Below are 72,089 nucleotides of genomic sequence, written 5' to 3'. Positions count from 1 at the left end.
TTAAACGATTTGATGTTGAGTGCTGACTTGAAGCAGCGTGTAGTTGGCCCTACGCACAGGGGAGGGCATACCCTGGATGGGATCTTTTCAAATCAACAGAGTCTCCAATTTGTGGGCCTCCTACCCCTGGTGTGGTCCGATCATGCTGCTGTTCAATTTGAGATAAGACTGGCTGAGCAAAGTATGAGGGGCTCAGGCCCTAAGGAACAATAATAGCAAGAGCTTGGAACAAAATTGAGGAAACTACTTTGCAGGAGCTTCTTACATCCACAGCTACCCAACTGCCGCTGGAAGTGGAAGAGGTGAGCCAGGTTTATACGGAATGGCTGGAGCAGGCATGTAATATAATAGCTCCTATTAAAACCCTCCACCCTAAAAGGACACACCCGTCCGCCCCATGGTTTACAGAGGAGCTAAGAAATCAAAAACTCACCTGTAAACAGTTCGAGCGGAAGTGGATGAGAAGCTATAGGGAAATTGAGAAAAAGTCCTACAAACTCAGCCTGCAGAACTATAAACAGTTAATCTTTGCGGCCAAACAAAAATTCTATGCTATTTGCATTGAAGAATCAAAGAACTGTTTAAAACGGTTGCCACCTTGGCCTCGCCTAGGCCGGCCATAGTTCAACCAAGCCAAGTTTTATGTGAAGAACTGGCTAATTTCTTTCTGTCCAAGGTGGAATCTATTTTCTCGGCCTTTAGTGAGGCAAGTATAGAGAAGACGAATACGACCAGTGAGGAATCCACGACAGTAGGGGTTCTTTCACCCACGTTTGATAAATTCCTGTCAGTTTCCCCCGGGGACACACAAAAGACCCTAATGGAGGTAAATTCAGGTTCACCTTATGACCCTTGTCCTGTTGAGGTGATCAAATTGGCCCCGGGCCCAATCGTAGGCTCACTGACAGTCATATTTAATATGATGTTCATAACTGGACACTTCCCTATGCGATGGAAACTGGCATCTATCTTGCCCCTTCTAAAAAAGCTGAGACTGGACCCCAAAGATCCGAACAATTTTCGTCTAATTTCTTGACTCCCTCTACTGGCGAAAATGATCGAGAAAATTATGAATAAACAATTAAGCTGCTTCCTAGCAGAGACACAAGTGCTGGATCCATCTCAATATGGCTTTAGAGCGGGGCATAGCACAGAGTCCGCACTCATTAAAGCTACGGTGGAGATCAGGGAAGCTGTAGATCAGGGAGGCAGGGCAGCACTGATCCTGCTGGACCTGTCCACCGCTTTCGATATGGTGCATCATGTAATACCGATGAACCGTCTAAAAGCATGTGGCATTCATGGAAAAGCTTGGGATCTCTTAAGATCCTTCCTTGCGGACAGAAAACAAATTGTGGCACTGGGGGACTATCAGTCCGAACCTTTCACATCGCCTTGTGGGGTCCCTCAGGGGTCTTCTCTCAGTCCAACTCTTTTTAATGTTTATGTCAGTGCGCTGTCTCCTGTCATAAATGCATTTGGATTTGGCCTTACCTCCTATGCGGATGATACTCAAATTGTGGTATCTCTGACACCTGGGAAAGAGGCAGGTATTGAAGGACGCTTCCAGGAGTGTATGCTATCAGTGGGTAGCTGGATGGCAAAGAATTGCCTCAAGCTTAACTCGGGTAAAACCGAGGTGATATTGTTTGGCAATAACATCAACTTCTGGACACCCAACTGGTGGCCAGACACGATGGGCACTCTCCCCGTTCCCACTAAAAAGGTAAAAAACCTGGGCGTAATACTTAATGAGAGACTCACCTTTGAGCCCCAAGTGAATGCGGTGGTATCAAAAACTATGTTTGTCATTAGAATGCTGAGGAAAGTGTTGCCTTCTTTGCCCCGGGAAAGCAGACAAACTTTGGTCACGGCTCTTGTAATGGCAAGACTGGACTACTGCGATGGGCTCTATCTAAACGTTCAACAAAGATCCTACAATAAACTGCAGACGTTGCAGAATGCTGCAGTCAGACTGCTTACAGGAACGTTGAGATTTTCCTCGGTTTCCAAAGATATTAAGAAATGTCATTGGCTTCCAGTCAAAAGTCGAGTACGCTTTAAGGCTCTATGCCTGGTTTTTAAGGTTCTCCATGGCATAGGACCAAATCATCTAAAGCACCGACTCCAATGGTATATTCCTGAAAGAACACAGCGGTCAAAAGGAGCCAAGCTGGTCTCGGTGCTGCGCATAAATAAAGCCCGATGGGGTGGCAAAAGCTTCATTCACGGTGCAGCAAAAGCATGGAATGATCTGCCATTCCACTTAAGACACACTATGGATCTCTTGTCCTTTCAGAAAGGGCTAAAAACGTGGCTTTTTCACAATGAGCTAGTCTCTCTCTTCTTTCGTCTTTCGCCGCCAGCAGTCTCAGAGGATCTAGATATTTCCAGGACACCTCCGGGTATGTGTTGCGCTTTATAAATGTCATTATCATCATTATCAGTAATTATAGTATCATGCAACAATGTCTCAATTGGAATCAATAGGAGGGTATGATTTCAAGGGTCAATTAATTACAAAAGAAACAATAACACATAGTCACAATTGAAAGATTTGATGCAGTTATATTATCAGCATAGTCACACAGCTATGCTTCACAAATATTATTGCGCCTTCACCCATGCTTTTAAAATGTGTACTAAGTGCAAGGCGAACACATGTTTGTGAAGAAATATTTTGATGGCACAAGTGAAACGTGAAAAATGAGAACAATACAAGGTAATGGAACAATTTCCAGAAGATCTTATGCATGAGTTATTACAATACAAAAACGAATGCAAAATCATGTGATAGTTTGGAATCCAAATTTAGCTGGTACAAGTAGACAGCGTTTTGACCTTCATGACTATAGGTCATCATCAGGACAAGAGTGACACAAGGTAGGATGATTGCTGCCTAATGGAAGAGATGAAAATGTGATATAAGGCTAGGATACCGAATGAAGCAGGTCCAAAGTAGGAGAGCTTCAGGGACTTGTGAAAGGAATCCAAGTCACCTATGAGAAAAGAAAGGAGAAGAGCTAATATTAGCGACGGCTAACATAACTCTGTTGATGACATTCACCCGTTATTTGCTTAGATTGCTATTTATGAATACACTCACATGGAGGGTCCCACCAGAGGTGTATGGTCTGGTCCAGCATTGCTGGTCACAAAGGAGGGCTGAGAAAATCCAGTACTGTACATCAGTGCCTCTTTTTTTTTTTTAGTTTTATATAGCGTGAACTAGACCCGAGACATTTGGTATCAGAGCTCTTTATGAGCATCAGTTTCGTTAGATTGACACATTCATTTTTGTTAGGCATGGGGAGATTAAGTGATTTGCTCAGAATCACAGGATGGTGAGTAAGGGTGGATGGAATTTGTGAAATTGACTCTCGCAAACTATCGCAAAATTGTGCGAAATCTCCGCGAGTATGCGAAACTTTGGCAAAGATGCGGAGATTGCTTTTCCCGCCCATTCGCGATGTGTTTTTGCGTGCTCGCGGGGAAATATATCTCCAACTTGCCCATGCGGTCGCTAATGGGCACGGCCATCTTGCTCGCGATGCTTATATCCTGTTCGTGTTTGCGATCGCAAACTATCGCGGGATAGCGCGACCGGCTACCAACAATCCAACATCTTGTGGCGCGCGCGAACGGATAGGAAAACTCGTCGGCGAATGTAGGGACCCGGTAAGTAGCAACCGCGCGCGCGAGAATGCATTTTTAAAGCGCGAACAAGAGAAATACTTCCGTTTCGCGGCAGGTTGCGAAAGTTTTGACGTTTTCGTGCTCTCCGCGGAACGCGAAAATGTCAAAATATCGCAAATTCCGCGAGCGGAGCGAAATTTAACGCACAGGCCTAATGGTGAGCGTCTTATACTTCAAGGAAGCATGTGCCAAGCTACTGGCTGAGGAGGGAACCAAATTGCCTGCTGATTAATATGCTGAATGTGAGAAACTGGCCTGGTAAATGATGTTCACTAATGTAAGTGGGCACCTTGCACCAGTCCAGACAACCCTTATGGTGAATTAAGCGGTCTTAGACAACCTTAGAAGTGGTAGCTGTGGAGAGCAGCTTTCAGGCTTAGTCCATAAGAAGTGTAAAGTAGCTTGTTTTACCAGAATGCAATCTTATAGCATAGATGAACTGAAAAAGAACCACCCAAGGTGTTTAGGTATCTCCTACCCGTAGATAAACACAATGCACACAATACTTTGCAAAGAAACACAGTAAATAGCACAGAATACACAGTGAACCCCGGGGTGGAGGACCACACCATATGCTAAGAAAGTAGTATAAATAAACATGACTCTGGTCAAGACAGTGTCGAGAGGACCTTGAAGTGCTGGGGACCCAAAGAACAACCAAAAGTGAGTAGAAAGGGACCCCCGGGGAGTGTGTGCAGTGTGGGACCAGGACTGCGTGTGCCGTACTACTCTACTGGTACGTCGCAGTTGGATTTTTAAAGATTAAGGACCCTTCCCAGTGGACCCTGTACAAACCCCGTGGAAGACAGAAGGTTGGAGAGCCACCCCACCCGTGGATACCTTAGTACCTACGTTACCTACACCAGGGAAGCTGGGTACATAGGTGTGAAGTGGTGTCGGTAATCGCTGTTGGACCCAATGGAGGACTTCAGGAAAGTACCGCTGCAGAATAAGGAGAAAGTGTACGGCAGAATACAAAGGTGGATTCGAGATGAGAGGTACCTGCAAGCAGAGGGGACAGAGTCTATGTCCCCCAGGAGTGACTAAGAGACATGGAAGATGAATGCCCTACGATGTTGGGTGTTGCAGGATGGACGACGATCTTGAATCTGCAGCAGTGAGGGCCATGCAACTCTAAGGAGGACCAGGAGCAGTGCACGAGCTGTCCCATATCAAATGTCGATTGTTGAGGGGTTGGAGTTTGTCGGGAGCACCAACAAGCCCTGGCAACTACAACCCATACAGAAGTGGAAGAAGGTGCAATGTTGGGACTAGCAAGGTCAATGGGACTCACCAAAAGCAGGGGGGTCAGGGCAGGAATTGAGCAATCATGTGAGCCCAAAAGAAACAACGGTGACCCTCAAATGGACCCACAGTCCGGAGGCACTGGAGTCACAAGAGGACCTCAAGCAGCTCACCAAAAGATGCATGCCACGATGCACAACAATGCGGTGTGGCTGAAGATTCTGGTCTCTGGAGATGCTCGAGGTGGGGGCTACTTGGAGCCTGAAGATCTTCTTGGAAGGAAGCCACCAACCCTTTGCAACTGCAAGTTGGTGCGGTGGACAGGGGTTCAGTTATTGCAACCCCCACAAGGGATACTGGTCACAAACTTGGTGAGAGGGCAGGGCAGGCCTCGGGAGCTGTGAAAAACTACCACCTGTGTTGCAGAACCTTACAAAGTCCGTAGGAGCTCAGGATCAGCAGACCGGTCTACTTAGTTGCAGTGCCTGCAAATGCTGGGGAGTGACTCTTTCACTCCAAGGAAGATTCCTTCAGGTGACTTTGTTGCCCACAGGCCTTGGAAGGTTCTTGTATGGTGCACAGGCACAAGCAATGCAGCAGACTGGAAGGGAGATGAAGTAGAGACCAAAAGTAGTCTAGTGAAGTCCAGAGTGCCCAGACGGTAAAAGAAATGGTGTCTGATCTGAATCTTACGCCATGATGAATCTAGGTACCCACCCACAGGTAAGCCCTTAGGTACCCTTTTTCATCATCAGACTTTGACCCAGAGCCAGGGAGAAAAGGTTAGAAAAGTGAGATAGAAGGAGGAAAAAGAAGGAAAGATGGAAAAAGTAACAAAACGGGGAAAGAGGGACAAAAAGGACCCTTAAGAGTCAGATAAAGATACTTGAAGTATAAGGTGCTGGAAGATAGAAGCATGAGGTGGAGTCCAGTGGGGACAGAGGTGGCATTCAGTCATCTTGGGTGGCTAAACACAATCAGGGTGCGTATTGGGCTTCCAGGTGCAACAGAAGGATGATTGATGACTCTAATTTTGTGTGTGAGTGTGTATGTATGCATGTGTGTGTGTTGTATGTTAGTGTATGCGAGGCGATAAAGACTTCTAAGTGTGACTATCTGTTCCAAATATTATTATTCATTATAAATTATATTACAAAAGGAAAAGCTGTTTCCTTGCAAACTAAGGCCACCAGTGGAGAAAAAGTGTGGAAATATTTGGCGTGGTCTGAAGGAGAGAGAATTTGGAAGACACTGCAGTTGCTGCTGCTGCGGCAGCAAATAGGAGGAATCCTACACGTCCAAATCTTCGGTGTAGCTGATTAACCTAACCTGAGATGCTGTGTGTACGTACCACCCAGCACTCTCACTAGTGTTCTATGCTTCAGTCAAGACTGCATGAAAGTGCCTTCTGCGTCCTTCTGGAAGAGTGAAAGCAGGGACCCCTGTCAACCACATAATGGTTCCTAAAAGCCAAAACAACCAGGGTCGCTCATCATCACAGAGTTTTTTAACTCTTTTTTAAAAAAATGACCAAACATGCCACAAGAAATGCTGTCAACCAGTTCTCTGTGCTAAGGAGACCCCCAAAGAATTGGAATTAAAAGGTGTCAACATAAGTTTACAGGAGAATAAGGTCAGCCGAGAAAGGACCACTGGGACACTGATAGATATGCTTACATTGGTAACTGCCACACAAGCGTCAATGGGATCAGATCCCCCTGTCACACTTGAAAAGAATTGGTAGCTATTTTTAAAGACATTTTCCCATAAGACATTTCCCTAATATTTCTGGACTGGGTTGTGCCTTATTGCTTCTCAGAACACTATTACCATGACAAGCGCTGTCTTTCCATGGCTGAAGGTTTTGATTTCTTGTTTATCAGTCACATTATCAAAGTATTTGTATGAATTTATATTCTCTTGTAGTCCATACATCATACATTTTTCTAGGAATCTTGTTATCATATTTGTATGTGCAGGTTTAATGAAGTGTTGTTGAACTCATAATAACATTTCTGTGTATAAAACACTTGATATTGGAACAACTGAATCTTATCTTTTGTTTCTAATAAGCAATTACCACTCAATCAGTAGGGGAGGTACTTCTTGCTTTATCCTATGAAGAATGGAGAGCAGCTGTCATTTCACTCTAGCACAGGGTATTGCCTTTTACATTGGGCTCTGTCTGTGTTGTGAAAATGCATTCTGATCAATAGCCAGTCAAACAACTGATAAGGCTTCAGCGATGGCTCGGCAAGCTCAGCAGCCTGCTCAAATGACTGATCTCAGTTGGCAATTTGTTTTAGTGCTTAGTTCCAAGTTTCTACTTATAGTGCTGTATGTGTTTTCATAGAAAAATATTTTGTGGAATGCCATTACTGAGAAACCATTCACCTTAACAGTTTAATGGAACATTTTAGAATACATGACATTTACCATTTAATAGAAAACAATTCATAGAATGTCTTTGTTCGAAGTTGGCTTTTGCATGCTTATGTTTTTAAGGTGTAAATACATTGGCTGCAGGTCTTATTTTCAGAAATAGTTTTGTTGCAGTGTTTTACTTCAAAGGATATTGTTTCAGATTAATATTATTTACATTGACAAAGTTACTTTGTATGTTTTTGATTCACTGACCCCTCACCACCCCTAAGCACCATCCATCCCTGACCCCTCACAAGAGTTAAACACCATCAATCCCTGCCCCCTAAAATCCCTCACCGCACCTAAACTACACCCATTCCTGAATCCTAAAAGGCCTTTCTACCCCTAAACTCCACCCATTCCAGAAACCTAAAACTCCCTCACAGCACCTAAACTACACTGATCCCTGACCCCTAAACTTCAACCATCCCTGTATCCTAAAAGCCCTTTCTGCAATTAAATTCCACACATCCCTGACCTCTTAAAACACCTCACCACACCCACACTCCACCCATCCCTGAACCCTAAAAAAATCCCCACCAACCTCAAACACCACCCTTCCATGATCCCTAAAATCTCTCACCACCCCTAAACTCTACCCATCCCTGACCCATAAAAACACTGTTCTGGGTCTGACTCTCCATCCCTGAATCCTTAAAACCCCTCACCACCCTCAACATAATGCAACCCAATCCTGAACTTTGAACCCTAAAAACCTTTCACCATCCCTATTCTTTACCCATCACTGAGCCCTAAAACCCTTCAACATCCCTACTCGCCACTCATCCCTGACTCTTAATAAAACATCAGACCCCTTAGCTCCATTCATCTGTGAACCCTAAGAAACCCTCACCTTTCCAAAACTCAACCCATTCTTGATACCTAAAAAACCGTCATCACCCTTAAACTCCATTAATCCCGGAACGCCAAAAACCCATTTCTGTGCCTAAACTCGTTCCTAAAATCTCTTCCTCACCCATAAATATAACCCATCCTTGAACCCAAAAAACCCTCACTAGTCTTAAATTCCACACAAGGTAAATGTAATTTGGGATTTTTCCTTAAAATTATCTTTTCTTTAAAATGTTTCCTTTAACTTTCAATTCATTTGTATTTCCTTAAAATTGGGTTTCCATGATTTGGTTTTTTCCAATGGGGTTTCTCAGTTTTGGTATATTCCATTAATTCACACGCATCAACTTATAACACTAATGTAGACCTGAGGTCTTCTGAGAACTTCACCGGGCTGAGTTCAGATTAGAAGTTTGTGGTTCATATTTGGTGATCCTGGAGCATACATATTAGAAAGGCTTTGCCTTGAGCAAATGCATGTGTACCAATTGTCTTTTTAACTGATAATCAATATCACTGACAGAGAGTGTTCTTTCCTAAGCATAGTTATAGTGGGGGGAAACTGTATTTCTCACTGCTATGTTCTGTACCTTCTTTGGGCCCTGAAAAGATCTTTTTTGTATCCTCATTGTAAGGAAATGCCTCTTTTTTCATGCTCACCCACACATTTTGGGACTGATGCTGCTGGTTTTTCGACTCTGAGAGTGCGCAGAGGTCTGCTAACCAGACCTCAGTGCCAGTCTTCTAACCTTTTAGAAAGTGTATGTCCAATTGGCTGTCCCCACAAGTACTGACTTACTTATGTGGCCCTAGTATATGGTACCCAATGTACCAAGGGCATGCAAGGCAGAGTGTCCACTCAGGGTTGCAGCACAGATTGTGCCGCCCTGTGTGTAACAAGGTACAAAATGGCTCCCAGCCTTCCACTGCAGACCAGAAGGACAGTGTTTACACTGCCAGTTCGACTTTGCCATTTAAACCAATGGTAAAGCCACCACATTCCTTAACAATATATGTAAGTCTCCCCTAAGGACTGTCTAGAGAGCCTTATGGCAGGGAGCTGTATATTATTAAGTGGGATATGTATGCTTACAAATGTCCTTGTAGCAAAACCCCTCAAATTGTCGATTTGCTGTAAAAACTTTAGCAGCCCCATCAGCTAACACAGGGTTATTGGCTGGCACCCCAGCCTGGCTAACTGCTGAATGGGGCTACTTGACTAGGTACTGTAAGGTATCAAATTAATCATGGCATGGGACCCAACCAGAGGCCCAGCTTGAATTTAATGTCACTATTAAAATAAGGCAGCCTTTAGAAAGTTGCCACTCTGTGCCCTAGTGGTCCAGTAGACTCACATGGGCTATGATCCACAGACAGCTTTCTGCCCTCCTGTGGAGTCGTGTGAATGACTCCCAGGCTTAGGATCAAACCCAGCCTGCTGCAGGGTGAGATTTTACCTCCCCTTTGCAGGAAGCCACTAAGGGTGTTAGCCCAAAAGGCGCGCTTCAATGGGGAAGCCGCTTTTGATGGGCAAATGGTGATAACACTACCGAAGGGCTGCCTTTTGTTCCCATAGACTAGCTGAAGACAGGCCCAGAGAGGCAAATCCTGTTCCAAACTGGTTTTCCTCTGGGTGTGTAGCCCTCAGGTTGCCACACTCGAAGGTGGGCTACTGAGTTCCTAACATCTAAGGAAGGCTCCTAACATCTTGAGAGGTGCCAAAATGGTGCACTCTTGGATTGACAGATGCCACACATTGCCGGAAAGTTGTCACCAAGAGGGAGGGGACTTGGTATTCCATTGGCTAATGACCGCCAGCTCTCTTTGGGCCATGTTAACTACATAAATAGGGCAGCCCTGGCACCTTGGATCATTCTGGAGTCAGAAGAGGACCAAAGATGACTGTCCTGCTACCCTTGAAGCTGCACAAAGTGAGGCTGCACCATCTGCTGGACTACACCTGCTGCACTCTGGGCTAGTGAAGTTTGGACTGTGCATGTGGGTCTTAGCTCTTGGAAAAGTTGAACTCCAGCCCCAGACCAGAGAAGTGACTCAAAGGATCAGTCCGCTGATCTCTTGGAACCAGCTCCAGGGACAAAAGAGCTGAAGAAGCACAAGCCAGCAAGTTGACAGCCAGCGGAGAAGATTCACTACAAGCTGCTCTGGGCACGCCTAGGGACCAGTCCTCGATGGCCAAAAGTTCCACCCAAGTCAGCCAGACATCAGAGTGCCATCAGAGTCTGGATTGGTCACCCAAGAGGGACACTAACCCCCACTAAAGTATTTCTCTCCAACCTCTGTATCCGGAGATCAGAAACCCAGCTGCCTTTGTTCCTCTGTACCCGGAAAGAGGACTTTGTGAGACCCTGACCTCAGTGACAAAGTCACCCCACATTGCACGTGGATCAAGAAACCACCACAAAGGCACCCCGTTGACCGCACCACAACTGGAGCATCTTTGATCATCTTTTTATCCTGCATCCCCGGCATCAGAACCCCTCCATTAAAGTCTATGGTGGTAATGCTGTAAAGGCTTGAACTGGACTGGAAAATGCTCTAATGGCCAGGTAGCTATCCAAATCTACCCTAGTGGCCTCTCAGACCTTCATCCTGTTGGATATGGGAAACAACCATTACAATGCAGTCATTACAACGCACTACCTTTACAACGCAGTCATTACAACGCAACATCCTTTACATCACATGCCATTGCAACGCAGCCATTACAACGCATGTCACTACAACGCATTCCATTACAATGCATGCCACTACAACGCAAGCTATTACAACGCATTATAAGGTAAGTAATGGGAAATAGTAATTATTACCCCTACACTATCCAACACTTACCCTACTGTTGCACTCACTGGAGTAGGAATAGTAATTTTTACCCCTACACAATCCAACACTTACACTACTGTTGTCCTAAAAGTAATATGTGTTGTAATAGTATGCGTTGTAATGGTATGCGTTGTAATGATATGCGTTGTAATGGAATGCGTTGTAAGTGTAGTTTCTGAAAATGCGTTGTGATGGCATGTGTTGTAAAATCATACGTTGTAATGGATGTTGCGATGTAAAAACCGCATTGTAAAGATATGCGTTGTAAAAGATTGCATTGTAACATGTATTATTCGCTATATATAGTCACCCAAGCCGGGCCAGAGTAGTCGAACTAACTTTCATGAAAATTTTAAAAAGTTTACAAACTTTTTGTTGACCAATGCTTGTTTGCGGTCAAAATTAAAAGTGATAACATCTATTGAGAATCATAGCACCTGAACCCTTCAGTTGATTTTGCTCATCAAGGACTCTAAACATTTATAAAAATATACTCTATTTTTGTAGATTGATGTTGTGTTTCTTTCTTGTTGTGTGACTTTCTCATTTCATTGTTTGGTACTGTTAAATGCTCCTTCTCTGTTCAAGCCTTGCTGCTCGAAAGCCATCAGGGTGGTTGATCTTAAGGTTGTTCAAACTAGCCTGACTGGACTGAAAACAGGTATTCCGCGACAAGGCAATCTAGCCATATCATATAATACACCCAGATCCTCACACTCATGTACAGTACTCACTCCATGCTAACACTAGCTAATGCAGCATGATGCTCTTCAGACAGACAAGGGTTACCATAGCATTTTAAAAAGAATGGACCAGCCTGGACTATTTTCATTACTGATAAATACCATTGAAAGGGCCATCCTGTGAATGATGTCAGGATATGCTTCCGAACTTCAGAAGTTGTCAACGAACAAAAAAACATTCTGTAATGACCACTGTGAATCTTGGAACAGTTTCTCTGCAAGCAGTTGCTCAGGCATTAATAGCAGCAGGACTGATGTAAGAAGGCTTCCAGAGGCAGGCCTATTCACTGAAGGCTTATCGAACCACCTGGAGAAAATGCCTGGGACTGGATGCAGCTAAGGTTTCTCTCGCTAAAGACTCCTCTCAGTAGCCACAGTGACATCCTGCCCTTAATAGACATTTGGAAGGTGTTATGTGTCTTCTGAAGAGGATCTCAGGTAGGAATGAAAATCCATATAGGACAGAAAAAAACTCCTTGGACAAATTGGTAGTTCTTGAGTTGAAATGGAGAGCTATACAGGAGATTGAAATCTAGGCACAAAACCAACCTAAGGCAGAGAGAGAGAAAGAGTCCAGAAAATACGCTTCGAAGCAAGAAAACCTAATGAGAAAATAGCTGCGGGAAAAGAGCAAGCATTTGGTACAAATGCATCAAAGGTGTTTGATGAACACAACGAGTGAGTTAGGCAGGAAATGGCATCACAGGTATATGCCGGGCAGCATGGACAGAGAAGCTCTGACAACACAAACTGGAATGGTGATTGTGTTGATTAGGAATAATTAGAACATTGGAATGTTGGAAGCTCCATTGCAAACAATAGAGTGCTCCGGGCTTATAATGGCTGGTATAAGCCCGCAGCTCCAACATTCCAATGCTTCTTTGTTCACAGCTCTGGCTGTGAACAAAGGCTTCAGGGAGCCTTCGGCTCGGGCCTTTAATAGCCGACATAGCCCGCTACGGCGGGCTATAAGGCTATAATATAAGACTAACTTTGTCTATCCTCTCAGGTAACCTGCAATGCACCACGGGAGACTCCTCCGTAAGGAGGAGCACCGCCCCCTCTGCTAAAAGATAACAAATAAAATGATGATAAAAGCATTTTATTATCATTTTATTTTTTGCCTGTCTGACAGCCGACGATGCAAGTATTCAGCAGGGCGGGGCCAGGCAGTCCAGTGTGACAAGCCTGGCATGGAGAGGAGTGGTGGGCACTTTTACGCACAAGTCAGTTTAGCCATCTGTCTTAGGCCGGTCAAACAGACATGTACATTTAGGATTTTCCATCCCAGCTGTGTTGCACAGCCGGGTTGGAGAAATGCCACAGGCTCCCAGGCACTGTCTGAGAGGCACACCAGACTGCACAGACCAAGCCCAGCTTCTCTCATGCTGGGAATAGTATTCTCAGCATGAGAGAAGCACCTGGATTGGCATCTGGGAGCTTGGGCAGTGTGCTGCTGGAGTCAAGGATTGGGAGAGAGGAGCAAGGTGGAGGCTGTTGGAGCAGCAGGTGAGTGCCATTTTAATAATTTTGATCATCTCTTCCATTTTGATTGTTTTCCTTCCCCCCACCGCACCACTAAGCAATGCGAGCAGCCGCCACTTCAATACACTTGTATAACAGGACAAGAAGGGGAGCCAAATGTTTGACATCCTATACTCCTTCTGGCTCACCATCCTGGCATCCTAGATGCTGCACAGAGGAGCTCACATCCAGCAAGAAACCTCTGAGGCTACACCGGTCCATTCACAACAGCACCAGCTAGCAGTCTTGGGTGAAGTAGATATGGAGACTTGCATGGATGTCTTAAGGAACTTTCAGAGAGAAGCAGGGTACAGGAGAGATGCTCAGCCTTCCAGTGTGTTGATGCAGAGCCAGATGACCATGCTGCCACTTCCATGGAATCAAGCTCACTCCCTGGTCACTTCCATCCGCAGATGCAATAGACAGAGTGTGAGCGAAGCCTAGCATGTGCCTAATACATTGTGTTGTTGTTTATTGGTGTTCTGGAACAGACGACAGAGAAACAGATAGCTTTGCTATTCTTTGTTATTGGGCCCTCTCTGATATATTTTATTCTCTATTATTGGGGTAGTTTGTCTCCCGCAGTGCGGCCCCTTCGCAGTGGCTGAGGAGTGTGACCCCACTGGTCAGAGCCAGCAGCTAAAAAATAAAACGATATTTCATTATCATTTTACTTTTGAGTAGCTGGCTCAGCCAGTGTGTGCGTGGAGGGACAGGGCCGGGGCATGAGAGGGGAGAGGAGGAGTGCTATGTGCTAAGTGAGCATGTGTGTTTGGCCGGCCGTCTCAGGCCGACCAAACCACACAGGCGCACTAAGGTTTCTCTAACCCAGCTGCTTTGAACACTGGGCTGGAGAAACCCCACAGACTCCCTTACCTGAGCAGAGCGTATTTCTAGCCCATTCGGGCCAATCCTCGCGCTGCTGTCCTTGCAGCACAGCAGCGCAGGGATTGGACAGGGAGTATGTGACGTGGTCCCAGAGTCTGCTGGGACCAGGAAGTACCAGCATGGAGGCGGGAGGTGGCCGGCAGCAGGTAAGATTTAACTCTTAATTATTATTAAACTCCCCCCCCCCCCCCTGTGCTCCCCATCTTGCCCTCCCGCCTCACCACTTTATTGATGTGGCGGCTGCCGCTGCTGTACCATCCTACTATAGAGTTTCCTTTCTCTTCCAGTCACTTCATGACCAGTTCTTGGGAACGGAAGTAGCGCTTCAGCTCTGGGGCTCGGACGAACGCGTCCGTCACAGCACGAAATCTCTTCCATTCAAGAAAGGCTACACTATGCATTGCACAGTCACAGTCTTATCCAACTCGTGCAAAGTATTACAGACAACCCTGTGCCACATTTATACCAACGAAAGCAAAAAGCACGTGTGCTGAAGTGTCTGATGGTACAGCGCCTTCTATGGTGCTATGTTCAGAGACACCTCCCACACGCCCCTATGTGATGTAGGACTCCTGCATAGAATATGGCAATTGCCTGGTGCAGAACCCAGGGACCAGCCTTGAAACATCTATAGCAAATATTTGCTCCACGGGGTGCAATTGAAAGTGTCTATTTCATCAGGTAAAGTACTTAACAGCAGCTTTAAGAGTCTATTTCTTGAGTGGAGTCGCTGTGGGCCAGCCTTGTAATGTCTGCTGCCTGTTTATTGCCTTTAACGTATCCCTAGGGTGCTTTTTACCTTCATCCAGCCTCTAGAAAACAAAAAAGAAGAGCGAATGTCCTCTCAATCAAGCCGGGTGGGAACTCCACAATAGCATCTATTGATGCATAGACACTTGGAAATCTACTTATAGTGCCAAGTGCAGTCTTTAGGGGTAGCGTTTAATTCTCTCGCCAAGTGTATATTTGATAGAGAGCATCCTTTCGTTGTGTACGTGCCTTCTAACGTGTCAAGGGAACGCCCACTACTTTTTTTTAGCACCGCTGTAAGAAGCTGAGACCTATGAATATTATATCTATGCAGTTATTAATTCCAATGTTTAAATGAATAGTCCTCAATGTAAGTCAGAATATGGTAGCAAAAATATAGCTGGACATACTGTGCCCTAAATATTATTTAAAATGTATTGCCCCATTGCTTTTAGATTTTCTATGAAAATAATATTACTATGATATAATAATTATGTTTACGATAAGAACTGGTGCCATATGCTGGGTAACATTTGTAGAGAACTCTCTAGAATGCCGCTTTCTCATGATTTCTTGCACATATGTTCTGTATCGTGGGCAACTTAACTGGAGCTTTTGTTTTTTAACACAAAACCTTATACAGGGGAACTTTTGCTGATAATCACAATAAGTATTAACATTAAAAATAAAAATCACAAATATTTCTTACAAAATATAAAACAGTTCACTTACCATATAATTAACTTACAATAATTTCTCTCATCAAGATATTTGTGATTTATAGATCAATATTTAAGGATGGAATTAAGAAAAGAAAAGATCGGAAGGGATATAATCGCAAGGGAGAGTTACGAAACAACTCTATAAAATTAAGCCTAACATCATACTTGAACTATAGATATCAAGTGCCCACATCAGTGCTGCCTGTAGCTAGAGATGTTTTAGGATGCATGCAGTGCTTAATTTTTTATTTTTAATGTGCCAGTGACCTCAGTTTGCTCAGAAGCCTGCAACCGGTGCTGTCAAAGGACAGGGTGATGAGTACCAAGACTGCGTTGTCTTAATTTTTCCTCATGTATCTTTCATCCATCACCAGACACTCCCTGCCCCTTTTTCTCCCTCTTTTAGGTTCTATTTTAACACTGCTTTCTTTCTTTCTCGATGGGGTTCCACCTTTCTCTTCTTGCTTATTTTACCATTTTGTGTTCTCCTCTCTCTTCCCATGGGTCAAAGACTGTTGATAAAAAATAAGTTCTGTCCCCAAAAATGAGTGTCGGTGGGCCCCACCTGCAACCATTGACTCAAATCAAGCAATGGGCGCATGATTATAAATGCTGAGAAAATGTTTGGGGTTTATATGGCAAATCAGTGAAGCAACCTGTAGTTTGAGAGCCTATTTACAAATTAATAATCATGGGTTTACGTGGAAAAGTATTTATTAATCCCGAAATCAAACTTGTAAGCCCCAATGCTGGTGATTCTATGTCAAGACATAGAATCTCCGATTTTGCTACTTCCAAAACTTACTGCTCATCAGCACCAAAGGAATCCCATCAAAACCGTACATTTTTATTGCAACACTACAAATACTAAAAATACTACCAAAGAAATAAAAAAAAACACCGCCCAATCAGTGCTCCTCCATCAGTCCATAATCTCATAGCCACTTTGTCCCTTTCTCCTTTCTATGCTGCTCATCAGAGTTAAGTGCTCCCTTATGCTTCCTTTTGTACCTTGTTATTTATTGACATTTGCTTATGCATATTTTGGTATAAACATAGGAGAAGTTGTATTAGCTATATGAGTTTGTTGGTTAGGCTTTGATTGGTATTGAACTGTGCACTGGGCAAGCAAATTGTCAGGTAACTCTCCTGTAGAGGGTGATTGCCGCAGGGCCTACCTGGGTCAACTGCAGGATCAGCACCGATCCAGGGCTTTGGTTGATATGGACCTTCCCCTGACAGCACTGCAGCCGAAGCGAGAGAGCACAGCATCTCCTTCTGCAAGGCATGCTGCAGGGTAGCTGGTAAGGGCAAACTACCAGCAGGTCGATATTTTGGGATGCCAGCGCTGTCCGTCAAGAAGACCTAGGAACGGAGTAGCCAGGCCAACTTTAGGTATCTGCCAGTGAACCCCAGAACGTTGAGGGTTTCCTTAAGTGTAGTACTGGGCCTGGATCGGGCACGATGGCTCCTTGACCATGATGTTTTTGTTGAGGCACAATTGTGTGCTAACAGTGAGTTGGCAGTCACATGAGATTAGCGACTCCCGGGGAATCAGGACTCACAGTGGCTTCCCGCGGTAGGAGGGTGGTCTACACCACTCCAGACTGCCAGAGAACAAGTGGGCTAGAGCAGTTGCTTGTGAACTTGGCGGCCACACGGTAACCTTTAAAGTAAGTGTATTGAGGTTATCTGGGGTGTGGTGGGCTTCTTCCTGGTCTGATGAACTGTGTCACGACATGACACAACGCTTGGATGCTGATCCTTCCCCACCTGCTCAAGCGTGGGAGTAGGATTAGTGCTTTTTGAGGGTCATGAGGCTTTCAATGGATGGCATGGTGCAGAGTCATCTCAGAGTCCCTGGAGCCTATCCGGAATACATTGGAGAAGCTTTTTCAAAAGGAGTTCCACCCTCAGAAGGGTGCGCAGGCAGTATTCCCAGTACGGTACGCAGGCAGTCCTCAGGTGACGCTTGGCCTGAAGAAGCAGGACGTCTGACAAAAAGCACAAACATGTGGAGGTAAGAGACGATAAAGGCATGGAGGGGAGGCACGAGGAATAAGGAACACAAATGAACGAGTGAGAGTCTGTGCCTGGAAGGGGAAGAGGAGGCACATTCTCAGTGCTTGACCCCTTAGAGAAGCTGAAGACACCATCTTCGAATCATATATGAGTGCCCCAAAGAGAGGTTCCAGTAGGGGTGGATCGTAGAGGAGTGTCGGACAGGAGGCCAATGATCCGTTTCAGAGCGGCATAGATAAGGATACAGACAGAGAACATGATGCGGCCAGCATGAGTTTACATATGTAGATCGGCTGGCAAGAATGCCTAACCAGAGCAAATACTAGCAAATTCAGCTGACGATCCAGCTTTATCCCAGAGCAAATCGTACTTCTCATGGCCTTCTGATTGGGTGGTGCAATATCTTTTAAAGTGATTACTCAAGCATCTGGAGAGGGGTGTCTGCAGCAAGCTGAAGTGGAGTGTCTGAGACACTTGTTTCTGTTGTCTCAGGCTACTTTTCTGGGCCTTTGCACTAGAGGGCATTGCATAGGATGAAAACATGTCTTCTTCAGCAGGGCCTGACATATGAGGATCGAGTTCTGTTTTCAAAAGAAGTCAGAGTGGAAGGGGTTTGGTAACTAGAAATGCCAGACTATATTCAGACAAAATTCGAATATGAGAGTAGAATCCAACACCAGTTTGCTCAAACAGGGGAGCCAGATGTGAATAGGTCTCGTTGGGGAGCCAGAGGTGAAGTTGAGAGCTGTATCTCCATACCAACCGTTCGGAGCTATTGACAGGGTTTTTTGCGGTTGGGTCATTCACTAAATACTGAGTGCTATGCTGCATGTTGTTGAAAAGGGATCTGATACTATTTGCACCTTGGTAGATGGTGCAATCATGGCTCCTGGTCTTTCTCAGTTCATCAGTGACTTCTGAAGTCATGCTACCCGTGCATCTGAAAACTCTCATAAACCCAGAAAGGCAGAATCATCTACATCTGGAGCAGGGTCAGTTACTCATAGAGGCTTGAAGGATTTCAAGAAAAGGTGATTCATTAATGGCCCTTTCAGAGCAAGCTGAGAGGCTCATCAGATGATCATGGGCTCCAGGAATGATGAGGAGCTTGAAGACAAATTGGGCTTGATGGTCCAGCTGGTGTATGGAAGAGGATCGACATCCTACTTCAAAAAGAACAATTGATGGTCAGAATGAGGAACAATGTCATACATTCACCCCAGTACAGAGATATGGGCCTAAATCAATCGTTTTTGTGCTCCCCATGCCATTCCAGTTTGAACACAGCCATATGCAAGTCAGTCTTGACCCTGCACCCTATGGGAACAGTCCAGCCTGAACTGCCAGGCCAGGTGCTTCCTGGACTGGAAATAAGCATCCTAGGATTGGTTTCAGAGTTTGACCCCTTATCAGTCAGGCTAGCTTGACTACAGTGGCATGGAGAGCATGGGACCCACGTCTGGGCATACCCGTCTCACTCGGGCTGGCAAATGCAAAAAGAACAATTGATGGACATAATGCAGAACAATGTCATACATTCACCCCAGTACAGAGATATGGGCCTAAATCAATCGTTTCTTTGCTCCCCATGCCATTCCAGTTTGAACACAGCCATATGCAAATCAGTCTTGACCCTGCACCCTATGGGAACAGTCCAGCCTGAACTGCCAGGCCAGGTGCTTCTTGGACTGGAAACAAGCATACTAGGACCGGTTTCTGGGTTTGACCCCTCATCAGCCAGGCTAGCTTGACTCCAGTGGCATGGAGACCACGAGACCCACGTCTGGGCAGGGCCGACTCTAGGGCGGTGCAATCGGTGCTACCGCAACAGGTGTTGACTTGGGGTGTGGGCCGTCATTTTTTCAAGTATATTAACATTTTAGAATCACCTGCTGCTGCGTTCCTGGCCTCCAGCAATTTTCAGGCATCAATTAAAATGTCAAGATAACTCCGGTGAGTAATCGTGTTCCTGGAAAGAGACCAGAGGTTTGTCTAGTGTAAAGTTTTGACTCCTCCTAAGGTAGTGCAGAGGGTTAAAATGCCTGCTGCTAAGAACGTGTACTATGCAGATCACAAAGTGCATATAATGTAAATAGGTCAGTGGGTTACTGCTTCTGTAAAAGAGCTCTTTTTATTATTTGTAGTTTATAAGTTGAAATCCTAATATAGAACATGGAAACAAGCATCCAAGGACTGGTTTTGGGGTTTCACCCTTCATCAGCCAGGCTAGCTTGACTCCAGTGGCCTGGAAAGCACGGGACCCACGTCTGGGCATACTCATCCCACTCGGGGTGACAAATGCAAAAAAAACCAGTTGATGGACAGAATGCAGAACGATGTCATACATTCACCCCAGTACAGAGATCTGGGCCTAAACACATTGTTTATTAGCTCCCCATGCCATTCCAGTTTGAACCCAGCCATATGCAAATCAGTCTTGACCTTGCTCCCTATGGGAACAGTCTGCCTGAACTGCCAGGCCAGGTCCTTCCTGGACTGGAAACAAGCATCCTAGGAACAGTTTCAGGGTTTGACCCCTCATCAGTCAGTGTATCTTGACTGCAGTAGCATGGAGACCACGAGACCCACGTCTGGGCAGGGCTGGCTCTAGGGCGGGGCAATCGATGCCACCGCACCGGGCGTTGACTTGGGGTGGGGGGTGTCATTTTTGCAAGTATATTAACATTTTGGAAGCACCTGCTGTTGCGTTCCTGGCCCCAGCAATTTTCAGGCTTCAATTAAAATGTCAAGATAACTCTGGTGATTAATCATGTTCCTGGAAAGAGACCAGAGGTTTGTCTAGTGGACGTTTTGACTCCTAAGGTAGCGCAGAGGGTTAAAATGCCTGCTGCTAAGAACGTGTACTATGCAGATCACAAAGTGCATGTAATGTAAATAGGTCAGTGGGTTACTGCTTCTGTAAAAGAGCTCTTTTTATTATTTGTAGCTTAGAAATCAAAATCCTAATATAGAACATTGAGCTATTAACTGTCATCAAAGAGCTGCATGCAAACTGCAAGGTATATGTTAGAGCTATATGTTTTTTGCACAGTCTTTCATCATCCTAATCTTCCCAAAAGGGTTAATTTGGGTAGAAAATAATTCTTATTATTAAAGAGAACCCCTAACAATGGTGTTACGTTTTACATTCTGAATTTGTGCTTTTCTGGAATAAGGACTCTTAAACTATATTGCCTACCAATATCGGTGACATGTCACTCGTGCACTACACCTTGTAGTCCTGTCTGATGTAACATTTCCTATACACTGATTTACACACATATGATTATCTCTGTGCAATGTGTGTGTGATGTAAAGTGCTCTAACACCTTACACTGGTAAGAGTGGTGCTATAGAACTAAATGAATCTGAGAAACAGTGGTTATGGAGAATTGAGAGGCACTATTAACATGCTCTCCATGCCATTCCAGTTTGAACCCAGCCATATGCAAATCAGTCTTGACCCTGCTCCCTATGGGAACAGTCCGTCCCGAACTGCCCAGACTGAAAACAATCATCCTAGGACCGGTTTCAGGGTTCCACCCCTCATCAGTCAGGCTAGCTTGACTCCAGTGGCATGGAGAGCACGGGGGGCATGTCTTGGCATACCTGTCCCACTCGGGGTGACAAATGCAACAAGAACAATTGATGGACAGAATGCAGAACAATGCCATACATTCACCCCAGTACAGAGATCTGGGTCTAAATCCATCATTTTTTTTTTGCTCCCTTTGCCATTCCAGTTTGAACCCATCCATGTGCAAATCGGTCGTGACCCTGTTCCCCATGAGAACAGTCCAGCCCAAACTGCCAGACCAGGTTCTCCCTGGACTGGAAACAAGCATCCCTGGGCCGGTTTCAAAGTTTCACCCCTCATCAGCCAGGCTAGCTTGACTCCAGTGGCATGGAGAGCATGGGACCGAAATCTGGGCATACCCGTCCCGTCCCACTCAGGGTGACAAATGCAAAAAGAACAATTGATGGACAGAATGCAGAACAATGTTATACATTCACCCCAGGACTGGGTCTAAATCCATCGCTATTTTGTTCCCCAGGCCATTCCAGTTTGAACCCAAAATACATCCTACTTCAGCAGCTTTAGTGTACCTGCTGAGCATCCTGTCAGAACTCGCACAGTGGCACAAGTCTTACAGGACAATAACTGCTATCCACTTGGCTATTTCGACAGGGCATACTGATAGAGCTCCATGTGGGGGTGCACCACTTGCTCTGTCTGCTTTTAATAGTTGTAAGGATGAACCATCCGCCACAGCCAGCAGGGTGTTTAATTTTTTCTTGGAGTGTCTGGTTTATGAGTTGCTTTCCGTGAAAAAACTTTTTAGGGAATTAGTAAGCTATTCTCTAATGTCTTCCACACCGCCGTTCAATGGATGTAGTTCAATGCTTTTTTTTTTTATCCTGAGGGGGCGACCTTTACCAATTCTTGCAGGTTTTATTTGGTCTCATAGCTGGAATGTTTAGCACATCCTATGTTGTGTGTAGTTCAATGCCTTAGGGGGCATGAGAACAAGGCCAGTTTTACTGAGACGATGTGCGTGAAGGCAGCTGCTTATTGCTACAAAGTCCCTTTGTCAGGTGGTTACATCCCTGACCAACCGCCTTCTGCAGGGTTATCCAAAGTTGATCCTGGAGGGCTAGATCCATTAGCCTTTCCCCATTTAGATAAATGTAGTTATCTTAAAAATCTGGCATGGATCCGGCCCTCCAGGACTGAATTTGGAGAACCCTGGCCTAGTGGGTCAGAAGGATTATGCAACAAGTTGGGGGGTAGGTGGGGTGGGGATGTTTCTCCTTTTGAAGCAACCTTGACAAGATGAAAGGGGGGGGATGACCTCAAGGGCGTTTGAATTTGATACTCAGTTGCTAGATATCAGAAAAACAGATCAGTCTGGTGATTCAGTGTTTAAAAAATGGTATTTAAAAACTGGAGAAGAGGTGGCCAAGTGGGCCCTGGAGAAGTTTTGTCAGAGAATAATAGGAGCCTCAGTGTATTGATGTAGAACAATGATTTTCTGGGCAGTGCTAAAAAAGTATAGATTTTATTAAAGACACCAAAGCAAGTGTTATTCCCGGACCGAAAAATGGGGTTGCACGATACTGGGAGTGATATTCCTGAAGATAAAAGTCACATTTGTATCCTCGTGGTGGTAAGTATCATCCTGCTTTCATGCAGAGGAGCGTCTCCCCACTGTTTTCTCTCAGTGCGAGAAGCAGAAACATGAAATGGTAATAACTACCATTTTATGTTTCTCCACCTCACTCTGCGAGAAAGCAGAGGGTCTTGTTTGAGGGTGGGCGGGGCTGTTCTGTGAGCAGGGCTGAGCAGGAGAGGAGTCGTGTGCCCACTCCTGAGGGCGCCATAACGGTTTGGTCGGCCCTCTGGGGCCGCCCAAGCCAGTCATGCGCACTCAGCCTGCATGGAGAAAATGGCCTCCAAGTAAGCCCCTGGGTGGGCGGCGTCCCCACCAATCAGAACTCTGCTATTGCAGCATTGTGATTGGCTTAGGGGAGGGGAGGGAGGCTGCCTGCTTCCTGTTTCTGTCAGAGGCAGGAGAGAAGGAGCAGGAGCCGGAGCCGAGAAAACGCGGGACCGGCTGGCGGATAGGGAAGTTTTTGTTAATTAATTATTCAATTTACCCCCACTTGCCCCCCGTGCAACCCTCCGCCCACCCGCGAATAATGCCACCTGTGACTGTTTTCTTGAAATATATTGGTGGTGCAAACACAATATTATCCTTGGTGATTCAACATGATATTGCTTGTCTTATTTTTCTGTTTGCCTGTCCCTCTGCTAAAGTTTTTTCAAAATTAAATGAACAATGATGAGCATATAAACCAAACATCCGTGAAGGATATAGTAGAAGATATGAGCAGAATAAAGCAAAATAAAACAAAAACAAATTAGTACCAGTGCCACAGTTGCATACATAGACAAATGAATGGCATAACAAAATAAAGCAGTAATATTAAGTAAATAAAGAATTCTATGCATTCAAAAAGGAAAGGAAAAAAAGGAAATTTGTAAACCCATTAACAACAAAAGTGCAAAATATAATCAAAGTCATCATGAAGTGAGAAAAGGACCCCATATATGGTAAAAATGAACCAAATTGTCAGTTAATTTTTAAATAATTTTCTCAAAGTTAGTCACATCAAACATCATAGAGTGATGCTGGGGGTTGTGAGAGGTTACTATGATGCAGTAGATTCTGCAACTGTGTCACATGGTCAATGAACGTTGCAACAAAGAAAAGAAGAGACTGCAGGGACAGTATAAAAAGTTAAGGAGAGTTGCAGGAGCACTAATTGGTGGAATCGTTTTGTTTATTTCCTTGGTTGTATCAATGGCATTTGTAGTGTTTCAAAGAAATGTGAAGGACTTGCAGGTGCTACTGGTGAATAAAAGCATAATACTCATCTCTGTGTCTTTAGTAGACTCTAGACTTTCTTTTAAATGTCCAGAAATGCACAATTAAGAGCATCTGTGCCATACATGCCCTGATCCTAGCATGAATACATTTCGTAGTAATGATCTGAAGATTAGATGAAGCCTGAAAGCTGCATAAACTAAGCTCTAGGCATCTTCAATGTTCTTCTACACGAGTGCTTTCAGAGAAGAACTTGTAAAGGCGCTACAAATTATGATTTTAACAGAAATTCAGATTTATGGTTGACCGGTGGTCCAACTGCATGAGTGTGTTACAAATAACCAGAATATTGTGAGAACATGAGGAGCATAATATTATTATGTCATGTGCAGTGTAATATTGTGATGTCATGAGGAGAATATTATGATGTTATGAGCAGGTTAATATTCTGATGTCATGAGGAGAATAATATTATGATGTCATGAGCAGTGTAATATTGTGATGTCATGAGCAGAGTAATTTATGATGTCATGAGCGGTGTAATATTGTGATGTCATGAGGAGAATAATATTATGATGTCATGAGCAGTGTAATATTGTGATGTCATGAGGAGAATAATATTATGATGTAATGAGCAGTGTAATATTGCGACGTCATGAGGAGAATAATATGATGTCATGAGAAGTGTAATATTGTGATTTCATGAGCAGAGTAATTTATGATGACATGAGCGGTGTAATATTGTGATGTCATGAGGAGAATAATATTATGATGTCATGAACAGTGTAATATTGTGATGTCATGAGCAGAGTAATTTATGATGTCATGAGCGGTGTAATATTGTGATGTCATGAGCAGAGTCATTTATGATGTCATGAGCGGTGTAATATTGTGATGTCATGAGCAGAGACATTTATGATGTCATGAGCGGTGTGATATTGTGATGTCTTCAGCAGTTTTTCTATAGATAAAAGTAACAGAGGGATTTCTCTGGGTTTTTTTCTAGTTGGATTGAAGCGATAATGTATATTCGATTGAAGTTTGTTAAGAGATTTTTTATAAAATAAATTTGGCTAGCAACTGATCTTAGTAAAGAACCTCAATTAAGGATTGCAATTAAACGCAGGAGGAATATCCCTGCAGAGTGTGAAGTACCTATTGTTTCAGAATAAAACGGTTTATCCTTTGGCCGCAGGACTCACAAATCCAATTTCTAATTCTAACCCTCTTGTTGATATGTAAAGGTGTTCATCCACTGGAACACTTGGAGAGGCTTAAACCTATATATCTTTCCCCTGTACACCAAACACTAGCCCCAATCTTGGCCCCTACCAAGCATTCCCACCAGCATTGCTGTCAGTATGCACTGCCTGCAGTACCCCTTGGCACTGGTAGGCAGTGATAAGCATGCAGCCATAGGAAAAGCTCAATTTTTATGGGCCCTGCACATTGACTACACTACATGGCTTCATGGAATTCCCTGTGGGGACAGGGGGCAGGGGGTGGGGCACACGGCATGATTGAGTGGCACGACCTGCACCCAGTGGCCGCTGGTTAGGAGCAAAATCCATGCCCTTTCTGTGGAATAGATGGCACAGACTGGCCAAGGCATGGATGTTTGATGCAGAGCATGCTTTCAGTCCATGTTCTGCACCCAATGCCCACAGGTTGTAGCATAGGGCAATGCTGTGTGGCACGAGGCTTTGCAAGGCACTGAAAAGAGGACCCTTCGTGTCATTTAAAACAGACAAGACTGAAGCCCTGTGCCCCTAAAACGTATATCAAATTGGACTGTAGATCCAGTTTATATGGCTCTGCATTAAACATGAGCGTCATTGATGGGTAGGGCACGGGTAGATGCAAAGGGTCGAATTTCTGTCATGGGAAGGGATGTATATGCATATTTGACTTCACGACTATTAGGCATAACCACAGTTCCTGCAACCACCGATAGTTCTATAACATTACAGGTCCCACACATTGATAATGGGGGGGGGGCTGCATGAAAACACATACACCATTATATAGGGAGAAAGCGGAGATCTTTGGGCCCCCATCCACATCCCGCCTTAATCCCAAATTGGGTGCATAAATGAAGATGGTGCCTCTGAACTGGACTCATAACATGCTCTGTAACACAGCACTCTTTCCTCACACACAGTTTGTAAGATTAATCCTTAGGAAATGTGCATGGAAATACCATGCATTTCGACCTTCGCAGCTCAAAATGGTGGTTAATTTGCTGCGTTCTGGTGTTATTCCACCACTCAATAAGTATTGGAGTTAATATCACACGCGGTAAATACTGTACCTGGCGGTATTGCCATTTGCGGCATTACATACCAAAATAACTTGAATCCTGTAACAAGGCCTTTTTCCTCAGGACTAGAAAGGACTGGAAAAGACGTAGCTTGGAATTAATGACTCTCCCGTGATGTTGACAAAATAAATCTAAGGTCCCACTGACGAGGGCTCAGCTACAATTTCCGAGGAAAATAAAATGTTATAATGCTTTATGATTACACCAGAGCAGATAATTAGGCAATTAGCGCAATCAAACATTGTCAAGGCCCAGAGCCTAGATGAATTGCTCTTAGCCGGTCGTTTTCATGGGGAAGAGAACAGAAAATGCGGTGCAGAACCCTAATGGCTTTCGCCGAGTACAAGGAAGTAAGTGAGCAATGGAGGGAAGTTAATGTGCAGTGGTGACATTATTTATTGTTCTCTTTATCGTGAAGCATCCCCCAGTGTCTTGCGGGAGCTCTTAGTGCCTTTCCTGTGATTTAATCATCAACAGCCCTTAGCAATGTAATGCTTTCAGGGGCATAGCTAGCATTAGTGCAACAGGTTCAGTGACACCGGGGTCCAGGTGTACGGTGTGCCCTTTGCGTCCAGTGACCTAGCAGGGGCTCGGTTGGAACTAATGCAAGCAAGGAAACGGGGCCCCTGTTCCAGGATTTGTTGTATAAAGCGACCACTAATTGGGATAGTAGGCCCCTCTCACTGCTACTGCCGCACTTCCGATAGCTACGCCCTGTATGCACCCCAACTTATCCACATTTGTAAAGTGCGAACAATCACCGTAAGGGTCTCTAGGCGCTGGGGGCCGTCGGGAAGATTAAGCAAGCTATTGCCCAGAGTCACATGGTGCTGGGCTAATCTGCCGCCGGCGCCAGGGATCAAACCGTGATTCCCAGATTCTGGAATCAGTCGCCCTGGCCGCGGTGCCTCACCTCTACCCTGTTTGTAGTATGCTAGCAGTGGTCACGAGGGACCATTGTACGCACTTGTATGCTGGCCCTTAGTACCCAAGTTACGCCGCTGGGTGCTTTCTTGTCCTACCAGCGGCGGCTCCTCCGCTAAGGCGGAGGGGCGTCGCCCCACTGCTCTGCATGCATAAAAAGGAAAAATACAATGATAATAATGGAATGTTATCATTTTATTTCTCCGTTCCTGCTTAGGGGCGGGTCTCGGCAGGCCAGGGGGATGGTGGTAGGCACACTCTAAGTGCACATGACAGTTTGAACTGACTTCTTGGGCAGGCCAAACAGTCAAGCACTCTTTGCATGTTCTCCACTGGCTGTAATACACAGCCCGGATGGAGAACATTCACAGCCTCCCTGTCCCTCTCTGAGCGCCGAACCATGGCGCTCAGACCAATCACAAAGCGGCTGTAAGGCAGCGTCGTAGTTGGCTAGGGGAGTCTGGGAGCCTGTGTGCTTTCTGGATCCTGCTTCCTGCACCTGGAGTTGACGGAGGAGCCGAAGAGAGCTGACAGGTGGTGGCCGGCCTGCAGGTAAGCGTATTTTTGTTATTTTTTTCATTTACCCCCAACCCCGTCCCCTGCCGAGAGGGGGAAGGGGGGTGATGTCACAGCTGTGAAAAGCCAGAGGATATGTGCAACCCATCAAAATATTTCTGCTGTTCATAGAGACCACAATATGGTTTAGTGTTGTTCCCTTTTTATTAACATAAAACAAAACGCAGGTCTTTTAAGGACATTTGTATCGCTTCCATTTTATACCAAGTTTTTGTCAGATGAGGAAACAAAGCTGTAAGGGAATGTAAACATTTGCCAAGATGATAAATATTTTTATCAGGTTGAAATTAATTACAGCTCGCACCACCTGGTTTCCCAGACAGAAACATTCCCTCTAGATGACACCTTCTGCCCCATCCACAGACAGGAGGTAGTCCTTGTCTTGACAGCGCGGTAGAACTATGAACTTCTGGGATCAACTAACCCGTTACCATAGGACCAATCTTCTGAAGCTTTTCATCTGTTTCCGGTAAGCTTGCACTGAACAGAAGGAGGGGCTCTGGCTGTTAATCAGAAGGCACTGAAGAAGAAGCTACTACAGTGTTTTAGTGGAGAAATTGAGACAGGATTGTTCATACAATCTGTTTGTCATGACCAGAATTTGAGCCAGGCTTGACCTTGCATCACCTTACCAGAAGATTTCTAACTATAGAGGAACAAGCATTGGCATAGCCAATAGGTCTCGCTTTTGGGGCCTTAAGTGATTTTTTAGAAGTAATTTTGTTGCAGTGAGTGGTATTATGTGGGGTGTATGTTGTATTTATTGTTTTGTTATTATGCGTTATGTAATTATATGGTTGTGGTAGAGGGGTAGAGGGGTCGAATAGGCTAGAAGGGTAGAGGGTTAGAGCGTTAGTAGAGGGGTAGAAGAGGGATATTAGAGGGGTAGAGGGCTAGAGGGTTAGTACAGGGGTAGAGGGGTAGTAGAGGGCTAGAAGGGTAGTAAAGAGGTAGAGGGGTAGTAGATGGCTATAGGGGTAGAAGAGGGGTAGAGCGATAGTAGAGTGTTAGAGGAGGGTTAGTAGAGTGGTAGAGTGGTAGAGGGGTAGTAAAGGAGTAGAGGTGTAGAAGATGTGTAGAAGTGGGGTAGTATAGGGGTAGTAGAGGGGTAGAAGAGGGTTAGTCGAGGGCTTGAAGAGTGGTAGTAGAGGGGTAGTTGAATGTAGGTGATAGGTTTATTGAAAGCTACCGTAGTGGTAGCTATGGAGAGCAGCCTTCAGGTTAATTTTTGAAGCAATGCAAAGCATTTACTCCCGGTAATACTGAGACCAAATCTGCACTTTTTAACAGATATTACACAATGTTAGCTTACTATCAAAATACTGGGATATTACAATCGCGGCTCCCGGTAATGCTGAGACCAAATCTGCACTTTCTAACAGATATTACACAATGTTAGCTTTGGGACACTGCCTTTAGGAGTGCGGGTGGCACTTGGGTGCTTTTTCAGGTGCAAGCCCCCGTGAACAGTCAGCCCCGAGAATGTTGGCTCCAGGGGCCGAGACTCGAACGCGGCTCCCCGCTCCCTTTAGAACGGAGATGCAGGGGCTCTGAGAAGGGGTGACAACACTGCGAAGCCTCGTTAACAACTAAGGGGCCGATTCCGATCCTGGAAAAATATTCCCCGTACGAATCGTATCTGGATTTTTTTCCGACCGAATCGTACAAGTCCCGTACAAACTGGCAAGTACGATTCGTATGGGAAAAAGTCCATACGAATCGCATTGGGAAAATTCCCCCACATGTCCTCGGGTCGGGAAAAGTCTCCGACACGTCCCCGGACATTTTTACGTACAAATGGGAAAACTGAAGTCCGAATGCGCAAGTACGATCCGTCCCATCCGTCCGATTGTACAACTGTATGGAAAAAAGACCATCCGGAGTGAACTCCCATAGCAACCATGGAGATGTCCAAACAGGTGCACGGTACGTGCCGAACACCCCCCCAGCCCCCCCCGTGTGTACGCGCCGTACCCCCAGCACCCCGTATGTACGGAGCGTACCCCCACCTCCGTATGTACAGAGCGTACCCCCAGCACCCCGTATGTACGGAGCGTACCCCCAGCACCCCGTATGTACGGAGCGTACCCCCACCCCCATATGTACGGTGCGGACCCCCAGCGCTGGGGGTCTGCACCGTACATACGGGGGTGGGGGTACGCTCCGTACATATGGGGTGGGGGTACACTCCATACATACGGGGTGCTGGGGTACGCTCCGTACATACGGGGGTGGGGGTATGCTCCGTACATACGGGGTGCTGGGGGTACGCTCCATACATACGGGGGTGGGGGTACACTCCGTACATACGGGGTGCTGGGGTACGCTCCGTACATATGGGGTGGGGGTACGCTCCGTACATACGGGGTGCTGGGGTACGCTCCGTACATACAGGGGTGGGGGTATGCTCCGTACATACGGGGTGCTGGGGGTACGCTCCATACATACGGGGGTGGGGGTACGCTCCGTACATACGGGGTGCTGGGGGACGCTCCATACGTACAGGGGTGGGGGTACGCTCCGTACATATGGGGTGCTGGGGGTACGCTCCATACATACGGGGTGGGGGTACGCTCCGTACATACGGGGTGCTGGGGTACGCTTTGTACATACGGGGGTGGGGGTACGCTCTGTACATACGGGGTGCTGGGGGTACGCTCTGTACATACGGGGGTGGGGGTACGCTCCGTACATACAGGGTGCTGGGGGTACGCTCCGTACATACGGGGTTTGGGGTACGCTCCGTACATACGGAGTGCTGGGGGTTTGCTCAGTCCATACGGGGTGCTGGGGTACGCTCCGTACATACGGGGCTGGGGGTACGCTCCGTACATACAGGGGGCTGGGGGTACGCTCCGTACATACGGGGGGCTGGGGGGTACGGCGCGTCCATCCGCAGGGGGGCTGGGGGTACGGCGCAAACATACGGGGGGCGGGGGGTACGCTCCATACATACGGGGGTGGGGGTACGCTCCGTACATATGGGGGGCTGGGGTATGCTCCGTACATATGGGGTGGGGGTACGCTCCGTACATACGGGGTGCTGGGGTACGCACCGTACATACGGGGGTGGGGGTATGCTCCGTACATACTGGGTGCTGGGGTACGCTCCATACATATGGGGGTGGGAGTACGCTCCGTACATACGGGGTGCTGGGGTACGCTCTGTACATACGGGGGTTGGGGTACGCTCCGTACATACGGGGTGCTGGGGGTACGCTCCATACATACGGGGGTGGGGGTACGCTCCGTACATACGGGGTGCTGGGGTATGCTCCGTACATACGGGGGTGGGGGTACGCTCTGTACATACGGGGTGCTGGGGGTACGCTCCGTACATACGGGGGTGGGGGTACACTCCGTACATACGGGGTGCTGGGGGTACGCTCCGTACATACGGGGTTTGGGGTACGCTCCGTACATACGGGGTGCTGGGGGTTTGCTCAGTACATACGGGATGCTGGTGGTATGCTCCGTACATACGGGGGTGGGGGTACGCTCCGTACATACAGGGGGCTGGGGGTACGCTCCGGACATACGGGGGGCTGGGGGGTCCGGCGCGTCCATCCGCAGGGGGGCTGGGGGTACGGCGCGAACATACGGGGGGCGGGGGGGGGGGTACGGCGCGTACCGGGCCCCCTAATCAGCTCCCATCGCCACGTACTTAGCTTTTCCGGCACTTTTTGGGTGCCGTAAAAATATTCCCATCCGGACTGCAGTCGGTACGAATCGTACATGCTGGTACATAAAAAGCTGCCAAACTCCGTCCGGACGTCACGTCCGCGGTGTCCCGGATCACATTTGTATGTATTTTTCTGTCGGTCGGTCTTTTTTCCGATTCGTACGGAAATGGTGTTTCCGTACGAATCGTACTTGCAAGTTTGTAGGGTTTTTTTCCCGGGTACGAGTCGGACGGAGAAAACGCTCCAACCGACGGTTTGTACCCGGTTTTTCCAGGATCGGACTCGGCCCCTAAATGGTCTTTCACCGACCTTTGAAGCACTCGGGTGCGGCTGCAATCAGACGGTCGCCAGCCCGGGAAGCTGTCTCGGTCCGGGCTGGCACACAAAAAGGGAGAGAGAGTGGTGGAGATATGGCTCTGATGTGTGCCAGCGCATATTTTGTCCCTCTTTTGTAGAGAAAGTCCACCACAAAAACACAGACTTTGGAGTGAGGCCGCTTCAAGTCAATGCCGCCAATGTTGAATTTCAACGTTCGGTTGAGTGGGGTGATGGTTGTATCGAAACCCACTTCTCGAAACACAGTTCCTGAAACCCCCTTCTGGAGGGTAACACTTGGTACACCACTAAAATACTGGGATATTACAATTGCGGCTCCCGGTAATGCTGAGAGCAAATCTGCACTTTCTAACAGATATTACACAATGTTAGCTTTGAGACACTGCCTTTAGGAGTGCGGGCGGCACTTGGGTGCTTTTTCAGGTGCAAGCCCCCGTGCACAGACAGCCCCGAGAATGTTGGCCCCAGGAGCCGAGACTCGAATGCAGCTCCCCTCTCCCCTCAGAACGGAGATGCAGGGGCTCTAAGAAGGGGTGACAATACTGCGAAGCCTCGTTAACAACTAAATGGTCTTTCACCGACCTTTGAAGTACACGGGTGCGGCTGCAATCAGACGGTCGACAGCTCGGGAAGCTGTCTCGACCCGGGCTGGCACACACAACAGGAGAGAGAGTGGTGGAGATATGGCTCTGACGAGTGCCAGTGCATATTTTGTCCCTCTTTGTGGAGAAAGTCCACCACAAAAACGCGGACTTTGGAGTGAGGCCGCTCCAAGTCAATACCGCCAAGGCTGAATTTCAACATTCGGTTGAGTGGGGTGATGGTTGTATCGAAAACCACTTCTCGAAACACAGTTCCTGAAACCCCCTTCTGGAGGGTAAGACTTGGTACACTATTAAAATACTGGGATATTACAATCGTAGCTCCCGGTAATGCTGAAACCAAATCTGCACTTTCTAACAGATATTACACAATGTTAGCTTACTACTAAAATACTGGGATATTACAATCGCAGCTCCCGGTAATGCTGAGACCAAATCTGCACTTTCTAACAGATATTACACAATGTTAGCTTACTCTTAAAATACTGGGATGTTACAATCGCGGCTCTTGGTAATGCTGAGACCAAATCTGCACTTTCTAACAGATATTACACAATGTTAGCTTACTATTAAAATACTGGGATGTTACAATGGCGGTTCCCGGTAATGCTGAGACCAAATCTGCACTATCTAACAGATATTACAGAATGTTAGCTTTGGGACATTGGCTAGTTTCTTTCACCTTTATCGGTGGTATGCATGTGAGGTGCCATCTTGTCCTCCTTTTTTCACAATGAATAATTGTTCTATGTTTGCATATAGATTGATGTAACCTGTCTCTGACGTGGTATTGAGTAAACATCCCTGTATATATAGGGGATGAAGACACAGTGACTGTCATGTGATAACGTTTTTTTAGTAATTATAGATAATTTAGGCAGTAGAGTGTGAGGACACTACCTCTAATGAAAGTGAGGAGTGGTAAAGGAAAAGTTCGACTGAACTCCTTCCTCTGCTTATACAATTAACCTCTAGAAGAGGAGCCTATAAATGAACAGGTCTTTTTTGTATACATATAGTTTCTTTCACCGCCATGAAAGAAAACAAACGCGTGCGCGCAACTCGCACTAAAGAAAGAGGAGGAGGGGGAGGGAAGATAGGAGGGGGCCTGCGCCTGTTTCCCTTCCGGGAACGAGCAGGGGCACCATATGTTCGCAAGTTAATTACAAACATATGGTGTCAAAGCTCACTCCCGCAAAGGAATTGCCAGACGTGCACTCACTGCCATTAAAAGCAATGCAACGCGTGCACGTTTTTGGCTGAAAAGGCGCATCGATGGCGAAAGGTCTTTCTCCTATGCAACGCATGCGTGCTGCGTAGGCGAGACCTAAAAACTAGAGGACCCATCCTATCGCTCAGACTTGATTTGGTTTTAAAATTGGGAAAGCAATAGTGGTCAGAAGTATGTAAAACCATTAGAAACCAGGAAAGTACATTTTGTAGACCAAGTGGTTTGCGAATACATGTGCAATTTGTGATGTGACCGATGTACTAAGAGGTCGAATCGCAAATTGCCACTTTGAAGGGGGTCATTAAAAGACCTGCCGAATGAATATTAATTAGGCAGGCACTTACAACCCCCCGTGATTGGCTGTGCATGCAGGGACACAGACTTGCAAGGAGCAGCGGATTTCTATGCCTACATTTGCTTTCCACAATGGGACGTGTGACAGGGCTTTCCTATGATAAGAGTACGTTACATGAAAGATAGGTCAGCTTGCATGTAGACATGGCAGCAATTAACATTAAAGAATGTTTGTATAGGCATAAGTCCTAGAGAGATGGATTAACTGTTTGAATGCTAATGCTAACAAATGTGTGATTGTTTACCATGTTTTTCAGTTTATCCTCCGAACTCACAGAATCAATATCATTTCATATGCTGACAACACCCACCTTATCTTTCTCTCTTTCACTCATTCTCATTCTCTCCCTCTCTTACGAAGCACCGACCACCTGGACCAACTTCACCTCCTGCATTTCCAAGGCCATCAGGTGGATGATGACCAACTGTCTAAAACTCAGGACAGACACAACGGAAGTGGTACTCATCACTAGAGACACCTCAATATGGAACTTCTCCTGGTGGCATGCAGATCAAGAACCCATAACCAGCCAAGCAACCCAAGCCAAGCACCTCAGAATAATGGAGGACAATCAGCTCACAATCACCAGTCAAGTCAGCGCAGTCACTGCCTCTTGCTTCCACAACCTCAAAATCCTCAAGAAAATCTTCAAATGGCTCCCGAATAGTAACACAGACCCTCATGACCGGCAAACTGAACTACAGCAACGCGCTCTGTGATGGCATCACCACCCAACTGACCAGAAGACTTTAGACCATACAAAACACAGTGGCCAGACTCACACTCAGTTTTTACTGCCTGCACTTACATCATCCCATGCCACATAGACCTCCACTGCTCCCCGTTCACAAATGTGCACTCTTTAAAATTTCTTACACACACACACACACACACACACATACACATACACAAAGCTCTGCATAAATTTGGCCACACCTACCTCAACAGCTGCATCAACTTTCGATCAATCAATCAGGGATTTGTAAAGTGCACTACTCACCCTTAAGGGTCTCATGGCACAGGGGGGAGGGGGGTTTCGGGCTGCTCCGACTCATCCGAAGAGCCAGGTCTTGAGGCTCTTCCTGAATGCTTGCAGGTTGTGGGTTCGTCTGATGCATTAGGGGGAGTTCATTCCAGGTCTTGGCCGCGATGTAGGGGAAGGTTCTTCCTCCCGTTCCGGCTCTGCGGATGCGAGGGATTTCGGCCAGGGCAAGGTTGGCGGAGCAGAGGTTTCTCTTGGGGGCGTAGAAGGAGATTCTTTCTTTGAGGTATTTTGGAGGGATTTGAAGGCATGTGTGAACAGCTTTAAAGTCACTCTCTTTTCGATGGGAATCCAGTGGAGGTCTTATAGGTGCTGGGTGATGTGGTCTTATCGTCGGATGCTGAGGACGAATCTGGCTGCAGCGTTCTGGATGGTCTGGAGTTTGAGGAGTAGAGATTTGTTGGTTACGGCGTAGAGGGCGTTCCCGTAGTCGAGTTTCACACACCAACTGAACACCTGTGCTTGACCGGACTCAAGCTTGCACACATCCCTCGCATACGCTAAACCAGAGCCAGGGGTCATGTATTCCACCTTTCTTCCAAAGCATGAAATTATGGATTTGACCCACCTCCTCAGTTCTTAAATTCTGCATGAAACTGAAGACATGGCTCATAAAAACATAAAGAAATATAGGATACCGATTGAGGTGTAGGGTTAAACTCATGATTTGGTAGCGGGGGGGGGGGATTTGCTGAAGAGGTGAATTCTGACTGCTAATCCAATGACAGAACAAAGTATGATGGAAAACTATACATGGCTTTGCATGATAAAGCTTAGTGAAATAATACAGCCTTTAGTTTGAGTGGCTAAAAGAGTTATAGACACATTGGGTAGGGACCAGACCAACATGTAGAGATATGTGGTGAAATATGATTGTGTCACTCACAAAAAGGTGGGGACAGGGAGCTAATTATTTTAAACAAAATTCTATGAAAAATGCATTGGTGGAAAAAGGTGATTTGGGGCTCCTTTTTGGGTCTCGCCTCAGCCGGCGCATGCGTTGTCTGGCGAGACATTTAGTTAGTGGGCTTTTAAAAGTCCTACCACAGCTTTTTGTGTGGCATTCTGCATGCGGTTACGCGCACAGGCATGAGCAGAGGCACCATCTGGCTTTCCACTCGCTCTCCCGCGCGTGCACCTCGCTCTGCCTCTCTGTCTTGCTCACTCCTCCCCCACCACAGAGCGAGCGATCGCGATCACTTTCGCGGCCGCGTCACTTTCACGGCCGCGCAACCAATGCTTGTTGAAATTTGTTTTTTGGCTATCCTACCAAAGCCACGAGTCTTCGAGGACACACAGCTCAGCGCGAGCTCTGCTGTGTAAACAATACACCGCAGTTGACCCTGTACCCTGCAGACCTGCTCATCCTCCCACAGCAGCGCACTCAGAGCGCCTCGTTCAATGCAGGCCAGTGGCGGGAAACAGTGCGCGCTTTAAGGAAAGCCAATTGCAGGCCGACCCGTCCTTGCAGAATTTAGGAACTGCACTCCAATCGCCTCATTCTTTGCACGGAGACACGGGAGGCGCTGCACGCCCCAATCTGGAATCTTTCTATTTCAGCCCATGTTTCCAGAGCTCGGCCATTGCACTCAGTCAGCCGTCCTAGCCTCGCGCCTTGCACCCAAAGGGATATTCACAACTCGTCTAGTCTAGCTTCCACGACCTTCAGCGTCTTGTGGTAAAGTGCCATCCACTGAAAATAAAACGAAATCCAGCTCCCTGTACTCAATACTGCGTCAGTGAGAGACACCACCAATAACAATTCCAGAATGTCCATTTGCTTGATGACGTCTGACTGGCTTAAAATAATTACTGCTATGTCACTTAGATGGGCTTCTCTGAAGGTGGCAACACACACTCCTTCGCCAAAAGCAACCACCCACTTTTACTGGCGTTATCCAACGGTGTATGCATCCACCCATGTTTTTCTCCTTTCCTGAAACGCGTTGTTTCCGCTCTGAATCCCGCCGAATAACTTCGGATATGACGAAATCTGAAGTTTGTGCGGCATCCTGCATGGAAAGAAATGGAGCTGCTGCCCCTCCTCCCATCTCGTCACATCTGGAACATTTTCCTGAAGGAATGACACTGGAGTGACTTACTCGACCCCTCCCTCCACTGCAGGTCAGAAGTAAATACGGAGACTGGATCTCTCCCAGATGTGAGAGCGTTCCAGGCCTCCACCATATCCTCAGTGGGGCACATAGCTGGGATGTCTTTCTCCAGCAGCCCTCCTCAACACCCACTGCTCTTCCCGCTTTAGAAAGGGGGCAGTGCTCGTCAGCACAAAAGTACTGTATACCCCTGTCCAAAATGATAATAAAACAAGCATTGGCATAGCCAATAGGTCTTGCTTTTGGGACTTTATAGGTATTTAGTTATGCAGCACAATATCCTTGGTGCAACAACATCAACTGTTGATTGGCTAAACACTTATAAGGTACCAAAGGCGAGACCTATTGGCTATGCCAAGGATTGATTTCTTTGCAACCCCTTAACTTATCGCCATGACACTTTGCATCATCAACTAATGTAGAAAAAAGAATAGGTTTACAAAATTTCCTGGAGATTCATCAAATTGTGACAAGATTATTGCAAGGCAAAAGTCTGAGGAATTCTTATCTCTGGAAATCCTAACTGTAACTACAGAGTGGCTACCACAACTTTGTAATATGTATACGTCTTATAACACATGATGAAACCGTTGTTTCTGTAGTTAAATAGTTTCCTCTATACCTCCAGTGAATTACTATAGTGGAAGTGTTGCATGGTAATAATTTGTTTTTGTTTTCCCTCTAATAAATCAGGAAGCCCTAGTAAAGCAGGATGGCCATGTGCAGCGTTGAATGATGATGTGCATGGTGACAAATGCTCAAATGTGGAGGAGCGCTATCACGACTACTTTGCTGACACTAAATACGTTTTAGGCAGTCTACAGGAACCCTATTTTATTGTACCTGTATTATTTTAAATGCATTTTAAAACGCATTGTATTTTAACTTAACTGCTGCTATTTTACCTGGCTCTTTGCACTTTCTCTATTTCTTTTGCTCGCGCCCCGGTCCACCATGGGTTTCCCACTTAATGTGGAGCGATCTTACAACTTAATTTTCGGATGTTGGGGGCGGAGCCAGGAGGTTAGCATCCCAGGGCTTCAGCCTATTTAAACCGAATGCCTTTCACGTCGCGCAGCGGACGCGCGCAGCGGGCGTGCCAAAGGCAAGCCCGTGTGCGCCCGTCTGCGCCAAGACCAAGCCTTGCACCAGGGAGGCTGCTGAATTTGCACCAGAACAGATTGAAATTGCTATTTACAGCAGGGAAGAACTTTTGGGCTTACGGCAGGGCGGAGCTCCTTGCCGCCATACTGTTGACCCTGAGATCTTAATTGTTAATCATTCTTTTACTTGTCCCTTGTGCAGTTTTTACCTGGCACAGGTAGGTGGCGGTTGCTCCCCTTTGGAGGAAAGGAAACCTACATCACTCTCCCATGAACATATGCTTGTGAGATGTCTTATTAACGCCAGATCCCTGATTAAGAACAAGATTGCTTTCAAGACTTTGTCTCGCTTCGCAAACCTGATTGGATGTTCATCACAGAGACATGGGCAAGGGATTGCTCTGGTCCAGATCTTGTGGAAGCAATCCCCTCCGGATATAGCTTGGGTAGGCAGAATGGTAGGAGGGCTGGGCATTCTTTATAGGGATGTCTATACCTGTCCCACTGAGCCACTCACCACACCTTCTGACCGATACCAGGCACTATCAGGCACATGCATCAAGCAAAAACGTGCTCGCAAAATTAGCGATTGGCAATTTGCGAGCGCATTTTAGCATTTCCCTATGCATAAACCAAAAATCCAATAATCGCAAAAACACCGACTCGCAAATACCGGGTTTCCTGAAATAGCGAATTCTTATTAGCGAGAAAAAAAAAGCGGGAGCAAATTACGTATCGCAATAATTAATCGCAAAAGGATGCATCAAAAATCGTTAATAGCGAATTTCTCAAAATTCGCATTTTAGCAAGTGCAGATTAAGAAGAATCATAATCAGGTGGTAAAACATTTTTGGGACAAATTCTGTTCAGTACAACTGGTGAACAGGTGAGGGGTATTGCAACTTACCTCTGAGTCCATCTAGAACGCACACAAAGGCGGCACACTACTTGTTTGTGAGGAGGATGAGGATCCATGCAGCATGCCAGGCCTGAAGGAGATTCCAGGAGAGGGCATTCTACGTGCGCATCACTCAGTTGTGACAAACTGATGATGACATATATGATTAGTACAGGATCAAGGCTGCCATGTAACTTAACCTCATTGCTGAATTCTAAACACCAATGCAGCGCAAGACACGTAGGACCCATGCCATCCCTACCCATGTCCAGGTGTAATGTTGCCCGCACCTACTTGCATCAGGAGGTGTCCAGGGGGTAGTGGCACTAGCAGTAGGGGTATCACAAGACTCACACTCACGTGTCTAGAGAACCTTCCTGGCTGCCATGATGACTCAGGCCCACAACCACATCAGCCTCTGAGGTTCTGTAATTCTCGAGTCTGACTCCATTTTGTTCTGTGCCACCATTTTGTGTTGCCCTCACGTAGGCCTGTGAAGGTAGCCTGGCGAATAAAGTGGCCAGGCCTTCTTAGTTCATGTATACATTAACTAGGTTTCTTTTTGACTCTGAAATGAACTGTAAGAAACTGACCTTTGCACCTGAAACTGACCCCGCAAAGCCAATTTCCTTGATCGATCTTTGTCTGAGATTGCCAATAAATGTTCAGGACATCGTTAACTTTTAGTTTCCTTGCACATGCCTTATCTTGTTCAGCATCTGTTACCATTTCTTTTTTTATGTTTCTTCATTACATGGGTTATGCTTTCAATTATAGGTTTGTCCGGCTTGTGGAGATTGAATTTGGGACATTCCTAATAATTAACTTTTAGGTTGGGATACTGTAAATTGAGTTTTTGTTATGTGACACTTTGTTTGAAAATGTACTTTATTGGCTAGAATTTTGTGCAGTGGGTGTACATTTATAATGTGAATATTGGGTATAAAAAGAGACGTCTCGCCTTAGTAAAATGAGCAGTCTCCTGAGAATTTACACCGTGATGTATTTCTAGGATCACTGTTACTAGCTGCAGCTAATAAACTTGGTCTCTGATGCCATCCAGAAGTATTCCGTGTCTCCGTGTACCAAGACAGGTGAACTCGAAGATCTTAGGCGTGCCCCTGATGCCGCTGGGTTAAACCCCGGTTCTTCAACTCCCCAAAACAGAAATGGAATTGAACCCACCCAAACTCCATTCATATTGAATGGCACTGTTCTCTAATGTGAAATGAATGCATAGATTGCACCCACGAGCCATATGTCCACCTTCAGTCAATGAGTAGATCCTCCGTAACTGGAAATGTTAGCACTCCATCAACGTCCAACCAATGTGCAATGTGAATGACATCATGCACAACATCGTTGACCAATCTCCTGGGAGCATCCATGATTCATACATCTCCCGACACACTGGCATACACACACGCCTGCTCAGGGCTGGATATGGCGAGGGACACCTGCTAGGTCAGACAATATGCTAATGCACACAAAATCATTCTGTAATGGCAATGCATACCTGACACATGCACATTACACACTACCCTGTAGGTGACAGTGCATACGCCGTGAGGAACTATATCATGACTCCATAGTTGAACCCCGGCTCACAACAGGAGCAGCGGTACAACGCAGCACACACCAGGACAGGTCATGTGATTGAACGGACATTTGGAAAGCTCAAGAGTTGCCTCCACATCCTGCACAGACCTGGTGGTGCGATGTAGGACCAGCCGGTGATCTGCTGTAGGATAGTTGCAGCATGTGCAATGTAGTCCAACGTAGCTCCCACGAGACGCATACCCATAGATGCCTACGGTACTGCGGACAACCAGCCCCCTGTACACCCACCACACCCGCATCCTGCAAGCTCAGCGTAGGGGCCGTTGATACGTGCCCACATCACCCAACATCACTTCAAAGGTACGTAATCATGATACAGAAACTATCAATCTTTACATGCAAAGTTTTTATTTGCACATGAACATGGACTGTTGTGTGTCTACACATACACGTAGCCTAGGGTTACATTCACGGCATGTACCAAGGCACCATTGTAAATAATGATTGGGACTTCATTAGCAGTCCCTCTGTATGTCCTGACCATGGTTACGCCACCATGGCTAATTGTCCGGGGGGATGTGTGTGCTCAGCACTTCCTCCCACGCACACCGAGGCGTCTTTCTCCTGCATCGGCATCCCCACCCATTGGTGCAATTGTAGGTGTAGAACGGCGTGTACTACACCTCCTGCCGGTGCTGACTGGCGCAGACATGCTGCTGATGCTGGATGCCCCCTCACTCCCCTCATCTCTAGTGGCATTGCTGAGGCCACCTGCAACAGCCTGGAGCTGTTCGACAGCTGTGGTAACTTGGCCAAGGGCCCTTGCCACGTCCCCACAACAATGCCCCATGTCTATCTGCATTGCCACCGACCTCCGTGACAGCAGTGCAGTGGCGTTGCACAACTTATTTTTTTCCTGTGTATATCCAGCCAGGTGGGCCATGAATTGTCGATGCCTCCTCCGCTCCGTGTTCTGTCCCTCCTGCATCACACGCACGAGCTCGTGCAATGTGGCGTTGGTGTCCCTGTTGCCCTCCACAACTGCTTGAGTGAGTTCACTCATGCGATCTGCCATGGTGGAGAGGTTCTTGTTTAATTTGCCCATTTGCAGGCTGATGGATCCCATGTGTCGTGCCTGCTGGCGCTGCACCCTCGTCATCTGCACCTCGACACCTCCCCAGACATTTGGAGTCGATGCCTCCTGTGCTGATGTGTGGCCCCTTGCCCTGCGTCTTCGCGTCAACTGGACCGGTGTCTGCGGGGTGGTGGTGGTGGACCTGACACGAGGCTGGCTTTCTGCAGTTGCCCTTTCAGGTTCCGGAAGGCACTCCATTGGCTGAAGGGGAGGGACTGTAGCCCTGCGTCGTGTGGGTGCCTGGGATGTAGTGGGAGGTGTGACTGGTCTGGCAACGGCAGGCTCTGCGGTGGACTGTGTGCTCTCCCTGCATTCGCTCCCATCACTGTCTCCTTCCTCAGCACTTGTGGTGTGAAACAGTGCATGTTTAAAATGTGTTTGGGATAATGTTTAGCAACATGGTGATTTTGGCTGCTCTTACGTTCTCACTCTCTGTAATCACTGTCTGTAATGCACATTGGGCACAATGGTCACACAAAGTGCAATGTGACTCACTAATTGGTTCAGGGGACTACGACTCCCATGATGCATTAGTAGCTGTAAATGGACTGTGGCCTGGGGTTGATTACAGCTGCTTGCCTTCCTATTGCTGTATGGGCGCTATTTTAATTTACATTGATGGGTATATTATAGTGCCTCTTACCTTGTGTACTGCAGGCTGCGCCGGATGTATCCATCTGCGTCACTCCCACTGCAGCTTCTGGCAGGATTGTGCCCTCCATCAGGTCCTCCAGGGCTGTGTTGTCCGGGACTGTCGAGGGTCCTCCTCCAGTGCTCTTTGCCTCCCTCAGCCTCTGGGCAATTCGCTCCTTGGCACGGCTCCGCAGATCGTACCAGCGTTTCTTTAACTCTTCAATGCTGCGGTGTGTCACACCCACAGCATTGACTTTTGATTTGATTCGGTTCCAGATGCCTCTGGGACTTTTAGGGAGAGCTTCCCAAAGAGCTTGTCATGGCTCTTTACAACCTCTTCAATGAGGTACTCCAGTTCCCTCTCACTAAACTTTATCTTTCTTTTTCTGGCACCTGCCCCCTCCTCTGCTGATGTGTTGGCCATTTCCTGGGTTTGCAGTAGTCTGGGTGCCAAGTGTTCCTTTCCATAGCTCTCCACAGGCACTCTGCTTCCTGCTCTGGCTTCCTATGGGCACAGACTGCACCATGGGAAGAGTTACTTCCTGGTTGTGAGGTCATCAGGCTGCTCCCAATGCAACTCGGTAAAAATGCGAACTCGCAAATAGCGATTTCGCTAATTGCGATCTCGCTAATAGCAATCTCGCTATTTGCAAGATCACAATTTGAGGGTTTTCAGTGATTAGCGATTTTTGGGGATATTTTGGTAACGCGTTTAGCGATTTTTACCGATTCGGTATTTTTTCGGTACCTGCGTCATGCATGGGAGATACCGAATCCTTATTTGCGATTCCTTAAAAATCGCAAATAAGGAATCGCTATTTCTTAGCTTGATGCATGTGCCTGTATATTTCTCCATAAATACTCTTCCCACTGAAAGTTTTTCTGGGGTCCTATCTTATCTGCAACCCGGATCCAGATACTCTTTCAGTCAAGATTTTAGTAATCTCTTGGAACCCTACTTGTTAAGACCTAATTTTACATTGCCGGGTGATTTTAATTTTCATTTAGATAAATCTCAATGTAAAGATACCCAAACCCTTCTGGAAACCTTAGGCTGCTGTGGTTTCTCGCAGCTGGTTATCAGTTAAACCCATACTGCAGGATATATAGCAGGATATATAGTGGATGGCATATTCTCCAACGATCCTCGGATCGAGGTGGGACTGGCCATACCTCTCTCATGGTCGGATCATTTTGCTATCCCCTTTAAACTTCTGACCTCAGCATCAAGCACTGTCTCAGCTGGCAAAAGGACATGGGAGGAAAAGAGAAATCTGAGCCATATCAGTAAGGATGCTCTTGCTAATTATTTTATGAACTTTCAGTCTTCTGAGCACTCGGATGCTAATTTAGCAGCAGATGAACTCTCTAGATGGTTGTTAGGAGCCATAGATACTTTGGCACCCGTTACAAAACATTATGTAGCGAGGAAAAAACCCTCTGCACCATGGTATTCTAACAGACTCAGAAAGCTGAGACAATCCTGCCTAAACAGGAAAGGATTTGGCGTACAGATCTCACGCCGGCGTGTAGAGAGCTACATAAACAGCGCTTGAGGGATTAGAAAGTGGCGATTATTGAGGAGAAAAGACTGTATTATTCCAAGGTTACTGAATCAATTAAATCTTCTAGAGAGCTTTTCAAGGTTATCAACTCTCTTATTTCCCCACCTGTTGCTGATTCATCTGATCTTTCTCAAGAACTCTGTGACAGAATAGCAGATTTTTTCCGCACTAAGATCACAGACATATACTCCACCTTGGAGGACTATAATGCTGGAAAGGCTATATCTGCTCCTTCTAAAATTGACTCTAATGTTTCAGTAACCATGGAAAACGAACAGAAGCTTCTCACATTCCCTTGCATCTCACCTGAAATGACAGGTCACCTTCTAGAAGGAGTTACCTTTGGGTCTCCCTTGGATGCCTGTCCCCTAAAGCTATTAAAAATAGGAAGTGAAGTCATTGTTCCCCATCTCACTTCAGTACTAAATATAGCTATTACTGAGGGGCAGTATCCCACTCTTTGGAAAACAGCTGTGGTTAAACCGCTTTAAAAAAAGCCGTCTCTGGATCCTATGGAATTACAAAACTATCGCCCTATTCCTTTGCTACCGGTTCCAGCTAAGATTATGGAAAGATATCTGAATTCTCATCTCAGTTCCTATCTACTGGTCCACCATTTGCATAATGGCTCGCAGCATGGCTTTAGAAGCCATCATAGCACTAAATCAGCGCTAACGGCGCTTTTTGACAACATCCGGGTGCAGGTTGATGCAGGGTATACTACCCTGCTGGGCCTTCTTGACCTTACCGCAGCTTTTGATACCCGGTCTCCGTTGAGGCTGGTGGAGCGCCTCAAGGAGATAGGGATCGGGGACACTGCCCTCGGGCTTCTTTCCTCCTTCCTTAGTGATCGGGCACAGATAGTGAAATTGGGCCAATTCTACTCTTCTTCCAACCCTTTGATATGTGGGGTTCCTCAGGGCTCCTCCCTAAGCCCTACACTTTTTAATATCTATGTTGCCCCACTGGCTAGGATCAGGAGATCTTTTGGATTTGAGTTGCTGTCTTATGCTGACGACACACAAATCATGGTGTCTATTACCAACAGCATTAGTGAATCTGCTGCAAATGTCAAAAACTGTATGCAGGCAGTCTCCTCCTGGATGGTTGAGAACTATCTTAAACTGAATGGGGAAAAAACTGAGATCTTGATTTTTGGTAACCGACATTACATATGGTCTAATGATGGGTGGCCTGATGCCATGGGCAGCTGCCCCTCTCCTGTATCCCATGGAAAAATCTGGGAGTTATAGTGGACACTTCGTTGTCCATGAACCTACAGATTAGCAGAACAGTGTCTACCTGTATTGGAATAATCAGGCTGCTTAGGAAAATCTCACAGTTCCTGTCATTTGCATCAGGAAAGCAGGCAGTGATTGCTTTGATAATGTCCAGACTTGATTATTGTAATGCCCTTTATCTGGGCATTAACAAAGGTTTGGTGCGACGGTTACAGTTAGTACAGAAAGCTGCAGCGAGGCTGGGGATGGATTTGCCGAAGTACCACTCAGTTTCGGCCTCCCTCATCTCGTTGCACTAGCTACCTCTGGATCGAAGAATCCTTTTCAAGACTCTGTGCCTGACTCGTAATGCCTTTTATGGCTTAGGCCCTGATGCCACTAAAGCGATGTTTCAGCGCTATATCCCGACCAAGCAGCTTAGGTCTGCCAGCAAGAATTTTCTGGTAGTCCCCAGGTATAAGAAGGTTAGATGGGGAGGCAGAGCCTTCTCCACTGCCGCTGCTAGGCTGTGGAACTCTCTTCCTGATGGTTTATCTGGTCTTGTGTCACACTCTCTTTTTCGAAAGGCCCTGAAAACCTGGCTCTTTACACCGACTTTATCTTGAGCATCTTATTCGGTTGAATGCTAGTCCTCTGCAGCGCCTTGATGCCTTTGGGCTATGTTAGCACTTTATAAATTTAATATTCGTTCATATTCATTCATATAAAAAATATTTCCTTGTCCCAAAATTCCAAAGGCATTCACTCCTCAAAGCTGTAATGAAATCAACTATACTGCTGTCTGCATCATGTTATGAAGTGCCTGCAGACTTGTCAAACTAAAATTCGATTTAAAAGCATTCTTTGCTCCTTTAATGGATGCAGGCTGTTTTAAAAAACAAAGGGCCTTATTTAATTCCTGGTGGTCGGGCCATTTTCCTGCAGGTTGCCCTGACCAAATTAAGAAATGTCCGTTGGGCTGACTGATATTACTAGCATTCACAGGAACCGCCATAAAGGCGGTCCTGTAAATATACTGGAAGTTTGCTCTATGCCTCCATCAAAAATAACAGAGCTGTACTGCAAAGTTTTTTACATTTTTGAATGCAAAAACCAAAAGTGCGCTTTTGTGTTTGAAAAAAAAAACAAAGCAATGCCTCCCTCGCCATAAAGTCATCTCTCAAGGGGAAAGGGGCATTTCTTGTTTTTTACTGCCCCTTACCGCCAGGGTTTACCTGTCAGTGATGGGCTGTAAAAGCGACTATATGTCCACCAATCCAATTGTCCCTTAATACTTCATGCGGTCGTGGAAGTTTGGCCATGGCGGAGATGGAGTAGTCTCCACCGTGGTCAAACTATGGTGTAAATTCGGTGGGCGGACCATTATGTTGACGGTAATTACCCCTTTGCATCGGTCGAGTATGCTTACTGCCAACAATTAAATCGGATCCGAAGTGTTGTTGCATTCACCCCAATATTATTGGGAGTCAAACTTGGTGGATCCCAGAATGATCACGATTACTATAAACATCTCAGCAGATAATATTTAAAACAAGGTAAAGGTTAAAAAGACCACAATCATGTTTCGAAAACACTAGAAGGATAACTGTTCCTATGGTACCATGTATAGGGATGGATATTTAGCAAAGAAGAGGGGGTCTTCCTTATTAGGAAGTAGTGCCCTCACACACCCGTGAGGGTGACATGCTCCATCCTCGTGGGATCGGAGCTGCAATCCCCCACGGGCCCCGCAAGCGGGCTCTTTGGGGAGATATTTTAATAAAATAACCACGATGATGAGTGCGGGTGAGTGGGACGAGTGAAGTGGTGAATGAAAACTACCTAATGGGTACTTGGTATGGAAATAAACTGAGGGGCGGATTTACAAGAAAGTGTAGAGATGTGTCACTTTCCCTGCGCCAACATGCCAAATCCTTATGTCACCATGGATGCGCCGTATTTACAATACGGCGCACTATGGCGCAAGGATTGACAGATGCGTCAGAAATTCTGACGCATCTGTTGATGGAAAAGTCACGCATTGCTGGAGTCGTGTCGCAAGCACGACGCAACTCCAGCAATGCTCAGGGGCGCCATATGCCTAACATGCTGCGTCACTCCTTACGCGCCGGGTTTTGACGCAGCATGGACGTAAAAGTGACTCAGTGAAATCTTGTAGATTTCACTGCGCCACTTTTTACGGGGCTTCCTGCGACGGAACGCCCACCCTGCATACATTAAACGTGACGCATCTCCCTAGATGCGTCAAGTTGTAAATGGGCCGCAACTTTTACCCTGCCGCTGCGTCACAAAAGTGACGCAACAATGGTGCAAAAGTGACGCAAGGGGCTTGTAAATCTGCCCCTAAGTGTAGATTGTTTATTTCCAAGTATGAAGAAAGGCAATCTATCAACCTGTATAGGTCGACATGTTTCATGCCTCAGGGGTCCAAGAGGGATCCATTGCGTTTCTTCATGACCAGAAAGTGATAATTAGTATGCATCTCTAACCTTAATCAGGGCTAGGTGGGAGGGTTTTGGTATCAGATAATTACCATAATGTGATTAAGAAGGGAGGTGTGTCAAACAAGTATCTCCTTTAAAATGAGCCTAATTAGGTCTCTTAATCCAACTTCAAAGAAAAAAGTATATGATCTTATGTTGTTCTGATATTGTACGCTCCCTGGGGGATACACATGATGGCGTTGGAATGTAATGTAAAAATCAAGCATGCTAGGAGCGCAATTCAAAGCGTCTGTAGTGCATCGTGTCACACATCCCAAATATTTAGGTGAGTAACTTATTAGGTAATTGATAATGAAAATATGGCATCAAACAGACAAACACACAACACAACGGTGCTGACCCAACAAGGTACTAAGACAGATGATGAAGCATGACACCCTCAGGGGTGTGTGAGGGCACTACTTCCTAATAAGGAAGACCCCCTCTTTTTTGCTAAATAGCCATCCTGATGCACACTGCCATAGGAACAGTTGCCCTTCTAGTGTTTTCATACTTGTTCTTGGGAGCAAGGGTTCTATACCTTTTATTAGCTCCCTGTCCTCCCTTTTTGTGATTGATGTTATAGTACGGCAGCTCTGCAGTGGGACATTCTATCGCTCTTTCCTTTTTTTTTTTTTACAAAAATCATCTGATTTTTTACGTTTACAATCTGCAATAACACAGACATCGCAGATACACACACAAACCCTAATGTCTCATCATGACAGATAAGCTAGGGCTGAGTTTTGATGATGATACCGTGGCAGAAATATTGAAAACACCATCACTCCTGGGAGCTGACATCTCCAAGCCCTCGAGCAGTCATACAGAAGACTGGAACTCGACAGCAGCTCTAAAGAAAGAACAGATCAAAATTGCTCTGCATGGTTCAATGACCGAAAAGAGCTAGCATTGCCCCCAATGACATGCATTGCCCCCAACTGCGTATCTTTTTAGACTACATCATCTTCAGACGAGAATGGTCCAAGAGAGCATGGAAATGCACCCGCGACTGGTTGGTGGTTCAGCACCTTTCAGATGCTCTACTGATCAGGATATCCGTCGCTGAAAATGCACCAAAAACAGGTATCAGCATATCAGCACTCAAGACCCGACTTGCGTAGATCAACTAAGAGATGAATAAATATAAGGACTAACTTACACAGCAGAAAATCACCAAATTACAGAAGGATGTGAAAAGATTTGACAGGGAAAAGATATATCCCTACACTAAAGAAGATTCCCAGGCACCTATGGGAGGAACGTCATTCTTGGCAGGACCTCACAAGTTATCTCTGCCCCATTACCAACACCTGTTCTGTGTTGGAGAGGTCGATACAGTGAATTCTATAACTAATATAACACATGCCAAGATGGCCACCCGGCCATCTTGCAATACCTTACTTTTTCATAACCAGGCGCACGTGACCGCTGCTACGTGCTGACGGTCACATCGAGGAAGTACGAGAATGCTTTCAGCTAGTTACCTCGTAGTGTACTTAACCCTGCTCCACCCGGGCTACAATCACCTTTGGGCTAGCAGAAGTCAGGGTAGGTCACCACTTTGGACAATGCGACTATCTATGTAAGTACTACGGATTCTGAGCGGCTCGTTCTATCTCCTAAAGAATTTCCACCTCTTCTTTTGATTTTTTCCTTATACTTACCTCTTCAGAATTTTCGCCGCAGCATTGACGTGGTCCTCTGCTATTGACCCAAGGTGCACAAAAATTCCAGACTGTAGGGTAAGAATATATCCCCCTAGACCCCTGAGGCATGAAACATGGAGACCTACACCCGTTGATAGATTGTTTACTTCCAATTATGAAGAAAGGCAATCTACACTTAATTTTTATCCTTTCCAAGTGCACTCTGGATTAAATGTATCTTTTTGATACTCCTTAGGTAGTTTTAATTCATCACTTCACTCATTCAACATACCCACACTCATCATCGCTGCTACTTTATCAAAGGATCTCTGCCAAAGAGCCCTCTCGTGGGCCCGTGGGTTATTGAAGCGCCGACCCCACAAGGCGCTAAGACAGATGATGAAGCATGACACCCTGGTGTGTGAGGGCACTACTTCCTAATCAGGTGACACTATTCTTGTCACCGTGTTTGTAGACACATTGACAAGTCAACAGAGACCAATTGGCGCTGAGAGGCCTTGTCAATATCTAGTTGTCAGGTTAGCGCCTCTGTGACCCAGTCTCACACTGCAGTATGCAGGTTTCAAGGTTAACAATTTCCACCTATTTGGTTTGATCTTTTCACTTTAGGTAGGCCTTAGCAATTCCTCTCATCGTCGGTTTACTAGCTGCCCAGAGAAGGCCAGCCCTCCAAACCGTACCCACGTTGGTCTCAAAGTAGGAGCTAAGGTCCTCAGATAGGGGATCCAGTAACCCCTCATTCATCAGAAACTTGGCGTTTAGACACCACATAGGTCGCTTATGATGCTGCGACGTTCCAACCCGAACCAATAATGGAGAATGGTCTGATATACCCGGGGGAAGCATGCTAGCCCAACTGTGCAAATGACATCAACAGCAGGGAAGAAAAGGAAGCTTTTGGAAGACAGGACTCAGGAGCAGATATATAATTAAGATTTATCCAGCAGGATACAATGACCCCTGGTCTCTCCCTGGCTCCTGGCAACTGTCTCTTCTAGCATCTCAGAATCCGACACAAGCTGGATTACAGAAGTAGAAGCACATGTTGCCTGTAAACAAAGACGCAGTTATAGAGCGACATTTTACAATATAAAACATAACCCAGTTCCCTTCCTGAAAGAGGAACTATAACTAAACAACTATAAAATAACATACTAAGTAGCAATGTAATCTTCTAACAGCTTGGATCTCATCTTTATACATGTGCTAAGTTCTCTTTTTATTGATATGTCTTTCTCCACCTCAATCTCTTTTGTCAATGCCAAATGACCTCTAGGCCTCATCCACTCCCGTTGCTCTGCTTCTCTGCAAGTGGATACCCTTCTGGCATTCCACCAAGTGCCATCCGACAATTTTAGATTGTTGCCATTTACCTCCATCACTTCTTTCAGGGATGAAAACTTGGAACAACCCTTTCTCACCCAGTTACCCAGGGACACTCTCAACAGCATACCCCACACAAACGTTTTACTACTTTTCCTTATCCTTTCATTGTGTCTCTGACCATAAACATCTTGATACCTTTCCACTCTCTCATGCAATTATCAGTAGTTAACATTGCGCTTGCCTGTCCTAGCCATCCATGCTGGAACAGCTACAGTTCATGACACCTTTCCTTTATGCAAACTAAATGGTGTTTCCTTGGTTACAGAATGTGGAGTGGTTCGTAGCTCCACAACATATTTTTAACCTGATGCTTCCAGCACACATTGCTTGCAATAGCCAGCTGGATGCACTCCCCCAATACGCAGTTACAACGCTCAATTAAACCATTTCCGCTTGGATGCTATACTGGAGTTTTACTGAGTCTTATTCCACATTTATTCAGAAAAGTGTCAGACTCCTCCAATACTAATTAAGAACCATTTTCTGTTAATATTTCTGCAGGACATCCCTCCCTACGACAGATGTCTTCGCAAAATGCAATCACACTACTGGACTTCACCTTTTTCACAAATGCCACCTCAGGCCACTTAGAAAAATAATACATCTTGACAATGGCATAGTTATTACTCATGTTCAAACCATCAAACGGCCCACATATATCTATGGCCAACTTTTCCCACGGGCGTTTTGGCAAAGCCACAGAACTTATAGTTGTCTCCTGGGTTATATGTGATTTGTCTCTGCATGCACATGCCATACAATCACAAACATATCTCTCAAACTGTCTAACCATGCCTGGCCACACGAAATCCTCTCTAGTTTTCCTTTTCATGGCAGACATCCCACCATGACCTTCTTGAAGAAGTTTCAACAATCTTTGCCTCAATGCGGTAGGAACCACAAGCCGCTCCCCTCTTCTCACAATACCATCAACCACACTCAACTTCAACCAAATAAACTTGAACAACTCCAAATTTTTATCCAATTTCCAACCCTGTGTTTTCGGCAATGCTTCTATCAGTTTCACAAATATAGAATCCTCTGACACTGCTAACTTCCACCAATCGCACCACATACATCCATCACTTTTGCCACCATCCATTCATCTTCCTCACATTCATCATCGTACTCCAATGGCAACCTGAATACACAATCTGCATTACTTTGCCACAAATGTATACTCCTGAAGGCGATAAAGCCACTTCGCTATTCAGGGAGTTGGTTTCCTGGCACCAGTTGTAGTAAAAAGATCCACCAATGGCTTATGATCTGTGCGTAATTCACATTTACCGCCCCATACATAAATCCAGAAGTGTTGCACCCCCTACCAGCATGCTAATGCTTCCTTCTCCATCGTGGAATATGTATTTTCCACCCCCTTTAACATCCGTGGCGCAAAAGCCACCACCCTTTCTTTACCTTCATGTACTTGCATCAGGACGACTCATGGACCATGATTGCTAGCATCAGTTACTATCACGGTTTTGTCCTTGGGATCAAACGGTTTCAAAGTGACTGCAGTGGCTATAGCCCTTTTAACTTCTTCAAAGGCATGTTGGCATTCCTTTGACCACTCAAACTTTACCCCCTTCTTCATCAACACATGCAACACCTGCACCTTATCTGCGAAATGGTAAACAAATTCTGCGAGACCGAGGAACAATCTAAGTTGATCCGTGTCCCGCAGAGAGGATGCCTTTTCTATTGCGTCAACTAAACTTCGTTTTGGTTAAACCCCATCGCTGGAGGGGGTATGTTCTCAGTACACCACTTCTCTCAAAGTGAATTTGCATTTTTCAAGTCCTATAGTGAAACCCTCTTCCTTCAGCCTTTGCAACACATTCTTCAATACTTCATTATTCTGACTTTTGTCCTCCTGACCCCACAACAACACTTCATTTTGGAATACTAACACATTCGTCAAATCTTTCAACACACTCTGCATGATCCTCTGGAAAATGACAGATGCCGAAGCCAAACCAAAAGGCATACAAACAAATTGGAATGCTCCTTTGGGTGCAATAAATGAAGTCAGGTGTTTGGACTCTTCATGTAAAAGCACCTGTTGATATGAGCTGGACAAATCAAATGTGGTGAAATACGTTCCCCCTTTCACACTTGCCAACATTTCACTAATGCGGTAAGGGGATGACGATCAATCCAGATGTTGTCATTAAGATCTCTCAAGTCAATGCACATCGGAATATTACCATTAGGCTCCCTAGCAATAACTATGGGACTCAACCATTCAAATGCTTCAATAAGCTCAATAAACCTTCCTCACACAACCTTTGCAACTCTTTCTTTAACGTATCTCTCAAGGAAAATGAACATTTTGCACTTTATGTACCTTCAGCACTGCATCTTCCCTCAAAATGATGCAGTGTTTAAACTTCATTAAACAACCTATTTTGTCCTTCAAAAGATCAAGAAACTTGTTGACCCATTCGCCGGCAGTAGGAGAAGATGTTAATAACACTTGCTCTGGATGGTTGAGATCACAAATTATATCCAATGCAAGTTGTTTCTTCCATCCCAACAAGGATCTCCCTTTTTGCACAACATATATTTTTCCTTTATTCTTTCTGTCTTGGAATCCCACTTCTGTCACCACATAACTCAAAATTGGTAACTTGCCACCACAATACCCTTCAGGTTCTAAATCGGTGGCACACAATCCATCAATCTCTAGACTCTCCCATGTGATCTTGTCGATAACAGTAAATGGGGAACAAGAATTCACCCAAACATGTACATCCTTCCCATTCACCTTGATTACACACTTGGGAGGACGATAACTGTTACCCCACTCCTTGTTTCCATCACAGTTAAAAGTTTGCATAGCACTAACCACTAGCACTTCCACATCCTCTAGTTCCCTTTCACACAAAATGCCCTCTCTGTCAGCTGTTACCTCTTCACCCACTAGATTCTGTATTTTGGTATCTCAGTAAATTTACAAACTCTCGAAAAATGCCCCATCTTCTTACACTTGTAAGATCTACTCTTTGCGGTGGGACAATGATTAGCCGCTGCCGTGTGCCTCATACTCCACACCTAAAGCAAGTCTTGACCTCCATTCCTTCTTGACGCCATTCACCCTTTTTTCCATTATCAGTTTTCTTAACCACCTTTTTTATTACACTTATGTTACCCACATTTTCTCCATGACACTCCTTTTTTGTCCTCGTACCACCCAACTCTTTTACGTAGCCAGAAGTATTTTCCAGTCTTCTTGCCACCTCTATGGTTTTATCCAATGTGGGATCTTTCACACCAAGTAACTTCTCTTGAGTCTTCACATTAGACATTCTATTTATCATCTGATCTCTTATAATCTCGTCCCTCTGATCTTTGAACTTTCATCTTACATCAAGTCTTCTCAAATTAGCCATATATTGCTCCACCGACTCCTAGTATCTTGGCCCGAGAGAAGAATTTATGCCTTTCAACTACCACACTTACTTTCCAAAATTTTCTTCTAACGCTTTAATGACAGCCTCATACACATCTTTACCTTCCTTATCGGAACCAACATCAACTTTCCTCCCTTCTTCTATGGGCATGGGTAAAGTTTTCCATACATTCCACCCTTCTAGACTAAACAATGTTTGAGTATGGCCAACTTTCTTTGTGGATGCATACACATCCCCACCTATGGCTTCTAAATAAGTCTCAAATGTTTCTTTCCAGTCCTCCCAACCCATACATGGCTGACCTGGTGGTGCAGGAATAGACTGTGATGCCATGATGTCCACTTATAGCTGAATACAAACTAATAACCTCCTTAGGTGCCACTTATAGTAATATAACCTGCCTCTTTTCTCATATTATTTTTTTGCTTTAAAAAAAACTTCAAACTTCCAAATGTACATGTAGGTGATAATATAGTCAAAGTACCTGTGGCTGGTTTAATAGATGCAAGGAAAGTTCCCAGTCTGTACCCGTAATTGCAACAGAATTATCCATGCATTCCTTAGGCTTATGGAACAATATCGCCTTAACACGCACCCACGTTTTGATGTGTGTGCGAGTGTGACACACAATATCCAGTCTGGGGTGTGCGCGTCACCAGAATTTGCATGCTATGGTGCGTGCGTCACCGGAATAATGCACGATATGGTGTGCGCATCACCATGTAAATGCAGCCCCTTCAGCGCTGTTTACAAACAGCCTTCTGCGTTCCAGCTCTGCCCATGTAAATGATCCTCTTAAGATGGTGGCACACCTTTCACGTTGCATGTCGGCATCAGGATTGCCACAATACCAACTTGTGTGCAATCATAAGCACTTTGGCAAAACGTCGTCCCTTCCAAAAACGTAATACTCCGGTCCAAATCGAGGATTTGCGGTGAACACGGAACTCCCGGCAGTCCTTCACCGCCCTACACGAGCCCGGTGTGATTTTTCTCCCTACGAGGTACCTCCAGATGTTATTTCCTCACGCCAATACACGCGCTGAAGATGATGTTGCGCAATGAGTGTGGTAGTCACAAGATGCACATGCGCTGCTCGTTCAGTATCACACACTCCCACTCAGCAGGCAAGCACTCCGACAGACACGCGCGTTGGCAGCCTGATTTCAAAAGTAAATATGTGCCCACCAGGTTAATTCATCTAGCAGACCCAATTTTCGTCTTTTACAATCCATTACACTCCAGTACTTGTAACCATCTAGGTTCCTCCTTCAAATCAGCAGCTTCTATATAAAGCCCAAAGATTGCATTTTGAATTTCTTTGTCCTCCTCTGAATCCTGCTGTGACTTAATTACATATCACCATAAGTATCTTCTTTTTCATCTAAAGCTCAGAGTTCTCTTCAGCAGGATCCCATCCTTGTCACCAGTTTTGGAAAATAGGACACAGGAGAAGATATATATTTAAGGTTTATTCAACAGGATACAACGACCCATGGTCTCTCCCAGGCTCCTGACAACTGCCTCTTCTAGCTTCTCAGAATCCCACACAAGCTGGATTCCAGAAGTGGAAGCACATGTTGCCTGGAAACAAAGATGCAGTTCCAGAGTAACATTTTACAAAATAAATCATAACACAAATCAATGCGGGACATATGCTTGGTGGAAGCCGAGGTATGTCTATACGTGCGTGTCTATGGGTTCCATGCCCTCCAGGCAACACAAAGTCCGAGGGAGTCAGCCCAAGAGGTGAGAGACCCGGCTCTCTTGGGTGACTGGGCCAGAGGCATATAGATCAGGACTGACAACAGTATTGAAGTCTCCGCCAAGTAATGGAAAGGTAGAGATTAAGGTCAAGAGGTCTTTAAGTGTTTGGTCATGTAGCTAAGGAGAGGTATAGATACTCAATAGTCTATCTGACCTTCCCTCTAATGTTCCAGTCACCACTGCATATCTACCCAAGGGATCGTAAAAAACCTTGGTGATCACCAGGAGGAAAGTCTTGTGGAGAAGGATTGCAACCCCTCTGGACCCCCTAGCAAAGCCAGAGAGATAAACTCAACCATAACCAAATCTTCGCAGGAAGGGACAGAGGGTACCCAGGAGGTGTGTTTCCTGCAGAAGAGCCAAGCTGGGTTGGTGATGACAAAGGAACCTAAGGACCACTGTACGTTTGTTCCGGACTAGCAGACCATTAATGTTATACGAGATAAGATGGAACTCCATGTGGGAGATGGCCTAAGCATGTGAGAGGTACCAGGTGAGTTGGGCACCAGGGGTGCAATGAGGAAGAGCAGGCAATAACGGGAGCAAACAAAACAAAAGAGGGGGCAGAGCAGTAAATACCATCCCCAATTCAACAATAGCCTTCCCTCCCTCACCCCAAACTTCTACCCCGAATGCGTCTGTCGCCCAACATTTCCCCCAAATATAAATAAGGAAAATAGCAGGGTATTTGAGGTGAACCTCATCTTGTGCAGGATCTAGATGTAGAGGTCAGTTTGTGAATAGAGCACCCTGGCTTAGGGGCCATTGAGCAGTTGGAAACCAATGTGTTAAGGAGTTAGTTTGAGTTTAAGAGAGGATCAGCATCAGTAGAGGCCACAGGATCTGCCAATCCGGGCTCCCCAGAAGACATCAGAGGGGAAAAAGAATTCCAGTTTCCAGCTGAGACATGATTGGGTCAGGATCAGAAGATGTCGGGGATCTTCTGTGTCGGATTTGTTTGCTCCTGGATTTTGGGCGATTTTGTGTCTCAGAGGCTGAGCGTGATGTACCTGCATCCAATTGGAAGGAATCCCCTGGGGGCTCATACCTTCGCAGGGTTCTGTGTTCAGTGGCCCACTCCCAAGCCACCTCTTGAGTGTCAAAGTTGGAGGCATGAATGACATGTACCTGTGCAGGAAAAAGTAGCATATATTGCAGGGACATCACCCTGAGTTTCTGTTTCATGACATCGAAGGATTTACAATGCAGCTGAGCAGCTTTAGAGTAATCTGGAAAAATCATAATGTGAAAGGATTTGAAGTAGATCTTACCAATGGTGTGGACTTCATCTCAATCAAGGAAGTTAAGAATATTGATAATGAGGGACCGTGGAGTGGTCCTCAGGGGAGGGCACTTTGCCAGCGAGCAGTGCACCCGCTTCACTGCAAACCAGCGAGACAGAGAGCTCTCAGGTAACCAGGAACAGAGCCAGTCCTCTACGAAGGTCAAATGTCGAGGGACCTCAAACCCTCCAGGGAAACCCACAAGGTGGAGGTTATCCAGCAAGAGCGGTTCTTAAGCCCTGGTCTCAAGGGTGTGAACTGTCAAGATCAGCACAGCAACTTTGGGCTTCATGTCGGGAGAGTCGAGACTCAACCATCCACCTCCGCCACTCACCCCACCACGTTGCGGGGGTCCTGTCTTAGTAGGGCAACATCAACACCAACCTCTCCCGTTGTGGACCTAAGGGGCCTGCAGGATCTGGTGTTCATCCAGGGGTGCAAAGGGCCCAGGAGGAGGGGGTTCACCACTTGTGGGTCACTTGCCAGTGTCAGAGGCGGACATCATGTACTTATCCATTTTCGATTGGGACCCGATACATGGGGTCTGTCTTTCCCCAACACCGGACACTAGAGGGACCGTCAGTGGTAGAGTATTTTGCAGCCTTTTGTTGTCCCAATGGAGTAAGCCCCTTCAGGCGAAGGGTGAATGCTGCCACAGTGTGTGGGTCATTTAGATAGGGGTAAAAGTCTCTGCCACCTTTCTCCCGCTTACCCTTGGTCCAGAGGGCAGCACAAGCAGCCAAGGTAAGGCACTGCAGACCGCCACAACAATGCACCCAAGCACGCATCCCTCGAGGAACCTCACTTCACTAGGTCTGTGCCACTACAGCTAACACAGAGAACAGCCACTCTGCAAGGATACGGGCAGTAGTGGAAGCGCACAGGATGATCAGCTTGTCAAGCACTAAAAGGAGGGAGACTCAGGTCCAATGATGGTAGACGGCGATCTCTAGCAACTTCAGGGCCCCCAAGGGGGGGGAGGGAGAAATGGAGTGTCACTCCAGGCAAGGTCAAGGCCCAGGTCGGCAGTACAGCCACATGGGAGGGGGCCCTTTCACAGCCTCCACTGGTCCTGTTCACAGGGGCCTTTTATGTGGACAAGGTGGGCCGAGGCCTCTTCAAAGTTGGGGGCAGTGTTGGCCACACACGGGGAAAGGAGGAAGGTGACACTCTCCTCCCCAGAAATCAGGGCCCCCATCAACAGTTAGGCTCTAGGGACATGAGTCTACCATCCTCCAAGATGGCCAGAGAGTAGAGGCAGGTAGTCTAGAGGGTACAGCAGGCGCCCTCGCAAGAGGGGCTTCGGGGGCACTCACTGGAGTTGTGATTACGGTATCTCTGTGTCAGGCTGTAGGCCAATTCCCCCAGGGTCCTCTACCCCACACCTCCAGACAGGCACTAAAAGTGGTATAGCCAGACAACCGCGGGAGCTCCAAATCCTTAAAACCACGACTCATAGGTGCCGCTTAGGCCCATGTCACGGCGGCTCATTTCTCCACTCCCGCCACAGCTCTCCACTCACTGCAGCGGCCGGGAGTAGTTTGCCGCAGGTGAGACACTGGCCAGGTCCAAATGGTATCTCTGCTATGGGCCACAAGCAAGCCCCCCAGGGACCTCCACAGCGTGGCCCCAGCCATGCACCAAGAGCATGGAGGAGGGAGGAGCTCCAATTTGGAAAGACACGGCTCACATACACCTGTCAGGCCCACATCTCCGTGGCCGAGCCCCTCGCTTCTGATGCAGCTTCCCTCTCACCACAGCAGCTGGGTGTTGTTTGTCACAGGGGACCACCAGCCAGCTCCAGGCCCGCTGCTGTCTAAAGGCACCCACAGCCGGACACTCGACGCTCGGGCTCACCTATGCCGGTATTTGCGGGCCCGCATTCGCCGTCGCCATCTTGAGTTCAGGCACGCTGCAAGCCCCCATACAAGTATTTTTATTGATTTATATATTTTTTTAATGATGTACCATGGTACTTTTACAAAATTATCTAGAAAGTGCCACAGTACTTGTGGGTTACATTAACTACGTCTTTAATTAAAAATAAATAAATCTTGTTTCACCCAGTTTGTGTCTAAAGTAAAGATTCCTTTATCTACTTCATTTTTTCGTTCTTTTTTGTTGGCTCATAAAGTGCACTCAATGAAATGATGAATCATCAGCATGCGATTAAAACCAAAAATTGTTTTTAACAAAAATCCTTAATGCATTTCGGACCTGTTTGGTCCTTTATTAGGACGTAACAACCTGTATTCCTAGTGTTCTATTCCAAATCATGCATCAATTCTTCATGATGTTCCTGCTGTCAATGATCATCAAACTAGATCTTATCTTGCAATATTTTCAATGTAAGGATACATGTAGGGGCTCCTTCGCTGGATAGATTACAGAGAGAAACCTCAAGTAGGTGAAAACGTAACCAAGAGTCTCCTATTTTCCTATCATTGATTTCAGCTGTGTAACATTCCAGTTGTGTATTGATATCATTCATGATTTTATCCCATTTTTCTGCTTCTCTTTGTTTTTGGATTTCTGTTTTTAATTGTGTAATTTCTATGGCTATGTCATCTAGGGCCAGATGTAGGTAAATTCAAGTTTGCGAGTCCTTAATAGCAATATTTACCGAATCGCTATTAAGGACTCGCAAACTTGAATGTAGGTAGGAATCTCAAAAATATTTGCGATTCCTTATTATTCCTTAATTGCGAATCGCAAATTGAGATTCGCAATCAAGGAATCCCATCCCATTCATTCCTATAGGCCAAGAGGCCCATAGGAATGAATAGGATTTGCGCCAGCAAATAAGCGAGTCACCAAGAGGCACTCGCAAATTGCGGGCACAATTTCAAGCGTGCAAGGGTTTGCACCCCTGAAACGTGCATGTGTGCACATGTGACGCACATACATGCCCTAAGGGCATCTATGTGTGCCACATGGGACTTTGTAAAAAGCCAAAAAGTGCTTTTTGAAATGAAATTGCAAAATACCACCAACTTGAAGTTGGTGGTATTTTGCGATTCCTTAAGGCAAAATCGCAATTTGCGATGCCTACCAACATAGCATTTAGGGAATCGCAAATTGCGATTCTCAAAATGCTTGCGCAAAATAAGGAATCGCAATTTTGCGATTCCTTATATTGTGAGTAGGTTTAAACTTACCTACATTGTAAGCAGCCAAATAGCGATCGCAAACGCTGAATTTCAGCGTTTGCGCTCGCTATTTGGCTCCCTACATTTGGCCCCTAGTATAAGAGGTGTGGTGCAGTGGCCAGTCTATTTTAAAAAAAGTTTAACGATGTACCATGGTACTTTTGCAGAATTATCTAGAAAGTGCCACGGTACCTATTGAAATCTGAAAAAAATGATGTACGACAAAAAATACTATGCTGAATAAATTGCACTCTGCTGTTCCAGCCTCGTGTCTCCCTTTGCACTCCAGCTGTGTCCCCTAGTGGGTTACATTACTTTAAGTCTTTTATTCAGAGGAAATCAATCTTGTTTAAACCAGTTTGTGTCAAAAATAAAGATTCCTATGTGGTTTTAATCACATGCTGATGATTCATAATTTCATTGAGTACACTTTATGAGCCAAAAAATATGGACAAAAAAACAAAGTAAACAAAGCAATATTTACTTTTGACACAAACTTGTTCACTCCACTCTATGGCACACCACTGTATGACACGCCACTCCACTCAACTCTACAATACACCAGTACACTGTACAACACTACACTTCACTCTACGCCACTCCGCTCCACTCTATGACATGTCATGCCACGCCATGCCACTCCACTCCCCAACAAGCCACTCCATTCTATGGTATGCCACTCCACTCTACAACAGGCCCCTTCACTCTACAACATGCCTCTCCACTCTACGCTCTCCTCTCTAAGACACTGTATGACACCCCACTGTATAACACAACACTCCACTTTACTCTATGCCACGCTACCCCAATCTACTCTGCAATAAGCCAATCCACTCTAGAACACGTCACCCCACTCTATGGCACTGCACTCTACGCTGTTATATTCCACATAGGTACCCTACATAGGCGCAGGCAACAGTGCAACCTTTCACCTATATTCTTCCCTACATTACATACATAACGGTTCTTAGGGACTGACCTTTTACCTAGATATGACACTGCATTCAGAAGGCGGGTTTTTCCCTAGTTCGAACCTCATACATTATGCATGAGGTTTCTTGGAAGCACAGCAGGACTACCATCTCCTGTATAATATCTCTGTATAAAGTTCAGGCCCAACGTCATCCTTTAGGCCGACACAGTAACACAGCAATGTAAGACCCCTGGGGAGACCTATGGGTATATATACATCATGTCTTGCTTAGAAAGACAGAGGAAACCGTGCCTTCTGGGCTGACACACTGACCAGAGACTCTGAGGTTCCTGCATGCAGACACTCCAGCTCGCAGTGGTCTAACATCCCTCGTGGGATGTCCAACTCGAGACCAGGACGGGGTCCCATATTCTCTCATTCTCAGGTAATGGGGTTGACTAAATCCTAGAGGGATTCTTGGCATAACACCTACATAGATGCTAGGTACATTTAGGTACATCTAGTTAGGGAGGCATCATAGGAGTACGCACCTTATATCATGTATTTTAAGTACTTGTATATATTCATGATTACTGCGAAATGGTAGAACTGTACCATCACTTTACTTTTGTAGTACTGCTAATCATATATCTCTGCTACTGTCTAATGGTTGTTACAGCTCATCTATTCTACACTAGAATAATAACTGTTCAATACATTTCTTATTGACAAACGCCCAGTATGTTTATTCTGTGTATCTCTGAGACCAACTAAGTGAGCACGAGTGACTGAGCGAAAGGTAGTATATTGTTTCCACGATTCTGAGTGATCAGGGTTATCATGTTCTGAGGTTGCCAGAATCTATTCTCTCCTTGGTAAGAGGAGATTATAGTGGCACCATGAGCTAGCTGATACAGACAGGCTAACATATCCGGTGGGGTGCACATAATCAGTCTTTCACCAATCCCACAGTTTATGTTATCCAAACGCGCAGATCCTGTATAGCTAATATAGGAACTACATGACATGGCACTGCCAACGTTGGTTGGGTACTTATTTAACAGTAGAACCTGAGTAGTTCAGTCGTGATTTTCTCAGAGTCCCCTACTCACAAAACCAGAGACTTCTGGAGTGAGTGGGCACAAACTCTGCCACAGCTGAGTAAGGCAAAAAAATCCTATTTATTGGCTGTTGGTTAATCAAGCTTGAAGGGCACAGTGTTCCTAAAATTGTGCATAAAAACCTTATCTTAGTTCCCTTGGACAAACTTTTTCCTTACAAAACTGACTGAGACCAGGAATGACACAATAGTAAATCTAAACCTCTCAGCCAGAGAAGAAAATGCAGACGCAATACAAATTGCAGAAAAATTCAGAAATACAGTCACCCTGAAATTGCTAGACCTTGGTTTAACACCTAGGGGTGGCATAGTAGCTTACGTGATTGAGGCACACGAATCATACAGAACAGAGGTATTTTATTTGTGGGTTACATTCTCAGCAGCAAATGCAAGAACGCAAACATTTCACTCCTACACAGAAGGCGATGCACCAGCGGAATACTGTCCTTTTGAGGGTATTGAGGTTCCACTCATGTACCAGGAACACTTATACTGGTTTAAAGGGGCCCTGCCCCACATAAGAAGTAGAGTAAGACTCGGCCCACTCGGAAGAGAAGGGGCAGCATGGCCAATATTAGCGGCCTACACACCACATCCTGACATTGAAACAATGCCAGTAGGCGACTTACTCACATAACACATAGATGTGATAAAAATATACAGAAACTTGACACAATTTGTCATGAGGACACTTACAACCAGGAATAGTTGCAACAAATGGAACTCAAGCTCAGGGTACAGAAACTTAAATCACACCACAAACATTACATGCAGTGATGGGCAAAATGCCCACTAAACGTGAACAAATGCCATTCTGGGTAGCTCAGAAACATAACACAACTAGAGGCAGTATTCCCGAATACTACCCCGTATGAAAAACACAGAATGCTAACAATCTGCTTGCCCATGGGGATAACACCACAAGTAGAGGATTGTACCACTTGGGGTACAGTCTTTGCTGCCATTTACACCAGAACTCATGGTATTCCGTCATTAGCAGTGATACCAGATGTATTAAGACAAATACAAAATGAGTACGGAGCAGAACCCGCTCTGAACTTAGGGATGAAGTTACTAGGTAACTATGACCAGGTATCAGCCATAATATTAGCTAATATTAAGGGGAACACAGCTACGGTGGCAACCTGCCAATGCCTAAGGGAGTTTAGTCCTTTAGAACAGTAACATGAACTACCAAAAATAATTGAAACTACATATGCAGAATTAGGCAGAAACAGTTTGGGTGGGAAAGCTTTAAAACCACAACTAATGGGCAGTCCTGAAAAAAACACTTCCAAGCAGACACCTGCTTCAACTAAGAAGAAGTGGGACAATAATACAAAAAAAACTTTAAAGGAAACTGATCTCAATCCAGAGGTAGATCTCCACCACAGGAGCCCTCCGAAAAGAGGTGTAACTTCAGGAAGAGGGATAATATTAGGAAACCTGACAGGTATCAGGATACTGATGCACGTTCCTCTCGTTCGTTTCAGGGTTCATCGAAAAACTCCGAGAGGGAAGGACGGTCAGAGTGACAAGAAGAGCGTACAAAGTCCAGAGACAAGCAGCACGCTCAGGATTACACTTCTAAAAAAGAAGAGAAGCCAAAGCAAAAACCGCAGTTCAAAAAGAAGAAGGTTGCAGGTCTAAAGATCAGACATGCCCAGAATTCTGAGGACTCGACTACTGAACGGGGAATGGGCTCTGACGATGCAAGACAGTGCGGCAGAGGTAACAATAGCTCGCCTGATGGAATTTCTGATGATAGCGGACTTGAATGATTATATCACAGTAGAAACACCTAATACTAGGGTAAGTGTCCCACATAAAGTATATGAAATAACGCTCCAGATGGAGGGGGGCAAATGTAGAACAGTGAAAGGTCTCTTTTGGGAGAACCTGATGTTTGGCTATGACATTTTGCTAGCTGAACAAGATTGGCCACCAGCATTTGTCATTGATTGCCCTAAAGGAGAAACGGTAATTCTACCGGCATTCTCAGATCCTATTCCCAGGCACTTGCAACAGACATATATCATATATATTATATCAACTTGAATACCAAGGGGTGATCGAAAATTGCACCTCATCGATGAATAATCCTTTGTTTCCGGTCATGAAACACAAATTCAACAGAACAAACTTGATGGGCTTCTCCACGTTTAGCTCCTGCTCCAGACGAAAGAGGTGCTCCTTCCATGGGCAATACAAATTCAACTTTAAAAAATCCAAAATTGCCCACCTTAGGGTCCTGTTTTTAGGATATGAGCTTTCAGTTGAAGGAAAAAGCCGCGCAGCCAATTTTTTTGAAAAATGCACGCTGCTTCAACCTCCAAAATCATTTAAAAATTTACAATGGACCCTGGGATTCCTACATTTTGGTAGAACATACATTTTAGATTCAGCAGAAAGAGTAAAACCTTTCTACAAATTAATAAAACCTGATTTTTCAGTAAAACAATGGACACAGGAACACACCGATACACTTTGTTCCTTACAAGCTGACGTGATAGCTTCCAAACACTTACAGACACGCGTAAACGTTCGCAACCTGGTGAACCGTATAATTGCGGGTCAATCTGGGTACACCTATCTGACATATATTGAAGGTGAAACAGTACTAATTGCCTACAAATCACATTTATACACAAATGCTGAGATGCGCTTCGCATCTACAGAAAAGATTCTGACAGCAGTACAGACTACTGTAGTAAGAGAAAGAGCACTAGCTCAGGGCAAGCGAATAATAGTAGTGACCCCAGTTCCAGCCTTAGAGGCTGCAACAAAGGCAAGCTTTCCAAACACTAAAGCCTTACATCCGAGATGGATACAATGGGCTAGTTATCTCACTGCAACAGATGTAGAATACAGGTACGACCCAAATTTAAAGACACAAGCATTTCTGCAATACGAACAAGAATATCTTCTACCAAACAAAATAATGCCTCTAGATCAGTATGAATATATAATTTACACTGACGGATCTGCTCAACCAGCCATTGGAAGTAAGCAACAATATAGCTCGGCATGTGCAATCGTTAAAGGTTGCATGCGGAATGGAAAGTTCCATCTAAGATGCACAAAAACGCAATCTCTAGGAGACTGTACGGCACAGTTGGCAGAGTTGAAAGCCTTGATACTGGCACTGGTAAATACAGATCGAGAATTCCTCACACTGGGTTCAAAACGGGTTCAAAGATGCAAAAGGTGGCACAATTAAGCATAAAATGCTATGAGAACAGGTAGTGGAGTTGAAAACCGAACAACCGATGGCTCACGTGATACATGCACTGAGTCATCCACGTGATGGCGTTCACGTAGAAGTGAATTCATTGGCTGATGAAGCCACAAAGGGGGCTGTACGCACGGCTTCCATAGCTGCAATCACTCGTTCCAAAACGAGAATAGACGGTGAGATTATGGTGGGTGTCATTGCTCCACGCAAAAACAGCGGTGCAGTACCAAAAAGATTTCCACTCAAGTACTCCTACAAGTTAGATGGCAATAACATTCCGTTTGCTGAGATTCCTGGAGTGGGGGATAGAGTAACACCAAATATAGATCGTAGGTTAAGTTTAATTCTAGCAGCACACAAAGGGATAGGTTCTGCACATCCATGAGTGACGGCGACAGTTTCTTTATTGAAACAACGCTATTGGTGGCCTGGGCTAACAAAGCAGACTAAAGACTATGTCTTGAAATGCGACATCTGCCAGCAGATGAAAGGTTCCACTGTAACACGCCCAGCGCAGACACCATTATTAATATCTGACAGACCACTAGCATGTGTTTACTTGGACCACAGCGGCCCCTTAAAAAGAGATGGGGCTTACAAGTATTTCATGCTTATAGTGGATTGCTGCTCGAGATTCCTATGGGTGTGGCCCCAGCACTCGGCTGATGCTCAAACTGTTATAAAAGATTTGTGAGTCTTCATAGGGACATAAGCAATTGGCACATTACATTCTGACCAGGGCCCTGCGTTTAGCTCTCGGGCTTACAAGGAGGCCATGCGAGGATTGGGTGTTGCATTGCGGTAGTCCTCTCCATACCATCCCGAGGGAAATTAGGTCATGGAGAGGAAAAACCAAGACTTAAAGCAGTCTTTAACAGCTAGAGTATTAGGCATGGGTGGGAGCTGGGTAAAACATCTGTTGGAGTGCAGCGAGCGGTGAACAATATGCCAAGAAGTTCTCTAGGGGGGGGGCACTCCATATGAGGTCCTATTTGGGACAAGAATGTGGATGCCTAATCTTGATTGTGAAGTCGCAATGGCAGATGAAAAACCTTTTGACATCCATGATCGTTTGGCTGTTTTACAGGATCTAAATGAATTCAGAACACTACAAAGTAATGTCCACCTGAAACAGACCGCCACTGGGGAAGTCAAATTAGTCACAGCAAGACCTGTCTGGATCCCAAAAGTCGAGGATATGGTCAGAGAGAAAATAGCGGACAAGAAAGAATTTGGGATATCCTACAGAAAGCCTGTACAGGTTCTAGCAGTTGAAAGAACACAAACTGTACTTCTACCGCCTCTTGCCGGAAAAAAGGGGAAAAGATTTGTCTCAATCGACCTAATCAAGCAACACTATGTGGCCGATACTGAGTAGTAGGCCACATGGACTCCGAAGTAGCAGACGCCCTCATCTCGCTACAATTCAAGAGGTTCAAATGGAAAGACTCATCATGTTCGAAGTGTCCCCTACACGGAATGAAGGACTATGCAATAATGCTATGGAACTCGTTCCCCTTGGACCTGAAGTTCAAAATCAGAATCAAAATGATAGACAAATTGCTATTCGACCAAATACAGATGTCTACATCAACATGCCTCAACAAGAGCAAACTACGATTTCTACAAATCCTGATGCAATACCAACAATTGATCGAACTGCTTCTGGCTACTTCATAAACTTTGGTACGTTTCCTTTGGATCCAAGTGAACCTGAAACGATGCCAGATCAAAATTCACGCAAGCAGCAAGTTAAAGACTTTCTGAAGTTTCTTAAAAAGACTTACCTCGTATCACCTTGGGTAGAACTAGGGGTAATAACGGGGATACTTTTCTTTCTTTTTTGGGTAGGCTTAGTAATAGTTTTTAGCTTGCTTGTTAATGGCAAATACCTTCAACAAAGCTCTGCAACCCAAAAGGTGAATTTAATTTTGAAACCACATAAATTATCTCATCGAGAACAAAGAGACTTGTCATCAGTGAACATTACAGCAGTTCCTATACCGAATGGTATAGTTTGGGAGAAGGTTGATTTCGATATATTTGGCCCGACAGATATTTTAAAAATTCCTCATTTATTTAAAATATCGTTGAGTGATATCATTACCTCAAGTACATTTTCCTTTGATTGGGACTTTGTCACTGTAAATAACGTGTTGTCTGAATTAGAAAAATCTGCTGCATTTTCTAATAGTGAAACATTGGAAAGCACATCAGATTTCGAAACGATGTATTGTTTTCAACATTATGGTCATCACTTTTTGCATAAATCTGCTAATCCTAGAAATGTGTTGACATACCACCAGTGGGTATATCAAACAGGGCAAGGCACCAAAAAGGGGTATAAACTTATAGCACAGGACCAAAAAACTATTTAGAGAGAAAAACAATTTTTCTTCTACTACTGGTATTCTTATCCAGAAATTATTTTGGTCCAGCCCCCCAATTTATCAAACTTCAAACACCAAACAGCCCTTCAATACCCATCACCTTCACAGAGACAAATCAAAAGTATTTAGACAAAAAAGAAGGTGAAGCATGAGTGGGCCCCTCACGTACGCACCACCAGGGAGGCTGCCAGCCGGTTCTCGCTAGTATGCCCACGTTTTCTCATCATCGGGTGCCCACTCATGGGAGAAAGAAATTAGAGTCCAGTGAAGAGAAAGAAGGGAGCAGGTCGCAAAAGAAAGCTGTGTTCCTGTTCCCCAACAGAAAAAGAGAAGACAAAACCCGTGAATTGCAAGGAACGACTGTTCAAAGCAATCTTTAAAATTGAGTTGTCGACTCACGTCACAGTCACCCTCTTTATTCAAGACAGTGAGCCCACTCAAAAGTAAAAACACAAAATGTTGTTACCCATTTCAAAGAAGGCCAACATGTTTCATTGCCACTTAACTTTGTTCTGGCAAATTCATCAGGGCAAGGGTTTCCAAAAGGTTTCAATCACCTCACTGGAATTGTAATTCTGGGATTACAGAAGGGCTGTTTAGAGAATAAAAACAGAACCAAAATAGAGATAGAGGTTCCTGTTTAGTCATCAAATGGCACACACCAACCAAACGTGGTTATAATCAAAGATTCCTGCACTAAGGGTATTATGTTATATTTACCATGTAGAGGCGGAGGGCATTCGTACCTGCCTCCACTATGCCATATGGGGTTGTAATAATTACTGACCCCCAAGTGAATGGCAACACTATTATTTGCTCATACACCGCCTGTGGAAAAAGGAAAGATACAGCAGTCATGCTGTGCTCAGCACAATCTTACGTTATATATCTCCACTCCAGTATGTCATACTGCAATTACACCTGAGTAATTGCTTCTATCAACCACATCTTCAAAAATAAGTTACTTAGTACTGCTTTAAAGATGGTATACAAGAAGCACCACTCGTAAATACAGGACCACGAACTACCAGGCATTGACTGTTAGTGCCATGGTCACCACAATGCCCTTTCCGGCATCCTTTACAATCAAAATACACTTAGCCTGAGCCCAGGCTACAAGCGCTCACATCCCAGCAGTCATTGGCCACCACTGCTCGCTTTCTCGAGCACAACATTCAGGCTTTCGTTGAGGCAAGTCCGACTGTACTGTGATTAACTGTTATGTACAACCCCCTCAATAGAGAGCGTCCCGTATCATCCTGTTTAGGGTCGCTATGTCTGCCATTCAATGTAACATCAAGTATCCCTTTTCAGAGTAAATAACAGTGCCCCCAAGGGGCACTGTTATTTACTCTGAAAAGGGATACTTGATGTTACATTGAATGGCAGACATAGCGACCCTAAACAGGATGATACGGGACGCTCTCTATTGAGGGGGTTGTACATAACAGTTAATCACAGTACAGTCGGACTTTCGTTGAGGCAAGTCCGACTGTACTGTGATTAACTGTTAACTGTTATGTACAACCCCCTCAATAGAGAGCGTCCCGTATCATCCTGTTTAGGGTCGCTATGTCTGCCATTCAATGTAACATCAAGTATCCCTTTTCAGAGTAAATAACAGTGCCCCCAAGGGGCACTGTTATTTACTCTGAAAAGGGATACTTGATGTTACATTGAATGGCAGACATAGCGACCCTAAACAGGATGATACGGGACGCTCTCTATTGAGGGGGTTGTACATAACAGTTAATCACAGTACAGTCGGACTTGCCTCAACGAAAGCCTGAATGTTGTGCTCGAGAAAGCGAGCAGTGGTGGCCAATGACTGCTGGGATGTGAGCGCTTGTAGCCTGGGCTCAGGCTAAGTGTATTTTGATTGTAAAGGATGCCGGAAAGGGCATTGTGGTGACCATGGCACTAACAGTCAATGCCTGGTAGTTCGTGGTCCTGTATTTACGAGTGGTGCTTCTTGTATACCATCTTTAAAGCAGTACTCAGTAACTTATTTTTGAAGATGTGGTTGATAGAAGCAATTACTCAGGTGTAATTGCAGTATGACATACTGGAGTGGAGATATATAACGTAAGATTGTGCTGAGCACAGCATGACTGCTGTATCTTTCCTTTTTCCACAGGCGGTGTATGAGCAAATAATAGTGTTGCCATTCACTTGGGGGTCAGTAATTATTACAACCCCATATGGCATAGTGGAGGCAGGTACGAATGCCCTCCGCCTCTACATGGTAAATATAACATAATACCCTTAGTGCAGGAATCTTTGATTATAACCACGTTTGGTTGGTGTGTGCCATTTGATGACTAAACAGGAACCTCTATCTCTATTTTGGTTCTGTTTTTATTCTCTAAACAGCCCTTCTGTAATCCCAGAATTACAATTCCAGTGAGGTGATTGAAACCTTTTGGAAACCCTTGCCCTGATGAATTTGCCAGAACAAAGTTAAGTGGCAATGAAACATGTTGGCCTTCTTTGAAATGGGTAACAACATTTTGTGTCTTTACTTTTGAGTGGGCTCACTGTCTTGAATAAAGAGGGTGACTGTGACGTGAGTCGACAACTCAATTTTAAAGATTGCTTTGAACAGTCGTTCCTTGCAATTCACGGGTTTTGTCTTCTCTTTTTCTGTTGGGGAACAGGAACACAGCTTTCTTTTGCGACCTGCTCCCTTCTTTCTCTTCACTGGACTCTAATTTCTTTCTCCCATGAGTGGGCACCCGATGATGAGAAAACGTGGGCATACTAGCGAGAACCGGCTGGCAGCCTCCCTGGTGGTGCGTACGTGAGGGGCCCACTCATGCTTCACCTTCTTTTTTGTCTAAATACTTTTGATTTGTCTCTGTGAAGGTGATGGGTATTGAAGGGCTGTTTGGTGTTTGAAGTTTGATAAATTGGGGGGCTGGACCAAAATAATTTCTGGATAAGAATACCAGTAGTAGAAGAAAAATTGTTTTTCTCTCTAAATAGTTTTTTGGTCCTGTGCTATAAGTTTATACCCCTTTTTGGTGCCTTGCCCTGTTTGATATATTGACTTTGAGTGGAGGGCGGCTTGGCACTTACCCTCTGTAGCTCCTATTTGTGATGATACCACCAGTGGGAACATTGTCCAACACCGCCAAAAGGCAGTTCAAAAACATTTACACAAACATTTCCATATTTTTCAGGGATTGACATTTCTAACCCAGCCTCATATTAGTATAAGGTTGCACCAATATCAGCACAGCAAAATATGTTAACCAACACCAAACAGATTTACTCTACTTCCTTTATTGCCCAGTTGTCTGAACAAGGTTACGACTTTTGGAAAGACACCATAGACTTAAAATCAGTCTGGGGTACTAGACAATGGCAAGTTCAGAGAAAAGAAGCTTAATTTAGAGCATGCCTTATCCCTCAACAGATCATGTTTTTCAACGAAACAGTGCAACAGACGCCTTGCCTTGGACTAGCCAAGAACAAAGACTTGAACACACCTCGGCTGCCAACACCATCACTGACCGAGGATAATGATACATCACAAAAAGAGGTTACATTAGATGACATCATACAATACAATAGATCAGACCCCGATTGGAAGAAATGGTTGATTTGGCCCACAGACACCAATAGTTGTCAGGCAAGATTCATGGGTAAAACCAAAGGGTTTAATATCCATAGGCCAGACCCACATTATGTACAGAGAACATCCAGGGGTAGTGACATCCTAGAGTGTTGGGAAGTTGTGCCCTGATTGGCTAAAAACCTCAACACTCACACAGGTGAAACAACACTTATCCTTACTGTCACAGGCTGTGTATCTTACGGATTTTTTACTAGGTCCCAGAAACGTTTCATATATGCTGGCA

General features: G+C 45.5%; 1 long non-coding RNA gene across 1 annotated transcript; it reads left to right on the top strand.

The window, feature by feature from the left end:
• The first annotated feature begins 14,308 nt into the window (after nucleotides 1–14,308).
• On the top strand, nucleotides 14,309–40,338 carry LOC146812307 (uncharacterized). The gene is made up of 2 exons (XR_014966828.1): nucleotides 14,309–14,359; nucleotides 34,484–40,338. It is a non-coding gene; the product is annotated as an uncharacterized LOC146812307 (long non-coding RNA).
• The last annotated feature ends 31,751 nt before the right edge of the window (nucleotides 40,339–72,089 follow it).

Source organism: Triturus cristatus, chromosome 7 (genome assembly GCF_964204655.1).
Source record: "Triturus cristatus chromosome 7, aTriCri1.1, whole genome shotgun sequence".
Classification (NCBI taxonomy): Eukaryota; Metazoa; Chordata; class Amphibia; order Caudata; family Salamandridae; genus Triturus; species Triturus cristatus.
Note: the sequence above shows the minus strand (reverse complement) of the source record. Positions and strands in the feature narration are given on the sequence as shown.